This window comes from Neovison vison, chromosome 1 (genome assembly GCF_020171115.1).
Source record: "Neovison vison isolate M4711 chromosome 1, ASM_NN_V1, whole genome shotgun sequence".
Taxonomy (NCBI): domain Eukaryota; kingdom Metazoa; phylum Chordata; class Mammalia; order Carnivora; family Mustelidae; genus Neogale; species Neogale vison.
In genome coordinates, this window is record NC_058091.1 from 8,661,635 (window position 1) to 8,733,723 (window position 72,089).

Here is a 72,089-nt window from a genome sequence, read left to right on the forward strand (position 1 = left end):
AAATCAAACCTAAAAGTTTCATGCAGTGTTTACCTCTACCACTCACCATACACCTTTATTTAGAATTACTTATACCATACCTACACACTGGCTTTAGATCTTAATCTTCAAAGTGCAGGAGGAATCTAGATCTTAATGTAATGGGCCATCATTTACCAGACACAGTTCTAAGTATACTTATTAATGCTTTTAATCCTCATGACAAATCCTAACAGATAAATTCTATCGCCCCCATTTTACAGACCAGGGAAATGAAGCACAAAAGCGTTAACTTGCCAGAGGCTGTGGACTTGGTACCCCGCAGAACCTGGGTTCAAAACCAGACAGCACTTAGCTGAGCTGAAGGAGTGAATGCAAGTGCAAATAACTGACCATTCAGGGATACATACACTTCACTTACACAAACTGTAGGATTAACATTGCTAACACTGAAACCAAAACATCTGCATTTCCAAGCACAAACCCACCCCATGACGCCTCTTTCTTCAGAGTCTGGGCCCGACAGATTAAGATACAGGAGGCCTAACAGACTCAACAAAGCACCCACCCCTCTGCCAACATTAGATGTCTGGGGGGGCGCCCCCGTCGCTCGTGCGCCCGAGGATCCGCCGAGTGCTAGCGACGGGCGGGTAAGTGCACAGGGAGCGCGGGAAAAAGCAGACACCGCTGCGGAGCGCGGCGGCAGCCCGGCAGCCCAAGGTGGAGGGGCGGCGGCGCTGGGAGACGCCGAGCAGCCCTCGCCGCGCCCTAGCACGTAACAGAGCGGGGAGCCCGGGCTCCCCGTGTCCGCGGTCACAGCTGACCAGCCTCGGGTAGCGGCGCGGCGGGAACAGAAACAGCCGAGGGCGCCCCTTAAGGAACGGGAGCACGTGGCCCTGGAAGAATGGCGCCGACACCAGCCCGGCAAAGCCAGACTTCAAAGTGGGAACGAGGGCCGCCGCGATGCTCGCCCAGTTCCCCGAAGTCCCCAAGCCCGACTCGCTCGGGAGACCGCTCCTGAGCCGCAGGCGTCCACGCCGGGACGCGCCGATGGGCGGAGCCAAGGGCCGGACGTGCCTCGGGGGGCCGGCCTTCCCGCGAAAACCCCCGGCCGGAAGTGCCTGGAGGCCCCGCCCCCAGGCGGAACTCCGGGTTGCTGGGCAACCAAAGTGGGCTCCTTCGGCTGGCTCAGTGTTCCCTGGAACAAGCCGAGCGTAGCTCCCACCTCCTGTCCCGGCAACCTCCCGTCCCGCCCGCCTTCCTTCTTGCCGCCTCTCCTTGCGTCGCGGAAGCCCTGCCCTTGGCACCACGCTCACGTCTCCGGCTCCCACGACCACTTAGCGCCCACCTGCCTGAAAGCCAGTCTCCACGGGAAGCGAAGCGACCGCGCTGCAGGCGTGGCCTCCAGGCTCACGGACCGCTCCTCGCCGGCCATGGGCACCTACACCTACACCAGCCGGCCCCGGGCCCTGCCCTGCCAGCGCCGCCGTTACCGGGACAGCATAACGCAGCCGTGAGTGAGCGAGCAGCCCCTGTGGGGTCTCCACCTGCCCCGTCCCGGAGGCGCGGGATGCGGGCCCCTTCGCCCCGGCAGACTTCCCTGTGCTGCTCTCCCCTCTCCACACCTGCCGAAATAAACTTCTTCCCGAAAGAACTGTCCCGTGCGTGGAGGCATGAAGCGAGAAGGGGCACGGGCGGTCTCCCCTCCTGAACCTTAAACGAGCATGAGTTGCTGGCGTGATCGATTTACCGTGGACAGAAAACTCACGGTTCACGACCTTGGAGTCCGCTAAGTGCCGGTGGCCAGCCGTGGGCACCTCACGAGCGGCCTTCGCGTACATTTTCCTCCGTAGTCCACAGTGCTGTGACCTTGCTTAACTCCATTATGCAGAGGGGGAAACGGGGACAGGTGACAGGCACGGGAGCACGTCCCGAATGACAGCCACGTCGAGCTCTTTGCACGCCAGTCTTTGGTCAGGAGTCAGGTTATCCTTCCGTGCTGAACCCCAAGTTGTATTTTTATATCAATAAGTATTTATTGGCAAATATTCGAATATCCGCTTCATTATTATCCATAATAATGTTTACGGGCCTTTCTAAAGCTTGTAGTTCTTTCCATAAGCCTCAAATTTTGGAACCAGCAGAACTTCCCAAGAACGCAGACTCCACGGAAGTTGGAACATTTGTGTCTTTTGTCCACCTGGGATTGTGCCTGACATATAAGAGGCCCTCACACAAATTGTTGAATTAACCAAGTAACTCTTGATGCGTATTTCAAACACTGAGTCTAAATTCATGATTATCTTATTATGGCAAATAAAGACTTTTTAAAATAAGAAATGCCTATTACTTTAAAGAAACCAAAATGGAAATTTTAAATTTTTTTTAAAGATTTCATGTATTTATTTAAGAGAGAGAGACAGAGATAGCGACAGAGATAAAGAACCAGGGGAAAAGAGAGAAGCAGGCTCCCCACTGAGCAGTGAGCCCAGAGGCTGGGGATTGTATCCCAGGACCCTGGGACATGACCTGAGCCCAAGGCAGATGCTTAACAGACTGAGGTACCCAGGCGCCCCACAAAATTTAAATTTACAGAGGGATTATTTGTATTATAAAAGGATACCATTTAAAAACACTTTCTTGTGGCTTGAAGTAGTATCGAACAAATCATTACTATTAAATTACACCAACAAATAAGAATCAATGGGGGTTCATTAGGAAAGAATTTTTTTTTATAGCTAGTTGATAAGCAAGTTGCAGGACCTTGCTTATATTGATGCAATCTGTTGATAAAGCCATTGGAAGGAGTATGTGTGTATATGTGTGTATTTGATTTTTCAGTTTAAAATTATCCTTAGTGGTGATTTTCAATTTAAAAAGTAATACATGCTTGTGAAGCAAATGAAAAATACAAAATAAGGATGAAAAGGGCAAGTTATCTCCCACTCACCTCTATTTCTACTTCCCTTAACAATCTTATATTATGTGGGGCTCCTGGGTGGCTCAGTGGGTTAAGCCTCCGCCTTCGGCTCAGGTCATGATCTCAGGGTCCTGAGATCGAACCCCGCATCAGGCTCTCTCCTTGGCAGGGAGCCTGCTTCCCCCTGCCTCTCTGCCTGTTTGTGATCTCTCTCTCTGTCAAATAAATAAATAAAATCTTTTTAAAAAATCTTATATTATTCTTTTACACCTCCATACTTGAGCATATGTACAGTTATATAGGAGGTTTATTTCCAAAATTGAGTCATACTACACATGTTAATCTGCAATTAGCTTCCCCACCTTTTTATAACCTATAATTCTTTTTTTTTCTAATTTCTTTATATATACATATACATATACATACATATTTATTTTTATATAAACAGACTCCTGTGGTTCATGCTTGAGTACATTCTTAATGCCCAACTCCCTTCCCTTGTAAACTTGTTCTTTCCCTCCTGCCCCCAAGGTAAACCGTGTTAATGCCCTTACATGAATGTTTCTGGACTTTTTTCCACACTCACATTTTATGTACAAATATGTAAATATATGCATACAAGCACACACAGGTTTTGTCTACCTCATAGCAATGCTAACATTATACACAATTCTCAACATCTTCCTTTTCTCGCTTAATTCTTTGTAGAAATCCCTCCAATTATTTTTAATAGCATGATATCTCCTGGGGTATAAATGTACTATGCATTCTTAAAATTTTCGATTTTTGATTAGGTATTCAGTTTGATTCAAGTTTTTACCACAATGAGGAAGTTCTCAATAAACAACTTTTTGTGCTGGCCTTTTTATTTCTATGAAACAGATTCCTGGAATGGGGTTGTTAGGTCATATATATTTTTAACATGAACAGAACATTATGCCTTTTCTTTAGCGATGTTTAAACATATTTTTCCTTACATCCTCACCAGCAATAGGTTTTATGGATCTTTTCCTTTTTGGCTTTTGTTAGTTTGAAATCAAAACAAAAATTTTCCTCATGATTATGTTAATTAGCACTAGGAGGTTTTAACCAAGTAAGTGTCCTTTAGATTTTTTTCTATTTTAAAAAAATCACTGGGTACAATGTATAGGACAGATTCTGAGAAAAACGTTCCCAACAGTTAAGACTAAGAGACTCTTGGAGTAGTCCAGGTAAAATATAGCGGTGGCAATAAGCGATGGAAAGATACGAAAAAGATTTGGGGAGTAGAATCAATAAGACTTGCTGGATACAGACAGTGAGGAGGAGAGAGGAATTATGGACGACTCCCAGGCTTCTAGATTAAGCCAATTGGGTGGTTAATGGTACCAGTTAGAAACAGGGCATACTAAAGACCTAAGAAGTTGGAGTGGGAGAGTGATAATTAGTTCAATCTTGACGTTGCTTTCGAGAAATCTCAGTGAGAGGTCACTGAGCATATCAATTGGATATATATTCCTGGAGCTCAGAGGAGAGTTCTGAGTTAAAGGTAAAATAAAATTGGGAGTTTTAGGTATGTGGATTATGAGGAAAGCCTTGAGAATGGATGAATTCAGTGAAGGGCAAGAGAAGGCCTAGCCCTGAGATGGGGAGGAGCAAACAAAGGCTGGGAAAGACAAGTCCTAGAAAAACAATCCGAAGACTATCCCGGTATCACGGCAACTAGAAAAAAGAGTGCTTCAGCGAAGGAATGACCAGCTGAGCTGAACCCTGCCCAGAGAGCGAGTAAGATGAGCAGTGTTACATGACTGGGTTTTAAGTAATATGAGGTCAGGTTATCCAAAAGTGGTTTTAATATATGACAAAAAAAAGCAATTTACGACCCCTCTCAAAATCATTTCTAGTAGAGTGCTGTTATTGGTATAGGTCAATATTTGACTTCATAGCCATACATCAGATATCATTTAAAGAACTTTGAAAAAAAACATCAACAGTATGGTTTTTCACTACTGATATTCTGATCCCCCAAAGCAAAATTCTATTAAAATTTAAAACAATATCATTTTAACAATATATCTCTGAGTTTAAAGAAACAACAAGAAACTTGATTTACTTATTTCATAAGCCTGATTCTGTGAATCTTTTCAATCCTTGAATCCAATTACCAGTACTTTAAGGCAGGACCCTTTCCAACCGTCCATTTTCACATTTATCAAGTAGTCTAACAGATGTACAGCCCTAAGTCCAGCTCTGCCACTTACTAGTTAGGTAACCTTGGGCACATTCCTTTCTGAATCTCCCTCCTCTTCTGTCAGATGGGAATGAGAGTTCCCAACTTGAAGCTTATTGTGAGCAAGAAATAAAATATGTGAAGGGTCTGGCATATAGCAAGCTTTCCATAAATGGTAGTAATTTGTCAGGGACTGTGCCCAAACAAAAATCTGTTTTCATAACATTTGTATCTTAGTCTAAATCTAATTAAAAATGAGTTAACTGCACAGACCAACACTATTACAATAGTTATTTAGAATTTGCTATTTTACAGAGCTGAAGAACCTATGCATTACGGAAATATAATGTATGACAGAAGGGTGATCCGAGGCAACACTTATGCTCTACAGATGGGACCACTGGTAAGTAAAATTTGAATATTCTAACACACAGCTTTTCAAAGTACTTGTGCTGAGCGACCAGTTTGTTTGTTTTCATTTCTAATTTGCTGTAGACTAAAACAGTTATAAAATAAAATACTGATCAATTACTAGAAAAATTAAATCTAATTTAAAAAAAAAGACATGTGAAATACAAGGCTGATGGTGGGTGCCGGGGATTAAGGGAGTGGAGGATTAGGGAGTTAGTGTTTAATGGGTACAGAGGTTCAGTTTTGCAAAATGAAGAGTCTGGTGATGGATATAGTAATGGTTGTACAACAGTGTGAATGTACTTAATGCCACTAGATTCTACACTTCAAAATGGCCTTCACCACAATTAAAAACAATAATTTAAAAAAATACAAAAACTCCAATGTTTTGCTACATTAACAGCACTTTGTAAAACTGCTCTAAAAGCTTACACACTTCTACTCTCTATTTCTATAATTAAATTCTTACAGACCAGTTCAAACAGTTCACAGATAACACTTTGAGTAGCACTGGTATAACATATTTAGGTTTGTTTAAATTATTTCATACTATAATACCCTCCTCATTATTTAATCCAAAATTCTTTTCTTTAATTTCTAATTTAATTTAGTTTCTTTAATTTCTAAATATTTATTGGGTTTTAGGTCCTGTGCTGAGTACCTAGGATACAGAGATGATTAGGATGTGGCTTGATGATTAAGAGTGATGATGAAATATAGTTAATCTGTAAACACTGCGTGATATATACATGCCCACCACCACCACATGGTGATATATGGAATATTAGACATTCTGAAGCATGTACATCAAAGCCATCAAGGAAACGCACTAAAAATATTGTATGTTTCGGCCATACCCTGGATCTGCTGCATTTAGAACCGTCAAGGGTTGGACGCAGATAAGTGCATCATTAATTAACTTCTCTAGGCAGTCGGTACAGCCAGTTCAGGGACCAACATTTGAAAACAACAGCTCAAACATGCGATATAGATTTGATTTGGCATCTTGTGGCAATAGCAATAAACACTGGCACACCTAGAACTAAACTAAAAAAGAGAATCACCTTTTCTTTTAGTATTTTAAAATTAATATTGTGATGATTTGATTTTTCTTTTTTTTTTTAGTTCTTTAGTTAATTATTCAACAACTTACCTAAAAACTCTATACTGAGGGCGCCTGGGTGGCTCAGTGGGTTAAGCCGCTGCCTTCGGCTCAGGTCATGATCTCAGGGTCCTGGGATCGAGTCCCGCATCGGGCTCTCTGCTCTGCAGGGAGCCTGCTTCCTCCTCTCCCTCTCTCTGCCTGCCTGTCTGCCTGCTTGTGATCTCTGTCTGTCAAATAAATAAATAAAATCTTTAAAAAAAAAAAAACAAAAAAAAAAACTCTATACTGAGACTTCCAGTCCAGACAAGCAGGAATTTGTCAATAGCACAAGCAAACACTAGAAGATTCTGGAAGTGGAAAGGAGGAAATGGACTGGCTAGGGACCTCAGGATTTGAGCGACATAGTGATGAGTTCCCTAAGTCTTCTTAAATCCCATTCAGAACACTGGAGAAGCTTGCAACCCAGCACAACCAACAGGCACAAGCCTGTTCCCTTTATCCAAAAGACGGCAAAAGGGTAACCTAGCAGAACAGAAACCTTTTTACTACCCTTCCCCAGCCAAACCCCCATGGAAAAACTGCCCTATCCCTCTTAGTGGAGTCAGCAAGACGTGGCTGGCGCACTGGACTTCCAACCCCACACTGGCAGCAACGGTGCAGTACTCATCGGTGCTCTGATTCACTCACTGAGGTGGTATCAACAAGGGCTGAGCAGGAAGCTTAGCTTCCATTCTCACCCAGGGGCAGTGAGATGGCCAGAGATGGTACAAGTTGGTACCCTGCTTTTCCTGGGGTGACGGCAACAGAGCTAGGAGGCAGCTGAATTTTCAACCCTATCTGGCAGCAACAGAGAAACAAGTGAGATAAAGCAGTGTTAGAGCTCCACTCTATACCCCAATACTGGTGTCACAGCAGGGAGCTGAAATACTACCCCCACCAGGCACCAATAAGGTGATTGATACAAATTGATCCTCAGCTTTCACATGGGGCCTAGCAGGAGGCTGAATTGCTATCTCCACCCATGCCTGCATTCCACAGCAAAAAGGGATGACTTCCTGCTAAAAAAAAGATTCAGATCCAGAGTTTCACATCCTAACATCCAAAATTTCCAGGATACAAAAAAAAAAAAAAAAGAAAAATCACTCATCATACCAAGAACCAGAGTAGTCACAACCGGAATGAGGAGAATCAGTCAAGAGATGACGACACCAACATGACTCAGATGTAGGAATTACCTGACAAGGATTTTAAAGCAGTAATCATTAAAAAAATGCTTCAATCAAAAGTGAATAATTATGAACATTCTTAAATGAAAAAACAGAAAGTATTAGCGAAGAAATAGAAGTCATACAAATGAGCCAAATGGGGGAGCCTGGGTGGCTCAGTTAGTTAACCATCTGCCTTCAGCTCAGGCATGATCCCAGAGTTCTGGGATGGAGTACCACATCAGGCCCCCTGTTCAACGGGGAATCTGCTTCTCCCTTCCCCTTCTGTCTCTCTCCCTGCTCCTCTCTATCTCTCAAATAAATAAATATCTTTTTTAAAAAATAAACCAAATGGAAAATATGTAAAAAGTCACATGACTCATCAGACATAGGGAGCAATCAGTGAATTCAAAGCCAAATCAATGGAAATTACCCATTTTGAATGACAATTAGAAAACAGCCCACAAAAAAATAATAATAAAAAGTAAAAAAAGCTTCACAGCTGAGGAGCAATAACAAAATGTCTAACATTCATGTTTTCTGAGTCTTCGAGAGGAGAAAAGACATGGGACTGAAAAAATATTTGAAGAACTAGTGTTTGAAAATTCCACAAATTTGGCAAAAGGCAAAAACCTACAGATCTAAAAAGTCAGTTGAACCCCAAGCAGGGAAAACCCAAAGAAATTCACACCAAGACACAACAAAATCAAATTTCAAAACTAAGATTAAAAAATCCTGAAAGCAGCTATAAACACATGACACATTGCCAGAAGTGGAACAATTATTTGACTAACAGTGGTTCTTCATTTGAAAGAGTGGAGGCCAGAAAAAGTGGCACAGTATTTTTCAAGTCCTGAAGGAAAAGGGCTATCAAGCCCTAATTCTAATCCAGTGAAAACGTTCTTCAGGAATAAAGAGGAAAACAAGTTGCTCTCAGATGAAGGAAACCTGGAGGATTTGTCACCAGCTGACTTACCCTTAGAGAAGAGCTAAAGAAAGCTCTCCAAGTAGAAAGGAAATGATAACAGAAGGCGGCTTGGGACTTCAGAAAGAAAGATAGATCAGTGGATTAGGTGAAAATAGGGGTAAATACAATTGTCTTCTGGGTGTTAAAAATCATGTTTGATGGTTGAAGCAAAACTACAACATCATGTGATGTGGTGCTTAGTATATGTAGAAAAAATACTTAAGATGATTAGATTCTGATTGTATTTTAAAAGTAAGGAAAATAATGCTATCTAAATGGCAGTACAGTTTCTGCCTTCCACTTAAAGTGGTAAAATGTTGATATTAAATGTTGACTGTGGTCAGGTACATAGTATATTGTAAAACTTGGAGCAACTATTTTTTAAAAAACTATGCAAAGAGTTATAGTGAAAACTGTAACTTTTTTAACAGTTAAAAAAAATTCTAAGAAATGTTCCAACTAATTCACAGGAAGGAAATAAAAAGAAAACAAAAATTAGAACAAACAGAAATCAAAAAGTAAAAAGACAACCCTAACATGGCAATAGCTGCCTTAAATGTAATGTAATAGTTGTAATAGTTGCTTTAAATGTAATAGTTTGCTTTAATGTAATAGTTGCTTTAAATGTAAATGGTCTAAACAAGCCAATTAAGAGATAGATAGGCAGAGTAGATAAAAAAAAAACCCACCCATAACCCAATTGTGTTCTGTCTACAAGAAACTCATTTCAATTACAGTAATGTACGTAGGTCAAAAGTAAAAGGAAGGGAAAAGATAAATATTAATTTTTAAGCAGTAGTTGTGGCTATCTAAATAACAGATAAAGTAGACCTAAGGAAAACAATATTACCGGGGACAAAGAAGGACAATACAAAATGGTAAAAAGGTCACAGTATACCAAGAAGATATAGCAGTCTTAACTATATATGCACCAAACAACAGAGCTTCAAAATACATGAAGCTAAAATTGGAAAGAGAAATAGACAAATCCATAATTTTAGTTTGGTACTTCAATATTCATCTATCAGAAAATCAGCAAAAATATAGAACTACACATCACCAACCAATAGGTTGTAATTTACATTTATACAACACTTTCACCCAACAACAACAAGAGTACATATGCTTTTTTTTTTTTTTTAAGATTTATTTATTTTAGATAGCACGAGTCGGGGCAGAGGCGTGCAGAGGGAGAGACAACCTCAAGCAGATTCTGCACTAAGCACGGAGCCCAGTGGTGGGCTTGATCTTATGATCCTGAGATCATGACCCAAACTAAACCAAGAGTCAGATGGTTAACTGACTGCACCAGAATTCATACAGTTTTGAGGCTCCTGTGGAATATTGACCAAGGTAGAACATATCCTGGGTTACAAAACAAATCTCAAGATACTTAGGATATTTGAAATCATACCATAATGGAATAATGTCTCTCTCAAAATTTCAAACTAGAAATCAATAATAGGTGATAACAGGAAATCTTCAAACACTTGAAAATTAAGCAGCACGTTTCCAAATAATCCATAGAGGAAATACTAAAGGGAATTTTGAAAGACTACTCAGGACTAAATGAAGAGACAACAAATCCAAATTTGTGTTTCATGCTAAAACAGCACTGAAATGAAAAAAATTAAAAAGGAAAGACTTCAAATCAATAATCTAACCTCCTACCTCAATAAATGGGGAAAATATGAGAAAAATAAACCCAAAGCAAGCAGAAGGAAGAAAGTAATAAAGATAAAAGCAGAAATCACTCACATTGAAAACAATAACAATAGGGGCCCCTGGGTGGCTCTGTTGGCTAAGCATGGGACTCTTGATTTTGACTTAGGTCATAATCCCAGGGGGTGAGATGGAGCCCCAAATCAGGCTCAGTGCTGGGTGTGAAGCCTGATTAAGATTCTCTTTCTCTCTCTTTCCCCTCCTATCCCCACTTACATGCACTCACACTCTCTTAAAAAAAAAAAAAAAAAAAAGTAGAGGCACCTGGGTGGCTCAGTCGGTTAAGTGTAGAACTCTTAGTTTTGGCTCAGGTCATGATTTCATGGGTCCTGAGATTGAGCCCCACTTCAGGTTCCACACTTAGCAGAGGGTCTGCTTGAAGATTCTCTGCCGCCCATCCTCCTCCCCCATGCATGTGCACTTGCATGCACACATACTCTCTCTCAAATAAATGAACCTTTTTAAAAAGCATACAAAAACAGTAGAGAAAATCAATGGACCCAAAAGCTGGTTCTCTGAATAAAATCAATAAAATTGGTAAACCTCTAGCAAAACTACCAAATTAAAAATGAGAAAGAAGACACAAATAGCAGATACCAGAATGACTATCAGGGGATATAACCATAGATCCTGCAACCATGAAAAGATTAAATTTCTTATCTTTGAAAAGATCAGTAAAATTGATAAGCCTCTAGCAAAACTAACAAAAAAAGGTAAAAGAGGGGTTCCTGGGTGGCTCAGTAGGTTAAGCGTCTGTCTTCAGCTCAGGCTATGATCCTAGGGTCCTAGGATCGAGCCCGGTGTCTGCTCCCTGCTTGGCTTGAAGTCAGCTTCTCCCTGTTCCCCTCCCCTACCCCCCTCACCACTCGCACTCACTCTCTCTCTGTCTCTCTCTGTCAAATAAATAAATTAATTAAAATCTTTTAAAAAGAAAAGAAAGGAAGTAGAAGAGGAGAAACAAATAAGCAAATATCAGGGATGTAACTAGTCAAGATTCTGTAGCTAGTAAAAGAGTAAAAGGATCATAATAGAATACTACAAATAAATCTATACATATAATTCAACAAACTAAATGAAATGGGCTGATTCTTTAAACTATAAACTACCAAAATTTACCTAACATGAAATAGATATTCTGAATTGTCTTATAACTATTAAAGAAATTGAATTTCTAATTTAAAAGCTTTCAACAAAGAAAAAAAAAAGCTTTCAAAAAAGAAATATCCAGGCCCAGATAGTTGCACTGGAAAATTCTACCAAGGATTTTTTTTTTTTAATTCTCATTGATTTTACACAATCTCTTCCAGAAAATAAAAGAAGGAAAACTTCAGGGAATCAGTATTACCCTGATAACCAAATCAAAGACACCTATAGACCAATAGCTATCATGAATGTCAACGCAAAAGTCCTCAACAAAATACTAGCAAAGAGAAACCAGGGGGGTTTCACACTCAACAGGGAGTCTGCTTGAGATTCTCTCTCTCTCCTGCTCCCCCTCCCCATCCCACTCATGTGCTCTCTCTCACCCTCTCTCAAAAAAATAAATTAAATAAATCTATGATATCATCACAACCAGAAAAAGTGTATGCATTTAAATGACAATGGCCACTGTATTAGGGAAATGGGAATATGGCATATTTTTAATAAATTTTAATGTTACCAGATTGTTTTTACAGTTCTAATTTTAAATATTAAAATTTTTTTCCACACAAAGTCTTTCAAATTTCCCCATTCTTTTCATATTTGCCTTGAGATAAGACAGGTTAGCTATAGGAAATGACCACAGAGTGAGATACAGATATAAAATCAAGGACCTCTAAATATTGCAGAGCTCTACTGTAAATAATTACATTTTTAACCCATAATCAGCTATTGTTTTGTACACTGGGACAGGCCTTGTTCAGACTGAGAATATTTCCTTTGTGACCTTACATATTTTTTCAGGAATTTTGTCTATGTGAAATTCAGATTTTTTTTTTTAGATCCTAGTGCTTTTCAGTTCCTTAACTACACACTAAAATGTATTGTAACTGAGTAGTTCTACAGTATACTTGGTTATGAGGCATCCAAGGAATTCACAGTAAAAATGCTTGAATAAGGAAAAAGAATTTATTAGATGGGATTCTGCAGCTGCTTATTCCAGTCAACAGTCACACTTTGAAGTTACTTACATGCTTCATCAGATAACTTTATAATTACCTGACAAAGTTCAAACAGAATTTTAATCATGAAGTCACTGCTAATCAGGAAGAATTGTATGACAGATGCTCTTACGCTATCCACTTCTGGAATGGCAGTTCTGTATACTTTGAGAAATATCTTCTAAATTTTAGAAGCCTTTTCTGTCACTCAGCCTGGGCAGCCTGATCCTCTAGAGATTCAGAGACAACAGCAGGCGAAGAGGAGGGCTCTTGCCAGAAAACGAGCCCAAGAACAGCTCAGACCACGAACCCCCGAACCCGTGGAAGGCAGAAAGCACGTGGATGTGCAAACAGGTATGTAACCATGGCCCTGGCATCATGGCTCCTGGGTTTGCTCACTTTTCTAAGTCAATTCTTTTTTTTTTTTTTTTGGCTTTTATATTACTTACATATCCATTCATCTATGCAGTACTGCCCCAGTCACATGGTAGGAAGAGCGCATTTATTCAACTAATTCGTAGACTGTATTTTATTATTATATTGGGTATAGCTGGAAGTATGCGATAAGGTTAAAAAAATTTATGACCAAATTAATTCTCTCTTAGCTCTTTTCACATACTTTTCTCTCCACCTGGGATTATTTCTCTCTTTTTCTTTTATATCCCAACATGAATCACTGCTGGACCTACAGGAGAAGAGAGCAGTGAAGTTCTACTTTGACATTTTGTCTTTTGAGAGGCATGAACTCAACCAGATCTGACTCCTCCCCCTCTGTCCCCAAAGCCTCTTCTGCTCTGTCCTTCTTTCACTGCACACATTCCCCAAGGCCACATGGGCTCTGCTGGGCCAGTGCCAGGCTTTCCTACTCATTTGGCTGTTCTCAGTTAGGATTACCTGGACCTCTAGGGTTGAGCGGTGGTGTTGTCAGGATCTTGATAATCAGACAACACGTGGTGTTTTCCTTAGACTGATGTAACTACTCAGGATTCACCCTGCATCTTGCCAAGATGGTGAGTGGCTTGACCAGCTATTGCTGGGTAGTGAGGACAAAAGGAACCGAACTATTCCAGGTCTTTCCCCCCTACCTTGAGGCCAAGTCTAGAATGCATATATGTCCATAATTAGCCAATGTAGCTGTAATTCTACAAGAGTTAAATTTTAGTGTTTCTTTATACATCAAAATATCAAGTGATACAGTAGCAGCTGCTTTGTATTGAGTTTTCCTATATCTGAGACCATTCCAGTCCTCTACCTGTGCATCTCCTTTATTATTAAAAACTCCTTGTGATGAGTCATTATGATCCCTTTTACGGATAAAGAAACTCAGGCTCTAAGAAGATGTAACTTGACTAGGTCCTGTGTTAAACATCTGACTTCAGTTCTCATGTTCTTTGCATGATATAACACTGCCCTTGCCTCAGATAAATGATTCCTAAGGTGAAATTTGTTTTCGTGTGTCTGTTTATGATCTATAGCCTAGAGGGAACATCAAGTAACATGGTGTCTAAATTTCAAAATATCCAGGAATTTTGAAATCTTTTACATTTACTGTGTTAGGACTCTGTTATACAGACGGATTATTAACTCTATGTCTCTAATCATACTTTGCATCTTACATTCACCCAAGCTTCATGTTCTTTAGTTCCATTTTCAAGTACAAAGCTCAGTGCTTTCTCAACGTTCCATAAATGCCCTAGCCTGACTGGCTCAGTGTTCTTCCAAATGCATAAAACTGCTTAGAACAAGACATGAATTTAATCCCACACTTGAGCACTTCGTTTATGATCTATTTAATTCTGTTTTGAAGGAGCTAAAGTTTCAATACACGTATATGCTTGAAATAGAACAGAATTTCAAACTCGGTGTGTACGGTATTCTCTTAGAAATATACCTTGAAGAAATTGCTGACCGCATAATAGAAGTTGATGTGGAATGCCAAACAGATGCCTTTTTGGACAGACCACCAACACCCCTCTTTATTCCTGCCAAAACTGGCAAAGATGTGGCCACCCAAATACTGGAAGGAGAGGTACAGTACATTATTTGGACTTCCTTCTATCTTCTTTATAAATAGGTAAAGTTAGGTTTAGTTAAAAGCTTACAAACCACTTAATAATCAGAAAGATGCTACCTACTGGATTTCTTTCCAAATGTATCTATAATAATTTTATTCTGAACTACAATGTTCTGATTTACCCTCTTTGCTGATCAGAAATAAAAAGCATTAGAAATATTTTTAGACTATCTGCATTTTGATTTTTGTGTGTTTGCATACTTAATACAGGGATACAAGGTAAACTTGTACCAAATAAAGAAAAATACTATCTCTGGTATAAGAGGTTCCCTATTAGTTGCTTTTAAATTATATAGTTTTCATGAAGATACTCTATGTTAGGGGAAAAATCCTAAAATATTTACATTTTCATATCAATGTAGAATGCACGAATAGACCAGTTTAGGAAATTGAAGAGAGGGCAATTCTTATGCACATAATGACTTAAGTGAGTTTTAAGACTTACTTGAAGGAGTTGCCACTGAATTTGGGAAATAAAGTAAGTCTTCACAAACTACATAGAAGGGTATATTTGCCTCTAAATTCTAGAGAAGAATCACCAAAATGCCCGTTATTCTTGTTCCTTAGTTCCTTGGTTCTTCAAACTGTTAATAAAAATCTAATAGAAAGGGCAAAAATTAAGAAATATAAGGATATTTCTTTTGGGTTTCAGAATTTGATCTTAAAATTGTTGAGTACCAGGGTTCATTCTGACAAGTACGTAAGTCTTTTTATAATTTTTGGCTGCTCTTCTGTGTGCCCTGCAGGGCTGTTGTGAGTTTTGGAAACCATAAGTAAGTCACCGTCACAGTGTCTGGCACACAGAAGATCCTCAATAAATAGAACCCTGCCATTACCTCTTTTCTGGATATTCTTTCTTTGAGCATTTGGTTCATGATTAAAACTTGCTTTAAAAAAATTTTTTAAACTTGTTTTGTCCTGTGTGTTTAAGCTCTTTGACTTTGATCTTGAAGTAAAACCAATGTTAGAAGTTTTGGTGGGAAAGACCATTGAGCAGTCTCTTCTGGAAGTAATGGAAGAAGAGGAGTTGGCCAACCTGCGGGCCAGTCAGCACGCGTATGAGGAGCTGCGCAGCATTGAACTCGCTGAAGTTCAACGACTTGAAGAGCAAGAGAGACGACACAGAGAAGAAAAAGTATAGAATTCTAGTTTTCTTTCTTAGTCTTTGGCTATTTAACAGATTATGTCCTGAATCACGTGGTATGTCATAGGCTAAAAATCTCTGCAAATATGTCAGGAAAATGTTTGTTGCTACAAAAGAGGAGATAACTGAACAACAAACTTTACATTTACGAACTTTTTTACATTTACATTACAGTTTTATAGAACTTTTAGTAAGGAAAGTTTTAGAATCTAATTTTTAAAATGTGCCAACAGGCATGCCTGGGTGGCTCAGTCAGTTAAGCATCTGCCTTTGGCTCAGGTCATGGTCCCAGGATCCTGGGATGGAACCCGCATTGGGCTCCCTGCTCAGTGGGGAGCCTGCTTCTCCCTCTACCTCTCCCCCTGCTTGTGTTCCTGCTCGCTCGCTCGCTCTCTCTCTCTCTGTCAAATGAATAAATAAAATCTTTTTAAAAAGTAAAAATAAAACATAAATAAAGTATGCCAATTACCTTCAGTCAGGAAACACTAGACTCAGTGATCTTTGAGAGTCTTTCTGGGTCTGGCAATAATTGTTGTCCTGTGTTGGACACTGAATAGATAAAGTATATAGGAGTGTCTGAATAATTCAAATAATTTCCCAAAGTCTAGTTTACTGCACAGAATAGCTTAGTTGTTGGCATATTCTACTTAATACCTAATCAAATGGACTTTCCATTTTTCTCCATGATGAATAATTAATTGTGTAAAGGGCATAGGGCTTATGGTAGAGATTATACAAATGCAAGACTATTTGTTTACAAATGTGAAATGAACAGTGGCAAAATTAGCTTTGTTGAAATCGGGGAAATCCTTACCAAAGGAAATGTACTTGTTTATTTACTATTAGGAAATATACTATGAAAATAATGAATAAAATCACCTAGACTTATATTTGCTTAAACTCTGAAAATAGACTTCATAAGAAGCTGTATTAATGCTCCCACTTCCACATGGGAGTTGAGGAGATGGTTCGTTAGCTTTATAGATATCCTATAGTCTATAAGAAGCAACAACAAAAGGGAGGTTTATAATTTTCAGAGCTCTCTGAACTCAGAGAAGCTCACAAATGAGACAACTCACCGATCCACGTTCTTTAACTGAAGATGTCTGAGCCACTGTAACTTTTGTATTGATAATAGTTTATGGTAATACAAATCAAAAATACATATAACTATTATTCTTTGATATTATCCATACAGTTAAACATCTTCATCTTCAAGTGATTTTACTTAAAAGTGGATCAGGAGGGCGCCTGGGTGGCTCAGTGGGTTGAGCCGCTGCCTTCGGCTCAGGTCATGATCTCAGGGTCCTGGGATCGAGTCCCGCATCGGGCTCTCTGCTCAGCAGGGAGCCTGCTTCCCCCTTCTCTCTCTCTGCCTGCCTCTCTGCCTGCTTGTGATTTCTCTCTCTGTCTAATAAATAAATAAAATCTTTTAAAAAAAAAAGTGGATCAGGAGATGAGTCTTCCCTTAAGCTCCATCTCTTTTTTGAAATCAATGTCCAGTAGCTGTTGAAATTCATTAAACTCTTGAATGAAAATTTTGAACCATTCTGATTCCTTGCTGTCCATTTTTTGATACAAATACGTGTCCAGATTCTTCCACTCACTAGATTCGGTGTTTGGGAAGCATCTGACGGCTAAGTAACCGTGCGCGGTGGTGTTTTCTGTGCGCAGGAGCGACGTAAGCAGCAGCAGTGGGAAGTGGTCTACAAACACAATGAGACCGCGCAGAAAGTGGCCGCCCGGGTGTTCGCACAGCGCTACCTGGCGGACCTCCTCCCGTCGGTGTTCGACAGTCTCAGGGACAGTGGCTACTTCTACGATCCCATTGAAAGAGGTGGGTTGGTGGAGGTGGTGGGGATCACTGCTGCAATACGCATCTTCCTAGTGCTTCCGAGTAATCCCCTGCCCATGTTTATGTTGAATTGGAATCTATCTTTATAAAACAAATTTTTTAAGTCAATTATAGTTGTTTTAAGTAAGTACTGCTATTATTGAGAGGTAGACTATAAATATAAAGCTCATGATTTTAGGGTGTCAGTCTGTCTGTACTAAGAAGCAACATTGGGTAGTAGGCAGAAATACGGGCTTGATGTCAAAAACGAGTTTGGGGGGATGCCTGGGTGGCTCGGTTGGTTGGACGACTGCCTTCGGCTCAGGTCATGATCCCGGAGTTCCGGGATCGAGTCCCGCATCGGGCTCCCAGCTCCATGGGGAGTCTGCTTCTCTCTAACCTTCTCCTCGATCATGTTCTCTCTCACTGTGTCGCTCTCAAATAAATAAATAAAATCTTAAAAACGAGTTTGGGTCCCAGTTTCACCATCAAGCAAGCGATATGACCTTCAGTTTCCTCATGGGTGAAACAAGGATTATTTGGGAGCTAAATATCATAATATGTATGGAACATAATATGTATAAAATATGTGCAGAAGTAGTTGTTAACTTTTTCTCAGCTGACTTCCTATTCCACTCAAAAACCATTTGGGGGCAGCAATGAAAGTCGTGAATTCATTTCACGACTGGGAAAGACGTGAATTTCATTTCACCACCCTGGGAACTGAATTAAGTGTGGGAGATAAAAATGAGGAGACCTGGTCTCTACCTTTAGAGAACTCACACCTGTCAGCTTTCTGTGAGCACCCATCAAGACCCACCCCTCAGCTAACCTGACCAAATGAACCCCACCCTCCTTCCTCAGGTTTGAAAGCCCTTAAAGTTTGCACTTTGCTTTTGTGTACAGGTCCTATTTCAAAAGGCTAATAGTATTGTGGAGCAGAGGTTAGTAATGTTAATCTTCACTGAATACATACTCAATTCATAGAGAGAGGTCAGATTACACACAACCACTGGTTTACAGTTCTATCATACTTTACCATTTATGTAGTATTTTTCCATTTGACCCTCCCAGGAACCCTGATGGGGGGAGGGGGTAGATAGGGCAGATTAATTCCCATTTTTCAGAAGTAGAAACTGAAGCTCAGGGAAGTGAAATGCCTTCTCCCAAGCAGCCATTCAGCTTCAGACTCTGACCCCAGACCCACTGCTCCTTCCGTGCTGCCCTGCCAACCCCCTGGGGTCTAGCTAGACCTCTGCTGGTAGTCATAGAGACTGATAACTTTTTTTTTCCTCTCAGGAATTGCTGGAAAAGTCAGTTACAGATCATTTAGAAGCTTAAAATGAGCATCATGCCTCAGATTAAAAATTATTTCTAGTAGTGAATGTAATACCCTATTACATTCTCTATTGTCATCCCATTGAAAACTAATGGATGCCATCCCCCCCGCAAAAAGCCATTTTGAAACATTAAAGTGTGTATAATAATGGATCATATTTTTTTAAAGGCTCACACAGTAGAGTAGATTTCCATTTCAGTTTGAACAACTTTATCACTAATGGAAGCACCTAGTTTCTGACCCATTTCTGGATGGCCTTCTTCTCAGATACTCTCTGACCCTTGGAGAGCTGCCCTGACCCTTGGAGAACTTGTCCTAGGGCCCAGGCTTCAGGCTTCTCTTTATCAGCATGGTTCGATCCTAGATTCGTATCACATTTGAATTGGAGTTCTGCTCCCAGACCCACATCTTCCTCCCTACTCCCCAACCCCCTACCCTACCTCCTTCAGCAAGCCAGATTGCATCTGTGCAGTTAGCTCCAAAGGCCTGGACACCAAGGAAGACCTCATAGTTTTGAAAATACTCCTTTTACTGCAATAGAAGGGAAATGGACCACAACATGCTTAGAGAATGTGGCAAAAGTAATGCTGTGTAAGTCTATTTGACATTTTGTATTAAGGAAACAGTGTTGATGAATCTTCAACAATTAGGGAGAAAGCACAGATTCTTCCTATCTATAATAATTCATAAAAATCAGTATAATGATTGAATTTCATTGTAACAAAATTAACCTTTTTTTATTACAGATATTGAGATGGGATTCCTTCCATGGCTAATGAACGAAGTTGAGAAAACCATGGAACACAGTATGGTGGGAAGAACAGTGCTTGACAGTAAGCTCTTTTATTTTACTTAAAAGTCACTTCTGGGGGTGCTTGGGTGGCTCAGTCAGTTAAGCATCCGACTCTTGATATCAGGTCAGGTCAGGATCCCAGGGTTGTGAGATGGAGCATGTGTCAGGCTGTGTGCTGGTTACAGAGCCTTCTTAAGCTTCTCTCTCCCTCTCCCCCTCCATCCTTGCACTCATGTGTGCTTCCTCTCTCTCTCTCTCTCTCTCAAAAAAACAAAAAAACAAACAAACAAAAAAAAATCACTTCTGGGGCACCTGGCTGGCTCAGTTGGTAGAATGTGACTCTTGATCTTGGGATTATAAGTTCAAGCCCCACACTGGGTGTAGAGACTACTTTAAAAAATAAAATATTCTTTAAATATAATCCTTTTTAAAGTATTTATTTATTTATTTATTCAACAGAAAGAATCACAAGTAGGCAGAGAGGGAGGGGGGAAGCAGGCTCCCTGCTGTGCAGAGAGCTCAATGTTGGGCTCCATCCCAGGACCCTAGATCATGACCTGAGCCAAAGGCAGAGGCTTAACCCACTGAGCCACCCAGGCGCCCCTTAAATATAATCTTTTTAAAAAAAATTCATTCTGAGATTTTTCAACAGAAAGAATAAATAGAAGAAAGATGTTAAATTTTATAGTTTTCATTTTTAAAGTTTCATTAGCTCAATTATATTAACAAAGGCACCAATTTTCACCCTCAATAGTATTTTTGGTTCTTGTGTCATTTGATCAGAATCAGTATCTTCTCTCTTGACTGTATAAAGCCTGTTCGTTAGAACAGCATTGACTAGAATTCATACTCAGCGCATTAAGTCGCACAGGAGTGAAGCGGTGCTGTCCTTGTAGAGCAGTAACGCAGGGAAGGGCTGGGGTCTGGTGAATGCTTCCCGCTCGTCTGGAAGTCAGCCTTATAACTGCTCAATCAGGAACAATCCCAGTGACTCTTGCACATGTAACGTTCCAGTGCTGATTCGTGAGGTGGTGGAAAAGAGACTGTCCCTGTACGAGCATAAGGAGGACCCGCCCCCAGATGTGAAGCCTGAGGATGGGCTTGGTGGTCCCGGAGCGATGGGAGCACCACTCACCGATGAGGAATTCCTTGAACGAAGTCTGTCACAGCCACAGGGGCCCCTTTCAGACAGGGACTCCCTGCAAAGAACACTAAGCAAGGCAAGGTATGTGGGGGACGTGTCGCCCCAAGAGTGGAACTTCATGGAAGAAGAAGAGGATGAGCAATAAGAAGACCTCAGGGAGAGAACGGCTGCCACCGAGGGGCGCCTTAGAGCCGGGACACCGCTCGGGGCCAGTCGGCGTTGCCAGCGATCAGGTAACGCGCAGGTCCCCTCAGGTTATGGAAATTATGTTGTGTTTACTCAACATTGTCTCATGGACTGGGCAAATCAAATATGTTGAAATAATAAAACTAATTAAAAATGAAATTTATTTCATTTATTTAATGGTAGATATCTAGAAGCTGTGTTGTAACTCTAATGAGAATCATGTCTGATTACAAGCTTTCTGTTACCACAAATGGAACTAACAAATATATTTTCCCTTAATTTTTCTGATTTTGTGGTTTGTTTGTTTGTTTGTTTGTTTTTTAGTGTCATATTTAATGTTAGATATCGGTGCTGTTAGCCACTGAGACTTTCTGCTCTACAGGAAAACTATTCTACCTACCCCATGAAAAAATACCTAAATGTCACATCACTGAAAGCTTTAGTGCTCCTCCTTGTAAGGACCAACACATACACCCTTATCTGTGTGAGACTAAATAGATCGCTACCCCTTCTGTCCTCAATGTTCAAGTAAGGCTCAAGGGATTCTTTGAATTGGTAATAGGCTCTTTGTTTTCTCACATCCCTGCTATTCAAACATTTCAAACAACACCAGTAAAGCTGAAGTCCCTACTTTTCCTTAGGCAGTTCCCCTCCCCTCCTCAATGATAATCATTGTTATCATTGTTATAATTAGGTCTGTACCTTCTAGGCCTTTATCAAGATATTCATATACATATATATTTGAACATTAGAAAATATACAGGTTCCTTTTTCTTTATGTACATATAAATGTATACTTTGCATTTTTCAGCTAACAATCTATCTTAGACCTTAAACATTAGTACATATAAATCTCTTTTTAAAATACGGTAAGCTATTATATATATTATGACTGTGTTATACGGAATTCACATGTGACTTTTTAACCTGAACTTGTCTGAAGAGTTTACCTGTGCTATTGAAAATTTGGGGCACCTGGGTGGTTCAGTGGGTTAAAGCCTCTGCCTTCAGCTCAGGTCATGATCTCAGGGTCCTGGGATGGAGCCCCGCATCGGACTCTCTGCTCAGCACGGAGCCTGCTTCCTCCCTCTTTCTCTGCCTGCCTCTCTGCCTACGTGTGATCTCTGTCAAATAAATAAATAAAATCTTAAAAAAAAAAAAAGAAAATCACAGATTTTTTTTAAGATTTTATATTTATTTATTTGAAAGAGACTGAGCAAGAGAGAGCATGAGCAGGGGGAGGAAAGAAGCAGACTTCCCTGCTGAGCAGGGAACCTGACTGGGGGCTTGATCCTAGGACCCTGGGATCCTGACCCAACCCGAAGGCAGTGGCTTAACCCACTGAGCCACCTCGGTGCTCCAATCACTAATATTTTATCTCTAAAGTCATATTAATCTTAAGCAATCATTGAAGTCCTCTGAAGTTTTAGATAGATAAAACCTACTTTTTCTCCGAATAGTTATAGATTTATAAGCTGTAGTAATTTGAAATAATTGGCAGTTATTAACACATTTATCTTGATTTCTTTTTAAGTTAGGTACCAAAAATGTATCCTGATTTTAAAAATGAAGAACTTCTTCCTCTGTTTTTAAAAAGAAACGCACCATGTTATCTACAGCATTATGTAGTTCTCAAACCATTTTCCCATATGTTATACCACTTCATCATTTTAACCTCAAGCAACCCTTCTGAGGTGTGCATGACAAGATTTTCATTTTCATGGTCAGCCAGTCTTGTTAGGTCTGCCAGCAAACGCTAACCGCCTGCCCGCCGTGTGCTGGGCACCATATGGGAGACAGCGCCGTGCGGACCGCCTAGCGGTGGAACTAAATGAAGCTGGGGTGTAAATCAGGAAACAGCCGCTCAGGGATTTTAAGTGATTCGCCATAAGTCACAAGCCTAGTAAGTAATGGGATGAAAGCTGGGACCCAGATCTTCGTCCTTCTAATCCACTGCACTATCCTGTAAACAACCTTGGGCCCTTGTGAGGTATGAAGAATAACTTTAAGTAAATTATCGCATTAGTAGCATTTTAAAAAATTGGAATCACACCTGTTACCATTGCTAGTTATTCCATGTTGTTAAAGTCTTTCCGAGCATCCTCACACATACAAGATTTCAATTTTGGCAAGAAGAGCAAGACGGGGCGCCTGGGGGGCTCAGTGGGTTAAGCCTCTGCCATCGGCTCAGGTCATGATCCCAGGGTCCTCTCAGCGGGGAGCCTGCTTCCACCTCTCTCTCTGCCTGCCTCTCTGCCTACTTGTGAGCTCTGTCTATCAAATAAATAAATAAAATCTTTAAAAAAAAAAAGAGCAAGACATTTTTAAAATTGGGGTCACTGTGAATCATTATTGTTACTGATTTTAAAATACCTCCAATTTTAAAAATGCTTTCAAAATGGATTAGAGGTTGATTATCTTCTACAGTTCTAATCCTCTTCTACAATAGCCAAATCCATTAAACTTTCAGCAGATGTTCAGCTAAACATCCAGACCTGTGCTCGATAATTCCACGAATTAATTCAATTTATTAAATATATGAAAATCTGTAGACTTCATACTGAAATTGGTTAAGCATAATGCCATCCTAGTCAACGCTAGAGAGAAAAAAATGATTAAGTGGTTAGGTCTGGGGCGCCTGGGTGGCACAGTCAGTGAAGCATCGGAGTCTTGGTTTCAGTTGAGGTCACGATCTCAGGGTCTTGAGATGGAGCCCCAAGTTCATCTCCGCACTCAGCGGGGAGTCTGCTTCAAATTCTCTCTCTCTCCCTCTGGCCCTCGTACTCGTCCTCTTTCCCTCTCTTACTCTCTCTCAAAAATAAGTTAGTAGGGGCGCCTGGGTGGCTCAGTGGGTTAAGCCGCTGCCTTCGGCTCAGGTCATGATCTCAGGGTCCTGAGATCGAGTCCCGCATCCGCATCGGGCTCTCTGCTCAGCGGGGAGCCTGCTTCCTCCTCTCTCTCTTTGCCTGCCTCTCTGCCTACTTGTGATCTCTCTCTGTCAAATAAATAAATAAAATCTTTTAAAAAAAATAGTAAATTTTTAAAAAAAGAAATAGTGGTTAGGTCACTTCCCCGTGAGAAAACTTAGAGAAACAGGTTATATATTACCCGCAGAAACAATATTGAATGGAAACTTTAAATTGGCTTTGCCTATACTTGCTAATACTATTCTTATGAGTTCTATTCCTTTCCATTGTTCCTACTAACACTAAGCTTACAGAAGCTAAATAGTAGTAAAATGCGTGTTATGTAATAAATTTATAGAGATGGTCAGCCCTGATAGTGATAAATTCCCATATCACTAAAATAGGTCAGGGAGGTCAAAGTAATTCTCTCCAAGGTAGGCATCATCACGTACAAGCCACCCTGACTTCCGCTGAGCTGGGGGATGTTGACACGGCCTAGAAAGTCACTCAGAGCAGCCCAGGGTGGTGACTGGAAGCGCAGACACCGGAGCCAAGCCTGGGCTCGCTTTCTCCACGCATAAGGTAAGGTGGTTTGCCTTTGTAATGAGGAAACAGAACCGGCTTATCAGTTGTGTTTTATTTTTGAATGTGGGAGGGTGGGTGACCTGCAGAAGGAAAACATACTCGGAGACTACTATTCCTTTGAAAGTTATGGGGTGGGGGGCGCCTGGGTGGCTCAGTGGGTTAAAGCCTCTGCCTTCAGCTCAGGTCATGATCTCAGGGTCCTGGGATCGAGCCCCGCACCGGGCTCTCTGCTTGGCAGGGAGCTTGCTTCCCCCCTCTCTCTCTGCCAGGTGCTCTGCCTGCTTGTGAGCTCTCTCTCTCTCTGTCAAATAAATAAATAAAATCTTTAAAAAAAAAAAAAAAGAAAGAAAGTTATACTGGGGATGGGACAAGTGGCATTTTTGTATCATATCAAAATGCAATGGTACCATAACCATCAAAATGTTACTGAGACCCACTTCTATCCTAGAAGACTTCCATTTTCTTATCATGTTGTTAAAGGTCTATCATGATAGACCCACTTCTATCCTAGAAGACTTCCATTTTCTTATCAACCACAACAGCTACATTTTAAAATCTATAATTTTAATATTCTAATGCTTCACTTACTATGAAAAACTTGGCACATTTCTAGTTTGTTTATAGGTGAATGACAGAAAGTTTTTATATATATTCTATAGGTCAATAGGTTATTGATTTTAGGTAGCCACGTATCACAATTTATTTAGCATAGAGGCATTCTGGAGAGGACCGATGGGTTTAATTCCCCCACAGACCAATTAGCACCTATTGTGTCTTAGCAATAATTCCCAGATTTAACCAGAACCAACCTTCTCCTGGCTTGTTAAGAATGTTACAAATCGGGTGCCACTACAGTAAAAAATACTGTTAATAATATTGGATTGTAATATTGTATATTCTGAATACTGTAATTCTCCCTTTGAATTGGAGGAGATTTACCTTTGTAGTTTAGTGATATGAACTTTAATAGATTTGTAATTAAAATTTGGTACATTGATAGCTTAGATGGTATTTTGTGTTTTTTATAAACCATAAAAATAGTAATAACTGAAATATGTGACTTAGAAGAAACAGTAACGATACTATAAGTTTGCTCATAAATAAAATCTATGAGGATACTAGAGTTTGAAACTTTAGGATAAAAATACTTGATAATATTTAAACAGTTTTAAGTCTTTTCAGGAAGAGAGTTCAAAGCATGAATGACTTTTTCCTCACTATATGCATCTATAATTGTTGTAAGTATGAAGCATTTTTATTTGTGCTACTGTATATATTGTCTTCAGACATTTTAGATTATGTTGATATCCATACTTACCACTAGGTGTCAGTAAAACTCTAAGGTAAAGTTAACTTGCCTCCAGCTTCACTTGATAACCATGAAGAGGCCTTGGCAGACAGAGTTGAGAAATACATGGTATTCCTTGGAGACTCTGCCTCACGCTGAATATTTTATCTTTCCCTAAACTCATCTGCCAGCTCTTTAGGGATGCCAGTGGACTCCACCCTGTATCTCAGACCCTGAAAATGGTAATTTCAGAACGGACCTTAGCTGTCATACACCCAAGGCCTCTATCCAATACAGTATGTTTGATGATCATTTTAGTCCTCGTTTAATCACTAAGTATGGGGCTTTCACTTTATGAGAAGCTCTAGAAGAGCAATTCTATCTTACTTAATTTTGTCCCTCCAGGCCCAGGCTATAGTAAATAAATGCTTGGTCAATTATATTGTTGGATATTTCTCACTTTTAGAAATGCATCTTCTTCTGAGTCAATGTCCCATTATAGTTTATGCTTTTTTATCATAATCATGCCATTTGGTAGGAGTATGATGCAAGAAAACAATGATTTTATTGCATATCAGCGTTCTCCTACATTCCAATAAGTTTTTCCTTTCTTCAGTTTCTCTTCTTGAAATGAAGTATCACTACTCTTCCCAGTTATTCCTCATATGGCGTAATTTCAGAGTTTCCTCACCCTCCATCCTAGTTACTGTTACCTTGAAACTCCTCTGTCTGTTCAGCATCATCTTAAACCTATTTCCCAGAATTCGGGAGACTACTATAGCTGTAATCTGACTCAGCAGGGAGTGCCCTCTCCCACGATGTGGACAGCACCAACTCACTTCCAAATTCCGATATCCAGAAACCTCATTTTTAAAACATAGGAGAAAAAAAGCCAAAATGATCCCTATGCAGTCACTATGTCACAAAGTCCACACACATTGCAGTGGATCATCCAAAGCTACTTTACAATATTGCCAACCAATTCAGCTACTTCATGATCAACTCCACAGCATATTGGAAGTAGCATATTAACAAGGAAAGAGGGACTGCTCTGGGAAGACCCATAGGCTAACTTTTATAAGAAAAAGGGAAAAAAGGGATAGCTCAAAAAGCACAGCATTCTGGACCCAAAGTTGAATGTTCCTCAGCATGCCCTGAGTACATCATTATATTACAGCACAGTACAGAGATTACTGTTTATGGAAAACCACTTCTGGAATGGTGGAGACCACTGGAAATCTGCTCCTTCATAAGGGCAAGGAGAACATAGGCAAGAATGGTCAAAAATCAACATTTAAGAACTCTGGAAATTAACCAAAAACTTAAGACAATGAAGAACATTTATTCAAGAAAAATGGCTGAATCTCAGTAAAAACACTAAACCTTGTGGCATTCTAACTTGCCCTTCAATTCACATCTCCTTCTTCCCAGTTCGTTGATAACCATGAAAACCAACAGACTTAGACCCACGGTAACTGAGAAAACCAGGAGCCTATCAGCCGTTAAAATGGAACAAAATGAGCTTAGAGCTCCCCAAAAAGCCACATCCTCAAAAAATTGTCAATGTTTGACCTGTCTGGCAGCTCCCTAGAAAATTCCATTAACAGGGCTTATCTTTATTTGACTGACTCAGAGCTTGCTCAGTGAGGAAAGTCCTAACACCAAGGCATTTGTAATTTAAAAAAAAAAAAAAAAAATCAGCAGTTGTTTAACATTGCAGCTGCCTGAGGCAGAAGTACCTGTTGCAGCAAACAGCAAACCTAAAGTGGAAACCTGGGGAATGAGATAACCATAGAGAGATTTGAAAAGCTTCAATGTATTAATGAGAATATATATATGTAGGGTGCTTTGTAGGGCTGTGTGTATGCCCTGGGAAGGCCAAGAGGAGGCCCTAATTTCTCATCTCTGGCTGACCTTGAGGCTCTGCACAAGCAGGAGTTAAAAGCTAAGTCAGGTTTATAAAGCGCCAAACTATTGAAGGCATGTCTCAACCTACATAGAAGTCCCTTAGCAAAGGGTGAAAGACTTACTGGTTCAGGGCATTGAAGAAAATCTCTGTCTAATCATTAGCAGACCAAGCTAACCGAGCAGTGACTTCAGAGGTAGCACACAGCAAAAAATCCAGATTTCAGAGAATTTATTCAGGAAGCCCATTAAAGAGACAAACAGCAACAACAATAAACAGCAACAATAACAAAAAATCCAGGTTGGAGGGGCAGAACACAAATCTGATATCCAGAGTTACCATATTTTCATTCTTTAAATTGTCCAAATGTCAAAAAAAAAAAAGTAAAGTATAGCCCATGCAGAAGAAAAAAAGCATCTGATAGAAACTATTCTTAAGAAAGTCCAAATCTTGGGACGCCTGGGAGGCTCAGTTGGTTAAGCAGCTGCCTTCAGCTCAGGTCATGATCCCAGCATCGTGGGATCGAGTCCCACATCGGGCTCCTTGCTCAGCAGGGAGCCTGCTTCTCCCTCTGCCTCTGCCTGCCATTCTGTCTGCCTGTGCTTGCTCGCTCTCCCTCTCTCTCTCTCTGACAAATAAATAAATAAAATCTTTAAAAAAAAAAAAAAAGAAAGAAAGAAAGAAAGTCCAAATCTTGAACTTATTGGACAAGGCATTAATCAACTAGTGTAAGTATGTTCTAAGAACTAAAGGAAACCATGTCTAAAGAATTAAAGTATGAGAATGATGCCTTACCAAATAGTGGACACCAAGAGGCTAGAAAACTTAAAAAAGAGGCAAATAGAAATTCTGGTGTGGAAAATCTCAATAACTGAAATGAAAAATTCACTACAGAGTCAATAACAGATATGAGCTAGCAGAAGGGTCAATGAAATTGAAGTTAAGTCAATTGGAAGAATCCACTCTGAGGAACAGAAAGAAAAATGAATGAAGAGAAATGAACAGAGCCTCAGAGACATGTGAGACACCACAAATATACTAACAGACACATAATGGGAATCCCAGAAGAGGAAAAAGAAAAGTACCGAAAGAACATTCGAAGAGGGATGGCTGGCTGGCTCAGTTGGTTAAGCTGCTGCCAGGGCCCTGGGATCAAGTCTGGCTTTGAGCTTCTTGCTCAGAGGGGAGCCTGCTTCTCTCTCTACCTCTGCCTCTGCCTGCCACTCTGTCTGCTTGTGCTCTCTCTCTGTGACGAATAAATAAAATCTTTAAAATTAAAAAAAAAAAAAAACAGTCAAAGAAACCAGGGCTGAGAATGTCCTCAATTCGGTGAAAAATGTTAATATTTACATCCAAGAGACTCAATGAATTCCATGTGGGATAAACTCAAGTGATCCAAAATTACCAATTTGACCATAGTCAAATTGTTAGGAGACAGAAGCAGAGAGAATCTTGAAATCAGGAAGACAAAAATAACTTATATACAAGTGCACCTCAATAAGATTAATAGCTCATTTCTCATCAGACACCATGGAGGGCAGGAAACAATGAGTATTTTCAAAGTACTACAAAAGAAAAGGCTGCCATTCAAAAAGTCCAACAAAACTGTTCTTAAAAATGAAGGAGGAGGGGTACCTGGGTGGCTCAGTGGGTTAAAGCCTCTGCATTCGGCTCATCAGGGTCCTGGGATCGAGCCCTGCCATCGGGCTCTCTGCTCAGCAGGGAGCCTGCTTCTCCCCCCCCCCCGGCCTGTCTCTCTGCCTACTTGTGATCTCTGTCTCTCAAATAAATAAATAAAATCTTTAAAAAAATAAAATAAAATAAAATAAAAATAAAAAATGAAAGAGGAAATATGGGATGCCTGGGTGGCTCAGTCAGTTAAGTGCCTACCTGCAGCTCAGGTAATATATCCCAGGGTCCTGGGAATGAGCCCTGCATTGGGATCCTTGCTTGGCAGGGAGCCTGCTTCTTCCTCTGCCTGCTCTGCCTGCTCTCCCTGCTTGTGCTCTCTCTCTGACTCTGACAAGTAAATATATAAAATCTTCTTTTAAAAAATGAAGGCGGGGGGCACCTGGGTGGCTCAGTGGGTTAAAGCCTCTGCCTTCACCTCAGGTCATGATCCCAGGGTCCTGGGATCGAGCCCCGCATCGGGCTCTCTTTTCAGCAGGGAGCCTGCTTCCTCCTCTCTCTCTGCCAGCCTCTCTGCCTACTTGTGATCTCTGTCTGTCAAATAAATGAATAAAATCTTTTTTTTTTTTAAAGATTTTATTTATTTGTCAGAGAGAGAGAGTAAGCGAGCACAGGCAGACAGGCAGGCAGAGGCAGAGGAAGAAGCAGGCTCCCTGCCTAGCAAGGAGCCCTATGTGGGACTCGATCCCAGGACCCTGGGATCATGACCTGAGCCGAAAGCAGCTGCTTAACCAACTGAGCCACCCAGGCGTCCCTGAATAAAATCTTTTAAAAAATAAATAAATAAATAATTTTTTTAAAAAAATGAAGGCGGAAATAGTCTGTATAGGCCTATATCTATTAAAGAAATTGAATCAATAGTGATTAACTTTCTAAAACAGAGGACTAGGCCCACTTAGGTTCACTGGTAAATTCTACCAAACACGTTAACAAAGAAATTATACCGTTCCCTACAATTTCTTCCAATGACAGAGGAAGGGGAATACTTCCTAATTTATTCTAAGAGACTAACATTACTCTAACACCAAAACCACCCAGACCTTACAAGAAAACTACAGACCAGTATTTCTTATAAACCTAGTTGCAAAAAATCCACAACAAAATACTAGAAAATTGAGTACAACATGTATTAAAAAAAAGAATTATTCACCATGACCTCAGTGAGATTTAACTCAGGTATACAAAGTTAGTTTTTAACATATGAATATCAACTCATGGAATCCACCACATCAACAGGCTAAAAAAGAAAAATCACATGATTGTATCAATAGATGCAGGAAAAGATTTTGACATAATTCAATATATGCTGATTCATTATTTAAAACAAACAAACAAACAAACAAACACACAACTCTCAGTAAACTAGAGCAGAGAAACCTTCAACTTGAGGAATAAAAAGCCACAAACTAACAACAAAGTGAGAAACTAGAACCTTTCTCACAAAATCGGGCACAAAGCAATGATGTCCCCTATAACCATTCCTTTTCAATGTCATAAGGGAAGTCCTAACTAATGCAATAAGAAAAAAAAAAAAAAAAGGAAATGAAAGGTTACAGATTGGGGAATGAAGAACTGAAACTGTCTCTCTTCACAGGTGACATGATTATCTACGTAGGAAATCTGAGTCTGGACTTCTGGGGAAGATGACACAGGCTCACCTCATCCCACACATCAACTACGTAACACTCACGCGCGTAGAAATAACCCACAAAATGGGTTATTAAGTCAATTGGAAGAATAAATAAAGGCTGGCAGAATAAAGTCCACAAATAAATGCAGAGAAGACGATACAGTAAAGATGGTTGGAAAGGCAGACAAGTGACCAGAAACTATATGGACTCTATGGACTCTGAAAAACAATCTGAGGGGACTGAAGGGGCGGGGGTGTGGGAGGTTGGGGTACCAGGCGGTGGGTATTATAGAGGTCGCGGATTGCATGGAGCGCTGGGTGTGGTGAAAAAATAATGAATACTATTTTTCTGAAAATAAATAAATTGAAAATTAAATTAAATTAATTTTTAAAAATTAAATTAATTTTAAAAAGAAAAAAAAAAAAAGAAACTAAATGGACTCACAGGACTATCCACAGGAGGGAGAGACACGATGGGCATGGAAAGGGGAGAGAAACAGACCCCCACACTGGGAAGCCCACATGGCGAAGATGAATCTCTATAACATTTGGCTTTGAAAACCAGAGGGACAGAATTTCATGAGTCCTTACAACCAGTAGGACTTAAAACCTGGAATTTTTGAAAAATCAGCAGGGTTGGCTCTGGAAGAGCCAGTAGGCAGAGGAAACTAAGTCTCTGCCCTTAAATAGATGGCATCACAAACAGTCCGTGGAGATACAGCATAGAAGGAGTCTGAAAAGCCATACAGGAAGGAGAGTATTTATTAATGTCAACATGTGTCCCAGAGGGACATCAAGGAACAAAGGAACTGGCAAGCACCATTTCCTTCCCCTTCCCCCAAGTGTGAACACACAGCCACTTGCAGAAATTGCTACCTAACTGGCTAGCACTGCTGCCCATTCTCCCTGCCCAGTGCTTCCATTAATCCACCCCTCCAGATGGCCCACCTCAGACCCTGCGTTGCACAGCCCTGCCCACAGTGGAATGGTGGCAAGCAAAGCTTGCTAGCCCGAGGGCTCTGACACAACTCCCCAACTGTGCTTCCTCAAATCTACTCTCTCTGATGCACTCTTGGTCAAAGCCCAGGGCAGTGCCCCAGGACTGGCCATGCACAAGCAGCCCCCACAGTGGCCAGCACCACTCCAAGTGACTCCCACTCTGGGGTGAAGGAAAGATAATCATACCCAACACCAGTCAGATGGAGCCCCCAGCAGTGGGCTGGAGGCAGATATCTGGTCTGACTGCAGGCCTCACCCACCAATGAAAGCTGCTCAGGAGACAACAGAAGAAAAGTGTCCTACAGTTTATAGAGCTACCGCATATTTAGTAAATGCCCAGTCTGACTCACCTCAAGCCCAAGGCAGTCCAGACTGACCAATTAACACCACGGGAACTGAACACTTCCCTGAACACAGCTGTCTTTCCTAACACACAGAAACAGACACACAGAGACAAAATGAGGAGACAGAGGATTATGTCCCAAATGAAAGAAGAGGATAAAATCACAGGAAAAGACCTAAGCACAATGGAGATAAGTAATATGCCTATTAAAGAATTTAAAGTAGAGATCATAAAGATACTCACTGCACTCACAGAAAAAAAAAAGGGGGGGAGGACATCAGTGAAACCCTTAACAGTAAAATTAAAAAGAACCAATCAGAGACAAAGAACACAGTAAGTGAAATTAAAAATACACTAGATGGAATAAATAGTAGAGTAGATGAAGCAAAACAAATCAGTGGCCTGGAGGAGAGAGTAATGGAAACTAAGCAAGCTGAGCAGGTGAAAGAAAAAAAAATTATGCAAAATGAGAATAGATTTAAGGAACTTAGTTAGACCATCAAGCATAATCACATTCACATTACAAGGATCCCAGAAGAAGAAGAGAAAGAAAAGGACACAGAAAATTTGTTTGAAAAAAATAATAATAATAGGGATGCCTGGGTGACTCAGTTAAGTATCTGCCTTCAGCTCAGGTCATAATCCCAGGGTCCTGGGATCAAGTCCCACATCAGACTCCCTGCTCAGTGGAAAGTCTGCTTCTCCCTCTCCCACACCCCCTGCTTGTCTTCCTGCTCTCACTGTCTCTCTTTCTCTCTGTCAAATAAATCAATAAAATCTTTTAAAAAAAAAAAAGAAAGAAAGAAAGAAAAGAGAAAGAAAAAAATAATAGCTCAAGAATTCCCAACTCTGTGGATGGAAACAGAAATCTAGATCCAAGAGGCACAGAAATCCCCCAAAAAAATCAACCCAAGGAGGTCCACAACATGACACATAGTAATTAAAAGGGCAAAAAGTAGTGATAGAGAATTTTAAAAGCAACAAGAAAAGAAAGGAGTTACATATAAGGGAAACCACAAAAGGCTATCAGCTGATTTTCAGCAGAAATTTTCCTGGCTAGAAAGAAGGCATGATATATTCAAAGTGCTGAAAGGAAAAATATATATATATATACATATATGTATATATATATATATATATATATATATATATATATATGCAGGCAAGAATACATACTCTATCTAGTAAGACCATCATTCAAAATAGAAGAAGAAATAATTTCCCAAACATTCCCAAAAATTACCACTAAGCCAACCCTACAAGAAATGTTAAAGAGACTCTTTGAGTGGAAAGGAAAGATCATAAGCACGAGTAAGGAAAGTAAGAAGCACAAAATCAATAAAAATAACCTATATCTGTAGAAATCAGTCAAGGAACTCACAAAACAAAAGGATATAAAATATAACACCATATATATAAAACATGTGGAGGAGAGGAGTAAAGAATGGGTTTAAACGTAAGTGACTATCAACTTAATATAAACTGCTATACACAGAAGATGTGATATACAAACCAAATGGTAACTGTAAATCAAAAACCAATAATACGGGGCACCTGGGGGATCAGTCAGTTGAAAATCTGAGTCTTGATTTCAGTTCAGGTCATGATCTCAGGGTTGAAAATCGAAGTCATTACATACATCTTTTCTAACCACAAGGTTATGAAATTAGAAGCCAATCAAAAGAAAAAAATCTGGAAAGAACACAAATACACGAAGGTTAAATAATGTGCTACTAAACAATGAATGTGCCAACTAAGAAATTAACAAGGAAATAAAAAAAATACATGGAGATGAATGAAAGTGAAAAGCCAACAGTCCAAAAACTTTGGGAAGCAGCAAATGCTGTTCTAAGAGGAAATGTTATAGGAATACAGATCTAACTCAAAAAGCAAGAAAAAATGTCAAATAAACAATCTAACTTTATGCCTAAAGGAGCTAGAAAAAGAACAGACAAAACACAAAAACCAACAGAAGAAAAGAAATAATAAAGATTAGAGCATAAATAAACAAAATAGAAACTAAAAAAAAATATAAGATACCAACAAAACCAGAAGGTGATTCTTTAAAAAAATCAACAAAATTGATAAAACTTTAGCCAAATTTGTCAAGAGGAAGAGAAAGAGATGACTCAAATAAACAAAATCAGAGGACAAATAACAACCAATGTCACAGAAATACAAAGGATAATAAGGGAATATTATGAAAAATTATATGCCAACAAATTGGACAATTTATAAGAAATGGATAAATTTCTAGAAACATATAACCTTCCAAAATTGAATCAGAAAGAAATAGAAAATTTGAACAGACTGATTACCAGCAATGAGATTGAAACAGTAATCAAAAAAACTCCCAACAAACAAAAGTCCAACACAAGATGACTTCACAGGTGAATTTTACCAACCATATAAAGAAGACTTAATAATTATTCTTCTCAAACCATTCCAACAAATAAAAGAGAAAGGAAAATGTCCAAGTTCTTCCTATGAGGCCTGCATTACCTTGATATCAAAACCATATAAAGACACTACAAAGGTGCCTGGGTGGTTCAGTCAGTTAAGTGTTCAACTCTTCATCTCAGCTCAGGTCTTGATCTCAGGGTCATGAGTTCAAGCTCCCCATTGGACTCCATGCTGGGCATGGAACCTACTTTAAAAAAAAAAAAAAATACACTACCAAAAAAAAAAAAAATCTGTAGGTCAGTATCTCTAATGAACACAGATGCAAAAATCCTCAACAAAACATTAGCAAACTGGATCCAACAATACATTTAAAAACTCATTCACCATGATTAAGTGGAATTTATTCCAGGATCCAAGGATGGTTCAATATTTGCAAATCAATCAATATGATTGATAAGAGAAAGGATAAAAACCATATGATTGTTTCAATAGATGCCAAAAAAGCATTTGATGAAGTGCATCCACTCATGATAAAAACCCTCAACAAAACAGGTTTAAAGGGAACATACCTCACCGTAATAAAGGCCGTGTATGAAAACCCCACTGCTAACATCATACTCAATGGCAAAAAACTGAACATTGTCCCCTTAAGATCAGAAATAAGACAAAGATGTCCACTCTCACCACTTTTATTCAACATAGTACTGGAAGTCTTAGGCATGGCAATCAGATAAGGAAAAGGAGTGAGAGGCATCCAAATTGGTAAGGAACAAATAAAACTTTCACTATTTGCAGGTGACATGATAATATATGTAGAAAATATAAAAGATTCCACAAAAAAATTACAAGAACTGATTAACAAATTCTGTAAGGTCATAGGATACAAAGTCAATGTACAGAAATCCTTTGAATTCCTATATGTTACTAATGAAGCAACAGAAAAAGAACTTAAATTATATAATTAAGCCATTAAAAAGAATAAGATTTTCCCATTTGTAGCAATATGGATAGAACTAGAGAATATAATATTAAGTGAAATAAGTCAGTCATAGAAAGAAATACATGATTTCAGTCACATGTGGAGTTGAATAACAAAACTCAGAAAATTAAAAATAGAGATACCATATGACCCAGAAAATGCACTACCAGGTATTTGCTCCAAAGACACAGATGTAATGAAAAGAAGCACATGCACCCCAATGTTCCTAGCAGCAAGGTCCACAATAGCCAAACTGTGGAAAGAGCTGAGATGCCCTTCAGCAGATGAATGGATAAAGAAGTTGTGGTCCATATATACAATGGAATATTACTCAGCCATCAAAAAGAAGGAATACTTAACTTTGGCATCAACATGGATGGGACTGGAGGAGAATATGCTGAGTGAAGTAAACAAAGAGAGTCAATTATCATATGGTTTCACGTACTTATGAACCATAAGGAATAGCATGAAGGACATTAGGAGAAGGAACGGAAAAAGGAAGGGGGTGTGGAATCAGAGTGTGAGATGAACTACGAGAGACTGTGGACTCTAAGAAACAAAGTGAGGGTTTGGTGGTGGGGGTTGGTATATGGTTTGGTCCAGTGATAGGTATTGGAGGGCACATATTGCATGGAGCACTGGGTGTTATACGTAAACAATGAATCTTAGAACACATCAAAATCTAATGATGTACTGTATGATGATTAACATAACATAATAAAATTTATAAAGTTTACTTTTTTAAGATTTTATTCATTTATTTGACAGAGAGAGAGATCACAAGCAGACAGAGAGGCAGAGCAGAGAGAGGGGGGAAGCAGGCTCTCTACTGAGCAGAGAGCCCGATGCGGGACTCAATCCCAGGACCCTGGGATCATGACCTGAGCCGAAGGCAGAGGCTTAACCCACTGAGCCACCCATGTGCCCCAAAATTTAAAAATTTTAAAAAAACACAGATGAACAAAGGAAAAAGAGAGAGAGACAAACCAAGAAATACTCTTAACTCTAGAGAACAAAGTGATGGCTACCAGAGGGGAAGTGGGGGGAGGGGGATGGGCAAAATAAGTGATAGGTATTAAACAGTACACTTATCCTGATGAGCACTGAGTAAGGCCCAGACTTGTTGAATCATTGTATTGTATACCTGAAACTAATATAACAATGTATGTTAACTATACCAGAATTAAAATTTAAGACTTATTAAAAAATTAAATTTTTAAAAAGAAAGAAAAATCTGAATCCCCCAAAATCTCTGAAAATTAATAACTGACTATAGCAAGGTTGCAGGGTAAAGGGCTAATATATAAAAGTCAATTATTTTTCTATATTCCAGCAATTAACAAGCAGAATTTGAAATTAAAAACATAATACCATTTATATTAGACCTCCAAAATGAAATACTTAGGTAAAAATATAACAATATATGTACAAGAACTATATGAGGGAAACCACAAAAGTCTGATGAATAAAATCAAAGAAGAAATAAGTTAATGGGGAGACATTCCACGTTGATGGATAGGAAGGTTCAATATTGTTAAGATGTCCATTCTTTCCAAATTGATCTACAGATGTAATGATATCCGAATCACAATCCCAGCAAATTATTTTGTGGCTATCAATAAACTGATTCTAAAGTTTATACAGAAAGGGAAAAGACCTATAGTGACAACACAATTTTAAAAGATGAGAACAAAGTGCCCAACTTCAAGACTTTCTATAAAGTTATAGTAATCAAAATAATGTGGTAATAACAACAGAATCGACAACAGATCAATGGAGCAGAACAGAGAACCCAGAAATAAACCCATGTAAGTATAGGCAACTGACCCAGCAAAGAGCAAGGGCGGTATAATGGAGAAACAGTAGCCTTTTTAGCAAATGGTGCTGGAACAACTGGACATCCACGTGCAAAAAATGAATCTAGACACAGACATTACACTCTTCAACTTAAAATGGATCAAGACTTAAATGTAAGGTGTGAAACTATAAAACTTTCTTTTATTTTTTTTAAAGATTTTATTTATTTATTTGACAGAGATTGATCACAAGTAGGCAGAGAGGCAGGTAGAGAGAGAGGGAAGCAGGCTCCCCGCTGAGTAGAGAGCCTGATGCCGGACTTGATCCCAGTACCCCGAGATCATGACCCGAGCCGAAGGCAGCAGCCCAACCCACTGAGCCACCCAGGCGCCCTATAAAACTTTCTTATAACATGAGAAAACCTAGTTGATCTTATGTTTGGCAATGACTTTTTTTTTAAAGATTTTATTTATTTATTTGAGAGAGAGAGAAATTGAGAGAAAAGTGAGAGGAGGGGTAGAGGGAGGGGCAGAGGGAGAAACAGACTCCCCATGGAGCAGGGAGCCCAGTGAGGGGCTTAATCCCAAGACCTGAGATCATGACCTGAGCCAAAGGCAGATGCTTAATCAACTGAGCCAACCAGGTGCCCTGGTGATGAGATTTTAATACAACACCAAAGGCATAATCCATGAAAGAAAGAATGATAAGCTGGACTTCATTAAAATTAATTATTTCTGCTCTGCAAAAGGCACTGTCAAGAGAATGAAAAAAAAAAAAAGCCACAGACTGGGAGAAAATCCTTGCAAAAGACATATCTGATAGAAGACTATTATCCAAAATATACAAAGCACTCTTAAAACTCAATTAGAAAACAACCTGATTTTTAAAGTAGGCCAAAGACCCAAACAGACATTCCTCCCAAAGGAGACATATAGATACCAAATAAGTATATGGAAAGATGTTCCTCATCATATGTCATCAGAGAAATGGAAATTAAAACACCAATGAGATACCACTGCACACCGACTAGAATGGCCGAAATCCAGAACACTGAAAAAACCAAATGCTGACAAGGATGTGGAGCAACAGGAACTCTCTTTCACTGCTGGTGGGCATGCAAAATGGTGCAGCTAATTTGGAAAACAGTTTGATGGTTTTTTACAAAACTAAACATTCTCTTAATATATGACCCAGCAATTGCCCTCCTTGATATTAACCCAAAGGTGTTTAAAACTTAGCCTCGGGCAAAAACCTGAACACAGATGTGTATAGCAGCAACCCATGTTTTTACAAAACTAAACATTCTCTTAATATATGACCCAGCAATTGCCCTCCTTGATATTAACCCAAAGGTGTTTAAAACTTAGCCTCGGGCAAAAACCTGAACACAGATGTGTATAGCAGCAACCCATGTTTGATTGACAAATTGGAAGCAAACAAGACATCCCTCAGTAGGTGAATGGATAAATAAACCGGTAGATTTAATTTGCTTTGCATTTCCCATCTTATTTAGTATCGTTTATAAACAGTACTTAAAGTGCAACCATTGACTTAACAATGTCCTACTATTCATCGTTAAGGAATTTTAGGCTCTAAATACATACAATGCTAATTGCTTTCCAGAAAGACTAGACTAGCTTTTTACCCTCCCATCAAGGCCAGTGGAATCTGGATAAGTTATATTTTTGCCTTCTTGTGAAAAATCGTCTCTTATGCTAAACAACAAGTAGGAATTTCCACCTCCAGTAATGACAGAGTTAAGACTTGACTGGAAGACTTCCCCCAGAAAAGAAGTATAAGCCATGGACATGACCCAAAACGCAAATACCTCAGTGAGGAGGAGAGGAGGGGAACTGTTGCAGGGAAGTTCCCAGGAAAGTTGGTGGCTTCTATTTCAGGACTCAATGTAGTCCCCTCGGAGTACACAGTCTTGGAGGAGCCGCTAACTGAAAACAGCAGTCTCTTTGGCCAGAAAAGCCTGAGACTATGGAATCGCGGCCATTGAATAGAATGGAGGAAGCTTGAAAGGGAAAAAGCAGAAGAGGGTTTCACCAAAGTGCCCACCCACATGTCTGGGTGACCCCAAGTCGTGCATGTGGGAATCAAATGCAGCAGCATATCTAAAGATGAAATATCCAAACTGATCCTGGAGCAGTCACCCAAAAAAACAGATTTTGCAGTTCAAGCAGACAAGATCATTGCCTGCCGAAACAAGAGAAACAATGATTGTGAGAGAAAAATAACAGAATCTAGAATTTCCACAATTTAACATCTATTATGTGCAGGCTACAATAAAAAAAAATGCCGAATTATATGAAGAATCAAGAAAATGACACATTCTCAAAAGAGATGAAAATCAACAGAGTCCAATGCCAGGATGTTCCAGATCCTGGGCGTAGTGGACAATGATTCCAAACAGCTATTATAAATCTCAATGGGGGCACGTGGGTGGCTCAGTCAGTTAAGCATCTGCCTTCGGCTCAGGTCATGATCCCAGGGTCCTGAGATAGAGCCCTACATGCGACTCCCTACTCAGCAAGGAACCCGCTTCTCCTTCTCCTGCTTCCCCTGCTTGTGCTTTCTATTTGTGAAGAAAGTAAATAAATAATCTTAAAAAAAGAGAGAGAGAGAGAGAGAAAGAACTCTCCTCAATGAAGTCAAGTAAAATGCTTTCAGTGAGTATAAAAGAAGAAATCCTGGGAGAGAAATAAAAATGATTAAAGAAAGAACCAGATAAAATTCTAGAACTGAAAAATAATAGTATCTGAGATTTAAAAATCACTGGATTGACTTATTAGACAAAGGGAGATGACAGAGGAAAAAGTAAGCATCCTTGAAGAGAGATCAATAAAAATTGTTCAGTGTCCCTCAGTTCCTCAGCAGAACAGAGGAAAAGAAAGAAAAACATAAGATAGTGAATGAACACCAAGCAGTATAAACAGGAAAAATCTTTCACCACAACACTTAGCTAGTCCAGCTGTTGAAGGCCAAAAATAAAAATAGCAAATCTTGAGAGTGGTAAGAGGAAAAAACACGTTACATCCTGGGAAGCCGCGATCTCCTTAACAAGTAAATCCAGCTCAGAAACTATCCAGGCCCGAAGAGTATGGACCAACATTTTTAAAGTGTGAAAATAGCAATCAACCTGAAATTCTACATCCTTCAAGAATGAAAATGAAACAAAGACAGCTTCAGATGAAAGAAGGCTGAGAATTCATCACCAAGAAACCAACCTTACTGCAAACGCTAACGTTTCAGGCTAAAAGGAAATGATGCCAGATAGAAAGTTGGATCCTCAAAAATAGTAAGAAGGATGAGAAGGGATAAATTATCTGGAGACGTGAAAACATGGGTTTCTCCTCTCCACTCTTTCCCCTTTTAAATTCTTAAAAATCAAAGTTGTTTAAAGGAAAAATTATAAAAATAATTTTGTTTTTGATGATCCAAAGTTAAGTGTTATTTACTCAGCAAATGAGCATCTGTGTGGACAAAGGACATAGTTCCTGTGAGCAGGCACCATACCAAGCCTTTTCCGTGCACCCATTTCATATTGCCTGTAAGATAGGAATCCCCTTTTACGTGTGAGGAAATGGAGTGTGTGAGGACCCAGGGACATGCGTAGCAGAGCCGGTACCTGATCCCAATTCTGTCTGATCCTCAAGCCCCAGCTCTGAACGACTTCCACCCTCCGGCCTCGAAGAACCAGTCCGTCTAGTCCAGAAGATGTGAGACACACCTGGAAATGCCCTGTGAAGAGTCAGGAAAGACATAGAGAGAAGAGCCTGCGGTGTTAGTAGGAGGAGAGACTGGAGAGAAGCAGGGAAAACCACAGTGAGGAAAGGGGGATTTTAATAATCCTTGAACAGTGGTTAAGGTTTGTCCTGGCATTCAAGTAGGAATAAGCAAATCGTTTTGGGGAGGGAGCATGGAGTTAGTAACCCTATCAGACTGACACTAATATTTCATGCTGGAAACCGTTGTAAAATTGGTTTAGAAGGGGTGCCTGGGTGGTTCAGTGGGTTAAGCCTCTGCCTTCGGCTCAGGTCATGATCCCAGGGTCGTGGGATCGATCCCCACATCGGGCTCTCTGCTCAGCAGGGAGCCTGCTTCACCCCTCTCTCTGCCTGCCTCTCTGCCTACTTGTGATATCTCTCTCTCTCTCTCTCTCTGTCAAATAAATAGATAAAATCTTTTTAAGAAAGAAAAGGAAGGAAGGAAGGAAGGAATAGGTTTAGAAAAGTGAAATGGAGCCAGACTAGAAAATCTGGGCTAATTTGCGACCACATGGATGGAACAAGAGGGTATCATGCTTAGCGAAATAAGTCAATCGGAGAAAAACAACTATCATATGATCTCCCTGATATGAGGAAGTAGAGATGCAATGTGGGGGGTTTGGGGGTAGGAAAAGAATAAATGAAACAAGATGGGCTCAGGAGGGAGACAAACCATAAGAGACTCTTAATGTCACAATACAAACTGAGGGTTGGGGTGGGGGAGGGTGGTGGGGTTATGGACATTGGGGAGGGTGTGTGCTATGGTGAGTGCTGGGAAGTGTGTAAAAGTGGCGATTCACAGACCCGTACCCCTGAGGCTAATAATACATTATATGCTTATAAATTAATTTTTTAATTAAAAAAGATTAAATCCACCAAAAAAATAGGAAAAAAAAAAAAAAGAAAGAAAATCCGGGCTACAAGGTAGGGTATAGCCATGTATATATGCATATATGCGTGCATGAACGCACTGGTGTGTGTGCATATGTGTATCGTATTAGAAGTCCTTTTCCAGGGCGCCTGGGTGGCTCAGTGGATTAAGCCACTGCCTTTGGCTCAGGTCATGATCTCAGGGTCCTGGGATCGAGTCCCGCATCGGGCTCTCTGCTCAGCGGGGAGCCTGCTTCCCTTCTCTCTCTCTCTACCTGCCTCTCTGCCTACTTGTGATCTCTATCTGTCAAATAAATAAAATCTTGAAAAAAAAAAAATAAGTCCTTTTCCAAACCCCAGACATCTCTCTCCTTACAGCCCCCTCCCCTTTCCTTCACATCCTCTTCTGGATGCATGTGCCCTCCCGTTCCCACCTCCTGCTGGCTCCTCAGTCCATGGAAATCTGGATTTTGTCTTCACTGCCCCCTGCAATGGCTCACACTGAAGTCTCCAGTGGGCTCTCAAGTTTCAGATCCAGAGCGCGTGTCTCCCTGACTGCCACAGTCATTCGAGTTCCTAACCACCCCAGTTGGAAGCGGAAGTTCCCGTTTCTCAGATTCTCTGCTTGGGTCGGCTTCCTGTGTTCTTCCTTTCTCTTAAGTCGGGGTTCTTGCGGGTTCTCGTCTTTCATGGTTCACATAGCCTTACTCCTCCCCCAGCCTTACCTCCCCGTCAGCACCCAGGACTTCAGCCCGCCTAGACTCTGATGAGACCCCAGTTCTGAGCTCCCCAACTATAGCCGGAGTGCTCTGTTCAGAGCTGGGGGGGAAGCTGAGATTCTCTCTACTTTCTGCCGGTTTCAGGAATGTGATAAAAGACACAGAGATCAAGGGCAGTACATTAGTCACAGCGACGACTGTCCCCAAAGCATCAGCATTTTTGTGCTGGCTCCTAGAACCCCAGTTCCCACCTGGCAAACGAAGAAGGCCAGGTGAGCCTTGGACATGCAATGGATTGCCTTAGAGGAGAGGAAACCCGAGCTTGGAGAATGCAAGTCTTTCCCTTTCTTCCCTCCAGAGGGAGATGCTATCTTTTTCTTCAAAAGTTGTTCAATTTTCTTCAGGTTGTTTGCTACACAAACATGCCTGAAAACATGGTCTGAAAGGAAGGGCCGTGCTCTCAAGATGTGCAGAAAGTCAAGAGACGCATGGAGAATGGTTTCTCCACAAGGTCCATTTCACTATCCCAGTGGTCCCTGAAGTACGGTGCACAGTGAAACCAAATTCATTGTCCTCTTCCAAACCAGTGCCTTTCTGACTTCCCTACATTGGGCTAATGGTACTACAGTGATTTCCTTACTTCTATACATCAGTATAGGCTAAAAGCCGAAAAAATACCTACAAAATAAACCCAAAAATCTCCGCAGCTTAAACACAACGAAACTTTACATCACTCCTTTGCAAAATCCAGTTCAGATGTCCCTGGGAAAATGACTCTCCTAGGCAGCTCCCTTCCAAAAAAATAAATGAAGTCCGCAGTCTCCTCCTGTCTTACGGCTCTTCCATTTTGTGGCTTCAGAGCCCCTTGGCATAATCCCACGAGCAGTGGTTCAACCCGGTAGGGTCCCTTCTCTTACCATCTTCCTCCGGAGCCTTGCAACGGCCTGCCTCGTCTCACATCCCATCACCTCTGCTGCAGAAATCCACCAAAACTCCTGTCTGATGCTGTCATTTGTCCCCTGAAAATCCTTCACTGTCTTACCATTTTGTGCAAAGTAGAAAGTCCAAAGTCCTTAACAGAACATAGAAGCTCTCTTTGATCTGGTCCCTTCCTGTCTTTCCGGCCTCACTGCCGGGTTATCCCACACGCACCCACACGCACCCTCTGTTCTTACCACACTGAATGACTAACAGTTCCCTGAGCTTTAGTTGCTCTGCTTTACTTCCCGACGTTTGCACCTGTTGCTTCTCTTGCCCATAGTCATCCCTTCCACCATCTGCCCGCTCCCCACACACCACCCCCCACCCCAGCCACACACGTGTCATTTGCCTGCGTAGCAAACTTCTCATCCTTATATACTTAAATACTCCCTGGGAGCATCCTTTCGCACACCTGAAGAACACTTGGGGGAGGAAAACTTAGAGACAGAGGTAACAGCATCCAGACCTTCCCCATTCCGTACCATGACCTGGGAGGGCTTGCGGGGGCTAAGCAGAGCTGGCATTAGCCTCTAAGAGAAGACACTCAGCCTGGCGTTATTTCGTGCATATGAGCAGCTGCCCAGGCGTGTAAGTACTAGGCCCTCCCCTGGCAGGAGCTGAGTCTGGGGCCCACACCCTGCAGGGCCTTCCAGCCCGGGGTCTGCGGCTTAGCCTTCAATCGGGACTGACTGTCCTGCCTTAAGCATTCAGCTGTAGCCAATTTCTGTGGAGCAGAGTCCAGATTCCAGCGGGCCATTCCACAGGAGGCCAGCTCCGTCTCCGGGAGGCCAGTCTTCAAGGATGAGTCCTGGACCAGTGGACCTCACCTCTCAGTTCGCCTCCCTAAACTCAAAGGGCACCTCATCCATCAGTATGTCACCACCATGTCAACCACAGGGACTGAGTCCGGTCTCGACATCACTCTCGGGAGGCACTGCAGGACAGACCACAGGCCATCAGATCCAGACCCAGCCGCAGAAAAAGTCACGGGGTCAGAGCTGGCTAACTGGGAGCAGCTGCACAGAGCCCACCGCTTCTAGGGGCTCCGAACTGGATGTGACGCTCTGCTGTCCCTGTCTTGAAATTTTTAGGGTTTTGAACAGGGCCCCACGTTTCCATTTTGCGCTAGGCCCACAAATTAATGTAGCCAAGCCTGGCCGGCTGTTCCCCGGGTATCTTAAACAGCCAACCTCCCCACTCTGTATGAAGGACACCGATTTTCCTGCCTCCCCACTGGTGTTGGCTGACATGACATGTGGGCCAGCAGGCAGGCAGTCACACGCTAAGCGCGCCAACGGCAAGTCTGGAGCGATCCTGTTGTCCAAAATCACCCCGGTCCCCGGAGGCAGGCCAGTCGCTGGATCTCTGTGGTCTGGGAAGTCTCGCCTGCTCTTTTGCCAACTGTAGCTAACAGACCGGTATTGTCGTCAGCTCCACTACCCCATCCAAGAATGAGGTCACTTGAGAAACCATAGTGCCTCCTATATCCCACCGCAATATCCCGCCACGGCAGGAAGTTTGCTCGCTCCCACGGGGCCAGGGGACGGCCGTCTGGACAGTGCCGTGTATAATCACAGGGACCGGTCAGTGGCCGCTCTCCCCAGCCATAGGCACGGCGATGCCAGGAGGACAGGCTCCTCGCCATCTGCAGCATCGCCCTCAAGCCCCCTCCGATGGCATTTCTTGTCGTCCTGGCAGGCTTGGTCCCAGAGCCGAAAGCCCATGGCCGGCAGTTGGTCTCACTTCACCATCAGCCGCTGTCCCATGGGGTTAGCACTGTTAGTGAGCCCGTTCCTACCCTAGGTTTGGTCTGTGAGGCCGAAGATGTGCTTTGCATTTGAATCCCCAGTAGCCACACGGCGGGCATCAGCCGGTGTCCCCTTCTACAGGCTGTATTGGCCAGATGGTGCCAGCCCTGGGTTGAAGGTTAACTGAGCTACGACATCAAACTCACTTCGTTCCACTGTCTTCCACTGACCCTTAATTTGCAGGACTCGTGCTCAAAGCTCACGTCAACTCATCGGTCACATTTTTAACGATCAGTGGCTGCCCAAACGACCCACGCCTTGTTCGCTTGCGTCCAGCTAGGACTGTTTTTGTGTCAACCTATTCTTCCTGCCTTTCCCACGGCTTTGGTTTTTCCTGAGTTTCTAATATTCGGGTATGTGTTTTATAAGCCGAATCAACAAGATACATTATTTCAGATGCTGTTACTAATATCACCTAAAAAAATTCCTTTCAAAGTAAGTTTGTCAAATCAGTGAACCCGTGCTTTATTTCTCTTAGTTACCTTGTTGGAGAAAACTAAGTTATTCAGAGCTTTGCAGGCCAACTTATAAAACGGCGCTTGGGGGCACCTGGGTGGCTCAGTGGGTTAAGCCGCTGCCTTCGGCTCAGGTCATGATCTCAGGGTTCTGGGATCGAGTCCCGCATCGGGCTCTCTGCTCAGCAGGGAGCCTGCTCCCCTCTCTCTCTCTCTCTGCCTGCCTCTCTGCCTACTTGTGATTTCTCTCTGTCAAATAAATAAATAAAATTAAAAAAAAAAAAAAACGGCGCTTGGTCTAGTTTCTGTAATAGAGTCACGCAGCGGGAGGGCAAACAGGACTCCGTTCTCGGAGCTTAGGCGCCGACCTAAAGGCCAAGAAGAATGCGGCAGGCGGCGGCCGCTTCCCTCAGAGAAAGGCATCCACGGGCGGGCCCAGGAGAGGCTGCCAGGCTTCGCCCTCTGAGACTTGTCAGGGAGTTGAGACTCCTGGGAGGGCCTGTTTGGGAGTCCCTGGTGTGCTGTGCAGGGTTGGGGCAGGGGAGAGGCTTCCTGCTGACCACTCACGAGTGTGACCAGTATTCCTCGGAGCTGGAGTTCGTGGTCCTGAAGGGTTATTGCAAACTGGGAAGAAGTATGGCCAAACAATAAAGAATGGATTTATACGCCATGTCGGAAGTGGCCAGCTCCTGTAGCAAGAGCATTGAGAGCCCTTGGGACAGTCTAGGCCTGGAACCACCATTCCCCATGTTGCTATCAGCCCCCCGGCCCAGAGCCTGCTGACTTGGGGCACCTCAAAGCCAACGTGCCAGCCACAGCTCAGCCCTGGTGCACCAGGCAGCCCGCAGCAGCGAGCACCCAGCACAGCTGACCCTTGAACAACGTGCAGATTCAGGGGGCCAACTCCCCCCCAATCAAAAGTCATGTATAACTTTGGTTTCTTTAAAAGATTTTATTTATTTGTGTGTGAGAGAGAGAGAGAGCAAGAGAGACTATGAGCCGAGGTCGGGGTGGGCAGGAAGAGGGAGAAGCAGACTCCCCACTGAGCAGGGACCCCCCAACACAAGACTCGATCCCAGGACCCTGAGATCATGACCTGAGCCAAAGGCAGATGCTTAACCGACTAAGACACCCAGGCACTCCTTTGTGCGTAACTGATTCCCTCAAAATTGAACTACTAATAGCCCACTGCTGAGCAGAAGCCAAAAACAGAAACCATCAATTAACACATACTTTGTGTATTTATGTATTAAATACTGTATTCTTGCAATAAAGTAAACTAGAGAAAATATTATAAAATCAGACAGAAATGCCCTTTACGGTACTGTACCATATTGGAAAAAACCCGTGCATACGTGGCCCTGGATGGCGGAAACCCACGCAGGCGGTCCTTCCCCAACTAGCCCTGAACCCGCTCAGTGCACACCCTTTAATGAGTGTTGCTTCAAAGGAAACACAGCCAGCTACCTCACAGGATCTTTGAGGAATTCTGGAAAGTTCTCCTTGAGAGGAAAAGCCCAGATCGTCCACCCACTGTCCAGAGGGGCCTGATAGTCCACCACAGCCACAGGCCTTGGTGGGTTCCCCCTCCAGGCCCCTGAGCCTCCAAAGAGTCAGAAACAGGTGTTCATAGTAAGTTGGGGAGAGGCCGTCACACACCCCCCCCCTAGCTCCTGGCCACCCCACTGCAGACCACCAGACCTGAAGCTGGCTGAGTCACAGGAGGACAGAAGCTTCCAGCAAGATCACAGTCTGGAGTTTTCGCTGCTGAACTGCATTAGACTCACTTGATATTAGACAGGGGGGTCTAAGTACCTTAAGGGAGACCAGAAAAGGGGCGCCTGGGTGGCCCAGTCGGTTAAGCATCCAACTCTTAATTTCCGCTCAGGTCGTGATCTCAGAGTGATGAGATCAAGCCCCAAGTCAGGCTCCATACTCAGCAGGGCGTCTGCTGGAGCTTCTCCCTCTGTCCCTCCCCACAACACACCCACAAGCGTGCTCTCTCTCGCTCTCTCTCTAAAATAAATAAAATCTCTAAATCTCTAAATATCTCTAAAATAAATAAATAAATCTTTAAAAAAAAAAAAGTGACCAGAAAAGCCATAGAGTCTGCCCAAGATTTTGTCCGAAAAACAAGGAGAAACAGGTCCACAGAGTGGCCTTAACGAGCCAGAGAGAGAAGCATAAACTTGCTCCCCAGAGCTCCGCAGGCTCCCTTGCTCCATAACCTGGTTACAGGGCGGCGAGCGGGGGAGATGTAGTCATTAAATGCTCTGCAGACATGGCCACCCTATCTAGTTTCTTTTGTTTCATTACACAACTGTTTATCTTTCTCTGAACAGAACACAAAGGAAATGCAAACATACATGTTTAGAGAACACTGAGTTTCTAAACACACACACCACCCAGGTGCCATCTTGCTGTCGTAAATTGTTGTGTTTCAGGGGCCAGGAGGGCCCCTAAATTGTGGGTGAAAAACTACTATAATCGATTGACTTCACATCTTTGATCCTGATTTCTTTCAGGAAAAGTCCTTCGAGGTTTAGAAGCTTCCCAAAATGACAGGAATCTGCAGCATTTCACACAAGGCTGAATTGAATCAATTTAGTGGAGAGTTCTTGCTATTTAGCTTCAGAGAGCTATGTCTGGTTATCTCGTTTTTAAAAATCCATCAGAAAATGAGAATGGAGTTTTTATATATAGAAATATAAATATAAAACTAGTAAATATAAACTAGTAAAACTAAAAGGCTTTCCTGGGGCTCCTGGGTGGCTCAGTCGGTTAAGTGTCTGCCTTCGGCTCAGGTCATGATCCCGGGGTCTTGGTTTGAGCCCCACATCAGGCTCCCTGCTCAGCAGAGAGCCTGCTTCTCCCCCTTCCTCTGCGCCTCTCTCCCTCTCAAGTAAATAAATAAAATCCTTATTTAAGAAAAAGCAGGGGGCTCCTGGGGGGGCTCAGTGGGTTAAAGCCTCTGCCTTCGGCTCAGGTCATGTTCTCCAGGGTCCTCGGATTGAGCCCTACATCGGGCTCTCGGCTTGGCAGGGAGCTTGCTTCCCTCTCTCTCTCTCTGCCTACTTGTGATTTCTGTCTGTCAAATAAATTTTTAAAACCTTTCAATATAAATAAATAAATAAATAAGTGACAGCAGCTTTAAAAAAAAATTCAGGTTCCCATTTTTCAATTAATATAAACAAAATATCCATGAAATGACTCATCTACTTCTGATCATCTAAAAATCAAAACAAAAACAAACAAAGAACTCATTCCTTCTATTTAGGAACACAAAAAAATTTAATGGCAAATAAAAGATATTGAGAGCACCTTAAGAACAAATGAAACAAAGGACTCATAACTACACAAATTTGGTGTTTCTAATACTTTCCACTTCTTGTGTACCTGCTAAATCATTCCTGACAAAAATCACAAATCAGTGAAATATGTTTATATGGAACACCTAGTATGAATTATAAAATAAATAATTTTAGTAGAAGATCTAGAGATTACAGTGTTCTAAATGCTTCAATAGCATTCACATGTAGGGCGGCTGGCTGGCTTAGCTGGAAGAGGGTGAGACTCTGGATTTTGGGGTTGTAGATTTGAGCTCCATGTTGGATGGAGACCTTACTTAAACAAAATAAAATCTTTAAAAAAATATCATTCATAGGTAAAGTATTGGTCATTACTTATTAACCTTCATATAAGTGTACATTTCTTCTATTGGGGGGGCGTGTGGGCTGGCAGATCTCCACTGGACTCCCTCAGCTGAGCCGCTCTCTCTAAATTGAAAAGAGGGTCCCATGGAAAATAACGCCATTTGGTCTTCGTTCCAGATTTCTTCAGTGAGATCACTGACTTAGGTTAAATATGATTTTTTATCTATTATGTATATTTTCACAGGAGACCTACTTTATTCAAGATCATTCTTCATCCTTTGCATCAAGAAGATTTTGACCACAACATTTTGCATAATCTATTTTTTTTTAAGATTTTATTTTATTTATTTGAGAGAGAGAGACAGTGAGAGAGAGAATGAGCGAGGAGAAGGTCAGAGAGCGAAGCAGACTCCCCATGGAGCTGGGAGCCTGATGTGGGACTCGATCCCGGGACTCCAGGATCACGCCCTGAGCCGGAGGCAGTCGTTTAACTAACTGCGCCACCCAGGTGTCCCTTGCATAATCTATTTTTTTCAGTTGGGGGAAGAAGCGTCAAACAAAAACGTGAAGACTTCTGTTTTGTGGCTGATTTCTCCACTCAATCTATAGATTTGATTATTCACAAAACCCTTTCCTTAGTTCTGTTGTTTTCATTTGTGAGTCAGAAAAAGCATAAACCACTATCTACTCTTTCCAAAATAAAGGAAGGACAACATAAAAAGATAGCTTTCAATAAGAAAATGCTAAATCACACTGATGGCATCTTGTGAGAAGGGCGGTTGGGGTAGTGTCTGCTGCACATTTGAAGGAAGAGCCCAGAGGATACACCTATCACAACTGCACCACGGGGAGAAAACATCATTTAGTCTTTATACTTTGTCACTTATTTCCTCCATTAATATTCATTTAGTGCCTATCGTGTATCGGGCTCTGTTTTTGTGGCTAGGAACATGGTGGTGAACGAACACATAAAGTTGCTGCCCTGACTTTTGCATCTCCTGGAAACAAATAAATAAAACCCAGCCCTCCTCGATTAGCAAACACCCTCAGCCACAGTATGAGTGTGATGAAATACACCTAAAAATACTTTTTTAAACACTTTTTTTCAGTGAACATATACTGTGATTGAATTAGTCTGGGGTGGGGTGGGACCTGGGGATCATATTTTTTAAAAGCTCCTTAAGGGGGGTGCCTGGGTGGCTCAGTGGGTTAAGCCGCTGCCTTCGGCTCAGGTCATGATCTCAGGGTCCTGGGATCGAGTCCCGCATCGGGCTCTCTGCTCAGCAGGGAGCCTGCTTCCCTCTCTCTCTCTGCCTGCTTCTCCATCTACTTGTGATTTCTCTCTGTCAAATAAATACATAAAAAAAAAAAAAAGCTCCTTAAGGGGTGGCTGGGTGGCTCAGTCAGTTAAGTGTCTGCCTTTGGCTCAACTTATGATCTCAGGGTCCTGGGTTCGAGCCCTGCATTGGGCTCCCCGCCCAGCGGGGTTATCTGCTTCTCCCTCTCCACCTGCCCCTCCCCCTGCTCACGCTCGCGCGCTCTCTCTCTCTCAAATAAATAAAATCTTCTAAAAATTTTAAAAATATAGTGTATGTGTGGCTCATGTAGTTTAAAAACAAATAAATAAAAATAAATAAAAGATCCTCAAGGTAATGGAATGTGCAGACACACAGTTGGAAAGCTGGAAACCTCTGAGTATTGTTTCTCTGGGTTTGTTTCATTATTTCAATTTCATTGTTTCAAGATTCTCTGGGATCTTTCATAAATGGTAGTTTCTTTATTCTCTTTTGACCCAGAATATATTTCCCAATGCAAAGGAAATTAAAATTCCTACACTGGAATTGGACCCAGAGAATTAGAAGCTGCCAGCGGACTTGAGCGATCCTTGCCAATCTCTCAGCCCCCAAGTATGGAGGCTGGAGAGGGTGTGGGCCGTATACACCATCCTGGGGAGAATAAGGTTACGGCTGACCCCATCTGCCTTCTCCAGCTATTTGCTTTAGAAAGTGTCCAGAAGCATGAATGAGAATTTGTGCCCATTGGGGGGAAATGCCAAAAATGTGTCTTCTTTATAATTAAGAGGACTCTAACCATTTGTACCTTACTTATTACTTCAGTAACGGTAAAAACAATTTTATAAAATTACACAAAAATAACTATCCATTTTTATTCAGAAATTTAGGACATTTCTAGATTTTAAGAACAAAGTCATGGATTTATTTTCAGCATGGATTTATTGACTTTGGCCAATATTACAGTGGTAAAATAGGATTATATAATAAAAATCAATGAACTATTATTAAAGTATCAAGTTTAAATAAGACTTATCTGTTATGTTTTTAGAGTTATAAATACTTTTAGATATATAAACATACACATATATATATTCTCACAATGCCTTTTATGTTTCATACTTGCTTTGGTTAAAAATGTAATTTTAACAAGAGATAGTTTATGAGCTTCTAACTTGATAATACACCATAGGATATAATGAATCTGACAGGAGAGAAAAGCCTCACGCTGTGTATAATATGGCCTGAGCACGCCTGACATTTACCTTACTGACTGATAACTTTATATCATGGGGGGTTTTTTTGTTTTAAGATTTTATTTGTTTATTTGACAGAGAGAGCACAGCAAGGGGAGCAGCAGCAGAAGGAGAGGGGGAAGCAGGCTCCCCAGTGAGCAGAGATCCCAATGCAGGGCTTGATCCCAGGACCCTGAGATCATGACCTAAGCCCCTAAGCCGAAGGCAGAGACTTAACTCACTGAGCCACCCAGGTACCCCTCATATCATGTTGTTTTGAAACTATTTCATAAGCACCAAGACATACTTAATGCAGAATATAGCACTTTTTTTTATTAAAGATTTTATTTATTTATTTATTTGAGAGAGAAAGCATGAATGGGGGGGCAGTGGGAGAAGCAGACTCCCCACTGAGCAGGTAGCCTGAGGAGGGGCTGAATCCAAAGACCCCTGGATCTTGACCTGAGCCAAAGGTGATGCTTAGAGGACTGAGCCACCTAGGCACCCAGAATATAGCACTTTAAAAAACAGAATCACTCCTTACACTTCAAGATGAAGCAAAATAAATATTTTCAGTTGCTATGTAGGAGAACAAAGGGAAGGACAGAAGTCTTGATAAAAATCATTTATGTACCTATAATCTGTTTGGCATTTGTCAGCAACCACTAATAAACTCATTTTCTCCATTCATTCACTGCTTTATTCCTTCTGCAAACATTTATCTGGCTTCTGGGACTTCAAGACACAAGGGGGAACAAGACAGACAGGGTCCCCGCGTCTGCAGAGGTCACACTAGTGCAGTGGAGAGTGGCGCCTCAAACTTCAGTTTGTTTTCCTGCACAAGGAAGCAGGGTGTGTCCAAACCCCATCAACACCAGTGGGGCGTGTGCCAATATCCCTCATGGAGAACTGAATTAACAACAGTATAGAGTTTTGATTTTGTAGTGATCTTAAAGGAAGCAAAAAGTGGAAAGACTTTTTATGTAAAATTTAGATTATACTGTTTAAATATCTAAAACTAAAAATAATAACAATAAAAATAATAAATAAATAAATAAATGAATATCTAAAACTAGCATTAACAACTGCACTTAGGAAGGAGAAATTAGTTCTTTGAAGCACGGTGCTGTTAACTATTAAGCCGGTCTAGTAATGCGTTCTTTGTGATGTTTAGAACTATCATGGTTGTTAACTCTATTAATCCCAAACCAGATTCTCCCCAGAGCCCAGGGTGGGGGGTGTTAGTTTCACACCCATATTCCTTCAGCTTCAGTTAATTCACTGACTGAGGACTCGATCGATGTTAAGAGACACGATACGCCACCTGCCAAACTATTCTGAAACTAACTGCAGACCACACCAGGCACTCCCAGGAACCGAACGCTTGGGTCAGTGCATTGACTTTTTCAGCCCCACGAGGCTGCATCCGCTCATCCCCCCCAGGATCTGGAAGCAGGGCAATGAGGCTGCCGCTAGCTGGAAGCCACCCAACCCTAAACCCCTTTGCAGAGCCTCTGAGATTCTGGGAAAGAGCCTCACACAATTCATTCCGTTGAATTCAATTGCATCGACGGTGCAAGGGGAACAAAAGAACCAGTGTAAGTTACCTGCTTCGTCACAGAGAACTGGGACAGAGGAACCCAATGTTAACCACAGGGTTCCAGGACCCTGAAATGTGTGGAACAGGGATAACTGAGCTTTCTGCTAAACCCTTGAGACCAAAGATTCTGAAATTATGCAGTCATGCTCTGATAACTACTTGAGTCCCTACCGATTTAAAAATAATAGAATCAATTTTACTGACTTACCTACAAGACAGTCTCATCTATACTTTCCTAGCAATTTTGGAAATGTACCGCTTAAAAAATATTTTTGAGTTCTTGCTGTTGCTGGTACTGAATAAAAATAGCAGATTTTGGTAAAGTAAGTTCTTGGCCTAGCATTCCTCACTGAAACCAAAGTAACTTGCAAAAACACAAATGAGGCTTTCAGTCCGTTCTTAGCGCTTGAGGTTGGACACTCCCCGCCTTCTGTCCTTCCCCTGTGATTAGTGGCAACACACATTCTTTGGGGATGCCGTAAGGGCAGAGCCAGAGGACTCTGAGTGCTTAATTGGAAATCTCATTTGGTCATTCTCAACTGTGAATGCAAAATGGTCTCGACTACAACCCGCTATCACGATGAAGGCAAACTAACAAAAGGGTTACCTCCATTCCACGATCACTGTCTCCATTTGTCACCAACTACAAGCAATGATTTTAAACAAGGATTTTCCTGGAAAATCCAACAACTTTACTACCCATGCGAATTAAAAATGTATGCGTTTTACACTGCAGTCACTGTCCTTCTAAAGCAACACACAAAACTGTATTTTTCGTCGCTTCCGACTCACAATTAATTTAATGCTGCTAAAGCTGTAGAAGAAGAAAATACTCCTCTCTGATAATGAAGTCATTGTGGCTTTTCTGCTTTGGAGAAAAGTAGAACGGTCCACACTTGTGAAACTGAACTCCAGCATGCAGACAAAACCACTGATTTCAGTGCATCCGTCACCTAGTGGCCGCAGCCCGATAGGATGAGCTCGCTCCCCCTGAAAAAGATGTTGCTTGAACTCTGAAGTTTTGGAAGCTCGGTTTTCATATATGTACCGATTTTCCTCGTTTTGTACACCCTGCCCCTGTCCTCACTGCCCTTGTTAAACATGTTGAATTTCCCAAGCAGCCATGGCAATCGAGGTGAGGTCAATAATTATTTTAAAATTGGTGGTCAAGTTTCCACTTCTGGCAAAACTGAGTTGTTTTGGCAGCCCTCCTACCGAGAGCAATTAGGAAACCCAGCCAGGACATAATGACAACGGGTTCAAACTTATCAGAGCGCTCCCCAGGCACAGAGTGTCTTGGAAGCTAAGATATGAAAGCAGTGGGAAGGCAAGAGAAGTAAGCCCACCATCTGGGGCCACTTCTACCCTGGAGGCAAGAGTCAATTCAGAAAGCAAAAGCTGGGGGTAACAGGTGAAGAAGTCAAGCAGACCTTTGGACCACTTCAGAGGCTTAAGGAATATCACTTGGCACTTCGGAGTCTCCCCCGGGGAAGGGCCCCTGTAAGCACTCTGGGTTTTTGGTGGGGAACCCCAACTGCCAGATCCTTAGAAGAAGGATAAACCAAAATTAGACAAGCTCTAAAGCCTGGAGCCCAGCTGTGAGCCCCTCGTCTCTGCCAAAGTCAGGGTAAGAGCGAATCTTCTCTAGAGGGAAGACAAGGCCACACAGTCTCCATTATCACTAAAAACTTTATACGTGACATCTGACACTCGTTCAAAAATAACCAGGGCATAGGGGAATTCGGGCAAATTGCTTAACCACGTGATCAAAACAGACATCACTAAAAAGGCCGGCTGGCGCTCTGGGGCCTCCGCAGTCTGTTAGCTCGACAGCAATTCTGCCGAATGAGCAGAAGCTGGTTCTAATCAAACAATCAAACCCAGATAGAGAAACCTTCCATGGAACAACTGATCTGGCCTCATCAAAACCATCAATGTCACAAAAGAAAAACAAGGCCCAGGGAATGTTTCACATTAAAGAAATTAAAGAGACACAACAGCTAAATGCAAGAAGTGACCCTGGATGGGTCTGGGAAAAGGAAAAAGTAGAAAAGACTGCAACAAAGGACATAATGGGAAAACTGGTGAAATTTGAATATAGAGTGTATTCTGGATAAAAGTATAATGTCAGTATTGAAGGGCTTCACCTTGATCCTTGTGTTGTTGTTGGGTAAGAGAATGGCTTTGGTCATGAGATATAGGCTGAAGTAGTGGGGGAGGGAGGTTATGATGCCAACAAAATATTCTCAGATATCCGAATACTATGGGTGTAACACAAGCAGTACCAACAACAATATGGTGAGGGAGGGAGGGAGGGAGAGAGACAAGTGGTAAAATGTTAACAGCAAAATTAGAATTTATTCTCTGTGTTATTCTTGCAACTTCCCAGCAGACTTGGAATTTGTCGACATAAAAATTTAAAAGTGAATAAGCAAAGAGTACAAATTACATAATGCTTTAAAATAACTCACGGATCAAAGAATAAATCACAGGGGAGCTTAGAAAATACCTTGAGCTAAACTAAAATGAAAACACAGCATATCAAAATTTGAACACTCTACCTAAAGGTTATGGAAACATTTATAGTTTTCAAGGCTTATGATAGAAAAATAAAGGCCTAAAATCAATGATCTAAGCTTCAACCTTAAGAAAATAGAAGAAGAGGAGCAAATTCAACTCAAAGCAACAGAAAGGAAATCAGAAAGATCAGGGCTGCAATTAATGAAAAAGAAAACAAAAAACAACAGATGAGAAAAAAAGGGAAGATTCGGTGAGATCAAAGTTGGTTCTTTGAAAAGAAAAATAAAGTTAATAGTTACTTTTTAAAGATTTTTATTTATTTATTTATTTATTTGAGAAAGAGAGGGCACAAGTGGGGTTGTGAGGGGGAGTGGGAGAAGGAGAAGCAGGCTCCCCGCTGAGCAGGTAGTCTGATGCGGGGCTCAATCCCAAGACCCCAAGATCATGACCTGAGCCAAAGGCAGCCGCTTAACTGACTGAGCCACTCAGGTGCCCCCAAATTAATAAATCTTTAGCTAGATTGGCCAAGAACAAAACAAGATACAACAGGGGAAAAAAGGGAGGGCATCACTAAACAGATAATCAAAGAAGAATATTAATGAACAACTGTAAAGTATAATAAGGAACGTTATGAAAAGTTCATGTCAACAAATTGAAGAAATTAGATGGGATGAACAAATTCCTTGAAAGATACACCTTAAAAATTCAAGAAGAAATTTTAAAATCTGAAGAGACCTCTATCAAGTAAAGAATCTTGCATTCCAGAAATAGCAAGGTAGTGAAACCAAAATGGGAGGGAGCCCGAAGAAAAGGAAGAGAGGAGGTTGATGTTCTAACAGGACCGAATCATGTTCAGCCTGGAGGGTTTGTTTGCAGGATTCCATAGGCTTTCCTCTGGGTGAAACACAGAGTTTTTGCAAGATTTTGAGAATGGGAATGATTAATTTATTTCAGTGGCCTGTCACCGTTACCAACTCCTTAATTAAGAAGTTGCCCAGAGGACACAGTTCCTACTAGGTGTCCAGGCAGAAAAGAGTGAGAACAGACCGCAGGAGTTGAGAGTTTCCTTCAGGGAGCCCCTGTTCCTGCTTTTCCTGTCCTACCAGCTTACTTGGGGGCGTTGCAGGGAGCAGAGAGAAGGTGGCTCCAAAAGCCATGCTGCCACTATGGGGTCCTGTGCCCCGCCCCCTCCATCCTGCTTTGCTGACTGGTCCGTAGGAAGACAAGTGACCCCAGGCAGGCACATCAGCCACTCTCACGTAGCAAGCTGGAGTTTTGAAGAGACGGGAAGAGGCAGAGTCTGGCCACTGCTAGCACCTGTCACATGAAAAGTAGTGCACGAAGTGGCGGGGGGGTGGGAGGTTGGGGTACAGGTGGTGGGTATTATAGAGGGCACGGCTTGCATGGAGCACTGGGTGTGGTGAAAAAATAATGAATACTGTTTTTCTGAAAATAAATAAATTGGAAAAAAAAAAGAAATGGAAAAAAAAAAAAGAAAAAAAGAAAAGTAGTGCACGAAGAGGGCTCCCCTTGTCCGGGTCGCCAGAGCCTCCCGTGGTCCTGCCCTTTTCCAAGTCCAGTTGTTCAGATTCCCTGAAATCCCCTGGCCGCCTTCCAGTGAATTCCCTTCCTTTCAAAGTAATGGCAGCGTCGGTTTCTGATACTGGAAACTCAGACAAGCTCAGCAATTACAAGTAGGTTACTCCAAAGCTTAGGAACACGAGATGCAGTGGATGCAGAAACTACTGGGGGTGAGGGACATCTTGGATGGTTGTAATAATTGTTTAAAAAGTCACTTAATGATCATCTCTCTACCTCCTGCCATTATCTTCCCAAACAGAAAGGATTTTCTAAGCCCCTTTGGAGAGTTGAAAGTGTACCCCAAACCTAGCTCAAATGTATTCTCCCACACGGGTCATGCTTTGTTTGCGTGCTAACACAATCTGATTACGGTTTTTTACTTTATTTATTTATTTTTTTAGAGAACAAGAGTGTGAAAGATGGGAGCGAGGAGGAATAGAGAGGGAGGGAGAGAATCTTAAGCAGACTCTATGCTGCGTACAGGAGTCCAAGGCGGGGCTTGATCTCATGACCCTGAGATCGTGACCTGAGCAGAAATCAAGAGTTGGATGACTGACCAACTGAGCCACCTAGACGCTCCTATTAGGTCTTTTAAAGGAATTGTTTTTTAGTAAGGATAGTCTGGCCCCTACAGTTTCACATAAACAACGCCATGTGTGCCTCTCTTTCCACTTCTGACAAAAGGAAGAGTTTACATACTATTAAAATGTGTGACTATACTGACTGGATAAGGAGCAAAAACTAGAACATGCCATCCAAAATAAATTAATTTTAGTACATTTCATTTCCATAGACTGTAGCTAAACGATTATCACGTTGTGCATCCCCATCTACTTAATAAAATTTGTGCTACATCCATCTTTCTGCCTAATTCAATGGCATCCAATTCAGAAACTTTTTTTAAAAAATTAAGCAAATGCCGGGGCGCCTGGGTGGCTCAGTGGGTTAAGCCTCTGTCTTCAGCTCGAGTCATGATCTCAGGGTCCTGGGATCGAGCCCTGCATCGGGCTCTCTGCTCAGCAGGGGAGCCTGCTTCCCCTCCTTCTCTCTGTCTGCCTCTCTGCCTACTTGTGATCTCTGTCTGTCAAATAAATAAATAAAATCTTTTTTTAAAAAAATTAAGCAAATGCCATTTCTTTTAACACGCTATTTTAAAGTTTGTCACATTGAGAAAATACCACCTCTCTCATTTTCTAGGACAAGCACGAGTGGGCCGCTCTTCAGAAAAGAGAATTCCAGGACTTTCCAAACTTCCTCATAGCAAGAATTATTTGGTTGCTTGTTAACCACAGAGCTCCCCAGGTGATTCTGACTCAGTGAGTGTGGAGGACAGCCCAGGGACTTCGGTAATTACCTGAGTGGTGGTTCTCAGCAGGAAAGCAGCACCTGACCATGACTCGGCTCCTTCTCTATTGCTGCTGCTCTCAACAACTTTGATTTTGTAGCCCCTGAGTAGTGATGTGTTCTCCAAGTATCAAATCGATCTGGTTGATAGTGTTGGTCAAATCTTCTATAACATACTGATTGTCTACCAGTTCTATCAATTACTCGGAGGGGTGTCTTAGAAATCTCTAATAACTACAGATTTTTCTATTTCTCTCTTTACTTTTGTTAGTTTTTGCTTCATGCATTTTGAAACTTTTTCATCAAGCATATACACATTATTGATTTTTAGTCCTAATTTAAACCCCTTTGTTAATTGATCCTTCACTATTATAAAATTTCCAACGTTTTCTTTGGTAATATTCCTCGTCTTGAAGTCTTCTTTGTGTGATACTAATGTAATCACATCTGTTTCCTTACACTTACTGATTATACAGTACAACTTTTCCATCCTTTGATTTTCCGCTTGTCTTTTGTATTTAAAGTATGTCTCTTACATACAGCAAATAGTTTTTCCTTTTTTCCAATCTGACAATCTGTAGGGTTTTTTTTTTAAAGATTTTATTTATTTATCAGAGAGTGGGGGCAGAGAGTGAGCACAGACAGACAGAATGGCAGGCAGAGGCAGAGGGAGAAGCAGGCTCCCTGCCGAGCAAGGAGCCTGATGTGGGACTCGATCCCAGGACACTGGGATCATGACCTGATCCGAAGGCAGCTGCTTAACCAACTGAGCCACCCAGGCGTCCCGATCTGCAGGTTTTAATAGAAGTCTGTATCCACTTAGAGTTAATGTAATTATTGTGCAACTGGGCATGTCTATGTGTTTGTTGCTGTAATTGGGTTTAAGTCTACCATTTTCCTATTTGTTTTCTAGGTGCACCATCTGGTTTTTTTGGTTTGTTGGTCCAGTTTGGTTTGGTTCATTTGGGTTCCTCCATTCAAGCCTTCTTTTGCAATACTTAAATCTTTTTTAGTATTCCCTTTTAGTTTCTTTCTCGTCTTTTTAGTTATACCTCTTTATTTAGTCATTATTCTGAGATTACAATATATATAATAGACCACAGTCAACTTAGAGTTAATATTGTCACTTCACATAAAGTCTAAGAACCTATGAGTAAAATTCCATTCCCTTCCTCATTTTTGGTGCTATTATTGTCATATATATTTTACATCTACATATATATACCCCATAATACAATGTCATAATTTTTGCTTTAACTAGAGGTCAGCAGACTATGGCCCATGAATCAACATTCATTTCTGTGAATAAAGATTACATATTATCTCTGGCTGCTTTCTTGCTACAGTGGCAGAGCGCGAAGTGGCTGTGTCAAAGATTGTATGGTGCAAGTCTAAACCTTCTACCAACTGTAAGTAACACAGCTGAACACCGCTTTAGGTAGTCAGTTGCTTTTCAATGATTAAGGGAAGAAGAAAAAAGTGTTTTATATTGACCTATATAATTAATATTTCCAGAGCTTCTCCTTCCCCCCTGTAGATTGAATTTCTATCTTATGTCTTTCCCTTTAACCTAAAGAACATCCTTTAGCATTTCTCATAGCGTAGGGCTGCTGGTGACATCTTTCATCCTTCTGAAAATGCCTTTTTCTTTCCCACTTTCATTTCTGAAGTGTGGTTTTGCTGGATATGGAATTCTAGGATAACAGTTTTGTTTTGTTTTTTTTTTTCCTTCATGTCACTCCATTATTTTTGACCTCTCCTATTCCACAGAAGTTGACCATCATCTACATTGTTATTTCCCAATATGCCATACATCTTCTTTCTGTGGCTGCTTTTAAAGTTTTCTCTTTATCCCTAGGTTCCAACAGTTTGATTCTGATAGGCCTAGGTGTGGTTCTCTTTTTATATAAACCCTGTTTGGGGTTCCCTGAGCTACCTGGATCTATAGACACATGTTTATCATCAAATATGCAGGACTAAGGCCATTATATCTTTGTATAATTTTTCTGCCATTTTCTCATCCTTTCCCACTGGCATTCCAACTACTTGTATTTAGGCTGCTTGAAATTGTCCTACATGTCCCTAAAGCTTGGCTTATTTTTCTTAAATATTTTTTCTATTTATTCCTTAGATTTGATCATTTCTATTGATCTATTTTCAGATTCATGAACTCTTCTGCAGTCTCCTGTTAAGTAGTGAAATTTTCATTTTATATATTGTATCTTTTAGTTTTAGGATTTCCATTTGGTTCTTTAGCATCATCCATTTTTCTGCAGCTTCCATTTATGTTCATTCAGAATCATGTGTTCCTCTAAGTCCAGCTAATTTTGTATTAGCTGCTCAAAGTCCTTCTCTTCAACATCTCACCTAGTATCAACATTCCACATCAACATCTACATCAATTTCAAGTGTTTTTATTGACTGCTTTTTGTCCATCCTGGGTCACATTTCTCTGCTTCTTTACACATCTACTAATTTTTTTTGAACGGTAGACATTGTAAACGATACATTGCAGGGAGTTTGAATTACATCATATTCTTTTAGAAGATGTTTGAGACTTATTCTGGCAGGAATTTAAATTACTACTCTTTTTATCAGGATAGGCTAGTATTATTGTCTGTTAGACAGGAATCTAATCTGGATTTGAACTTAATCCAGAGCTATCATTCTTACTCTATGTTCTTACTCCCTAGGCACAGACTTTCTAGGTCTCCCTTGAACGGCCAAGGGTCCATTGACTTCCATCTATTCAGGTCAGGTCAGCACCCCAACATCCCCTATAATGTTTAGCTCCAAGTATTACTGTCCTTCTCCCGGTTTCAGAGCAGGCAATCTCTCTTAAGCCTTGTGGACCCTTGCCTTGGACAGGCACAGCCTAATTCTTGGTTAAGAATTCACACAACAAATCCCCACACAAAATTCTGTCCCTAGGATCTTACAACACTCCCTCTTCTCTGGTACCATGTTCTGTAAATCTTAGCTGCTTCGGCAGCCCAGAATGCCAGTGTCTGCCTCCTTGTCTTAGTAAGGTTGCTGCTCACCTTGGGTTCCACCACCCTCTACAGCTGCAGACAGAAAACTAGGGTCACCATGAAATGCATGTTATGTGTTTCTCTTATCTCAAGATTGCAGTCCTGCAAAGACTGTTATTCAACACCTCAAAACAGTTGACTTATATACTCTGCTTATTATTTATAGTTGTTTTCAGCAGAAGAACAAGCCTGTTATGAGTTTCTCTACAATGGCTAGAAGTGGAAGTTCAGCAGATATAAGGATTACGGTTCAGAAACAGTGATTCTCAATCATGGATGCACACTAGAATACCCTCATGATTTTTTTTTTCTTTTTTAAAAAATAATCTCTATGACTAACATGGGGCTCACCATTCCAAGATCAAGAGTTGCATGCTCTACTAACTGAGCCAGCCAGGCACTCCGGATTTTTCTTTGTTAATCCTAGTGTCCCAGGGGACTTTCTACAAGCTCTCCAGATGACCTGAAGGTACAGCCATGGTTGAGAAGCCATCTAAAGCTCATCACAGTGTTTCAACGCTGGCTTCTCACTTTCATAAATTGTAGGCTTCTTGTTCTTACTTTGTGCAAAGTAATCCTCTCAAACACTCTGGTTTCCTTGAATAAGACCATGAAGAGGGTTTTGACAGCAACCTTTATGGCACAAGGACAGCTAAGGACTGTCCTTTATAAGACTTGCTTGGTCAGCAGCTTCTAGGAACTATGTTTCCCAGCACACGTTGACTTGATTAATAATTTACCATCATCATGACTGTTACTCTATTTTGGAAGGTCATTTGTTTAAACTACACCATAAGCACATGTTTTAACACAACATCAACATATGATTACTGATTGTTGTGGAGATTCTTTACACCCAAGACTGTTCCAATAGAACCAAGCCAACACCCTGAATTTGTCTATTAGAAAGCCTGTTAACTATAGAAAAAAAGCTGTCAGCCAGGCCAATTTCCATGAATCCTAGTCACTAGCTGTGGGAGGAGGGCAGCCCTCAGGGGATGGGGAAAGTACCTAGAGAATGAGAGCAACATCAGAAACATACCTAGAGTAGAGGTCACCACATTTTTTCTCTCATATCCTTATTAGGGGTTTTCTAAAATAATGTTTTTATTTTGTTAATGGTACAAAAAATGTTGTATCTTCCTTAAGAATATTAATAGTATATGTAATACTAATAATATTTTGGAGAGAGCATTGTAATTTTAAATGTTACATAATTTTTTAAAATACTGGTTTAATACTTTATGATACAGCAATTTGAAGGTGTGGTTTTAAGTTCATTTTATTTTATTACTTGCATTTGATGAATGCCTTAGCTCAAAAAGTATCTCAAAAAGATGAAGAGAACCAAATGGAAGATATCATTAACTATGTTCAATGTATAATATTCATGTATCAATCTCATTCACTAATTACACAAAGGTTTCTTGTTGAAATTCTGCTAGTAAATGTTCATCCTCTCTCATACCCATCAGCTGTTCTTGCAAATCAGAGGGTGTTCCACTTTTATAATTTTAGCAAGTGGTTTGAAAGCCTGAAAATTTCTTTTGGAACATTTTAAGCAGGTTAGAAATTACTGTTTCCCACTTCCAAAATGGGAAAACGTGAAAATTTTTAGAAGTGTCACACATCATTTTTAATAATAAAATCACATAATGACAGAAATAGTTCCAAACATGGGTTTTTAAAATGCCCTCTCTAAACTTTCTTCTAAAAAGCAATTACCCTGGGTGGCTTGAGCATCTGCCTTTGCCTTGGGTCATAATCTCAGGGTCCTGGGATTGAGCCCTGTATTAGGCTCCCTGCTGAGTCCTTCTCTCCTGCACTTGTGCTCTCTCTTGCTATCTCTCTCTCTCAAATAAATAAAACCTTTTTTAAAAAAAAATTTTAAAGCAATTACTGGCATGCTCAACATTAAAATATCTCCTTTAACCATAAAGGATCAGATTAAACCTTTTTTTGTTTTGGTTTTCAAAAATAGCCCTCCAGGAATTATATCTCGGAGAACAATTTGCCACATCAGTAAACATTAGCAAATTTGGAATACTGTCTCTTTACCTAAGAAAGTTGTGTGATTCATCTTGAATTTCCATAACTCTTTTATGAGAGCTAACAAGCATCTATGTGGTACAACAGATTTTTGCAGTCATTTCCTAGGTCATCAAAAATTACTGCAGATTACTCGGGTTAGTTTTTTTTTTTTTTTGCTTTTACATCTTTATTGAGGTATAATTGACATACAATAAACAGCACATAATTAAGGTTGTACAATTTGAGTTCGAGCATATGTATATGTCCACAATCAAGATAATAAACACATCCATCACCCTCAAAAGGTTTCTCCCACCTCTTGTAATCCTTACCCGTCCCCCATCCTCAGGCAACCATTGATCTGCTTTCTGTCTCTGTAGATGTGTTTGCATTGTCTAAAATTTTATAAACATTGACACACACAGTATATACTTTTGTTCGTTTGGCTTCTCTTACTCATCATACTTACGTCAGGGTTCATCCATATTGGTGTATGTTCAGGAGTCGATTTTTCTACCTGGGAGCACTGCTGGATTACATAACTACCTCTAAATTCACGTATCTGTTCACCAGCTGTTGGACTATGACCTCACGGTCCAACCCTTACTTGAGATGGGAGCTTCTGATTTCCGTCAAATGAGTCACTCAAGATGGGAATGATAACTTATTTCCTCTTAGGTGTTGGGGGAATACCGACATCTAGGAAATGGGGTGGGAGGGAGATAGGCCAATATGTGGGGCTGATGTCAAGTGTGGCGTAATATTTCTACAGACTCCCCACTTGAGCAGAATGGGACCGAGAGGCCTGGAGGTAGGTTCCCACATGAAGGAGAGCATTGTCTGGGAAGAGAAGAGCCACCTTTGAATTTGTCACTGATACCCAAGCTCAGGTACAAATTTCTCTGGTCTTCAGCGAAGTCGAGCTTTTATGTCTTCGAAAACATCTTTATACCCTGAAGGGGGAAGAAAAGCGTGTGTGTGACAAAAAATGTGAGGTCTTGCTTTAAGAGATTCTTATCGAGAAATGCTGTCTGGCAAAGTTGACATGAAAAGGCCCGTACTTGATTTCGCATGACCTATCATAGAATAACCTCTGGGCCCCATGGAATGGACCCAGGACCAGTTCATAATTCAAATGGGTAATTTGATGCAGCTATTTAATGGTCTACCACAATAAAGAGTAATCCTAAGAGCTCTGAAGCTATTTCTAGCGCTGATCCTTACCCTAGATGGCACAACCAACTACAGCTATACGGTTCCTACGGAAAAAGCATACCTGGAAGAGGGAAGTCTCTCCATTTGCTGCAACCCCTCTGACCCGAGATGGATCTCCTTACCAGAAGTCTGGTGGGTCAGCCCCAGAAGTTCTCCTTTCCCTGGGCAAAGACACAGCCAACTGATTAATGCGCACTCTCACAACCTAGACCTCCTGGTCATGCTCTGCCCTGGGGGAGGGGGAAGAAATGAAGGGGGAAAGGCTTCCAAAGAGCTGAAATGCACACCTAGTCATCTTCCAGCCCTGTTTCTTTCTGTAGACCAAGAATTTAATTGAAGAAGAATTCTAATGCTAAGTATTTATTTCAGAGCTCCTACCTTTGTGCCTATGCAGAAGTGGCTGGGGTGGGGACACAGAACAGGGGGGTCAGGCATGACAGCGTAGCCCAGCCGTTTCCAACCCCCACTCGAACCACAGCAGTCGTTTCCCTGTGTGCACAGATTGTGCGTCTGAAACATCCAAGGAGAGGTTCTCAGTCTGAGGCTATCTTCAAGTTCCCATGAAACAACAACCCCCCACCCCGAGTTGGGCTGGAGGACCTCCTAAATCCCTTTCCTGTGCGAACCTTCTGTGATGTGTCCAGAAGAGACTTGGAGACACTGGAAACAATTCTGCAAAGACATTCTTTTTAAGCGTGTTTTTCAACATTCATTCCATTTTACCTTTAAATCCACATACAGAATATACCATCCCACTTGCCTCCCCACTTCATATACACACATTGTGGCCGCTGGACCTCTGGCTACCTGCTCAGCTGAGGGTGGTGGGCTGCCTTGCTCGCCTGGGCACCCCTGGAGCCCACTGCAGCGCCTGGCGCCCAGGAGGAAGCCAGGAAAACGTTACTGAATGACTGATGAAATTCACTGGACAGGGCGCCTGGTAGGCTCAGTCAGAGGAGCATGTGCCTCTTGATCTTGAGGTCAAGGTCATGAGTCCATGCCCCACATTGGGTACAGAGATTACTTAAATAAATCAAACTTAAAAAAAAAAAAGTTCACTGGATGGATGGATGGATGGGTGGACGGACAGACAGTGTCTCATCAGGAGGTGCTATGATGCAGGAGGACAGCGTGGCCCTTTGGCAGGCAAGAAAGGAGAACCGCTAGAATCCAATGAAAAAGGAAGGAGAGAGACGGAGCGCAACTGCCCCATGGCAATTCCTCAGGGGTCTGGCCTGGGGAAGGCCCCTCTAAAACTTGCGGTTTCTCACACCAAGCCCCGTTCTCTGCTAGTCTGAGGGATTCCTTGTGTCTCCATCTTTCAGGGCTCAGGTAAATTACCCTCCAGAACCTCCAGGCTCCACATGGGCAGAATCTTTGTTTTGATAAGCTTCTATGTTTTGTCCACATATTCATTATGAATACACCGTATTTCGGGGCACCTAGGTGGCTCCATCGGTTATGCGGCTGCCTTCAGCTTAGGTCATGATCCCAGGGTCCTGGGGTCGAGCCCTGAGTTGGACTCCCTGCTCAGTGGGGAGCCTGTTTCTTCCTCTCCCTCTCACTCTACCGCTCCCAGTGTTTGTGCGCTTGCTCTCTCTCTCTCTTTCTCTCTGACAAATAAATAAATAAATAAAATCTTTAAAAAAAGAAAGAAAAAATTTTTAAAAAGATACGCCCTATCTCAAGTGCCTAGAACAGGGTCTGGCCCTGTTAGGTAGATGCCCACTGTGTGTTTACTGAATAAATGAATAATGTTGGAATGAGAAAGTTACTCTAAGTCTGTGATGAGAGCCATACCTTCTGACCAACCCAGGATTTCTTGTGGCGCAGAGTGGTTGCAAATTTTGAAAACAAAAGGCTTTAGTGTGACTTAAGTCAATTAATGGCTGCAAACAGGTCTACAAAGAAAGGCACTGGAGTGGTTGGACCAGCTGCTGGGGCCCCAGACCCAACTTTGCCCCTAAGGAGGGAGCCCTGTGTTTGTGGGCCTCTGGGGGTCTCTGTCCCCCACCACCATGCCTGCTCAATGACAGCACCTTCCACGCAGGCTTTGCATGAAGATGAAAGAAGTCAACTACTAGCAAGGACTTAGAAAAGAGCCTGGAGCATCCCACAAATCCTAATGCCGCGTGTACTACTGTTTCCCGGGAGCCCTTGAACTGGCTGAAGGTGGATGCCATTATCAGGTAAAAGAAGGATGTTGGATTCTCCTCCACTCCCATTCCCATGGCCAGAGCCCCAGTTGGCATCTCGGTGAGATGTGACTCCCGTGTCCCAGCCTGTAGTCCTCGGGGTCATGTCGTGGTCCACGTGAGGGGGCTGGGACATGAGTCCATCACTGCCACATTCAGCCGCCAGCCGGTTCAGACTGCCAGGAGGTAACACCCCACAAAAAAGAACACAAAGGAGAAAGAAGTGGTTCATTTGGACGACACTCAGTATAGACAACTGAGGGAGAGGCCAGCCTGCTCCTCAAGGGCAAGGGAACACACCTGCCAAGGCAGCCTCCGCTGAGCGCGGTGCTAACCTTCACCTGTTACAGGCGTCATCGAGGAAAGGAGCCCGGAGGCCGGGCGCCAGCTTCAGTGAGCAGCTGGCCGTTCCATATCAGCGATGGGTTTGCCTTCTTGAGTGGAATTTTCCGCGAGACTCCCTGACAATGTTTTATGTCAAATAAGTTGCTAATTGAGCCAAAAAGTCAAGGCTGCGAGGTGGGGAGCATGTAAGAAAGGGCACGTGGAAGGGCCAGAGGCCCAGTTTAAGACAGTATTACATCCTAAACTGCGGTTCTGAAAAGGCAGCTTCAAGTCCGAACACAGAGTCACACCCCACGGACATGGGCAAGCTCTGGAACTCGGAATTCAAGAGAAGTTAGCCGTTCTTGGCCCTTATTTAATTGCTACATCTGAGGAGAACAAACCCAACCGCGAAGAGGCAACACCCTCGATTTCCATTCCAAGGAACTTTCCAGGGCCCTAAATTCAAACAGCTGGAATTACCATTCACTCGGGCTTTGAAAACGAGAGCTCAGCCTCCTCCGAGGAAATGTGCGGTTTGTTTCACAGACGGGACACGGTGTTCCAGGCCCCGTTCGTTCTCCACATAAACAGTCTTTTTTGAGAGTTGTGTGTTTCGCATTCTCCGCTGACACAGGTGACAACAAATGCATCCTGGCGTACATGTGTCATACACGTCCTCTGAGTGTGCAGAGGGGGGGAATAGAAGCCTTGTCACCAAACACCCTTCTTCCGCAGTGCTAAATTCCAAACAACAAAACTGGTGGTGGGAAAATCTCACCAAACTCCATTTTAAACGTCCGAAATTCAGAAGAAGAGACTCAGTCCAGGAAGAGGAAGTGATTAAAATAAATCACTTAGTGATTTAGTCGGTTAAAAGTCTGCCTTTGGCTCAGATCAGGTCCTGGGATCGAGTCCCCCTTCGGGCTCCTTGCTCAACGGGGAGCCAGCTTCTCCCCCTTCGTGCTCTCTCTCTGTCCATGACAAATAAGTAACTAAAATCTTGAAAAATAATAAAATAAGTGACAGAAAAAATAAAAATGTAGGGGTTCAGAGAGTGGGGGGGACAAGGAAGCCGGCAGCATGTTTGTGCAGAGAAGGGAGGCCCCTGCACGGTTTCCTAAATTCTGCTCACATGGAGAAAGTGATGGGAAATTCCAGTCCCTAGAACTTCGAGCAATGACAAATCCTTTAAATGGAGGGGAATATCTTTGCAGAGTGAAGCCCAGACTCTCGGGCATCCATGTCTTCAGAACTCTCAGGCTTCCCAGCTAGGTCCCAAACAGGAGGCAGGAAGCATACACACACACACACACACACACACACACACACACACACACAGAGGCATCCAAACACACCCGGTACCTATTTGCTCCTCTGTTTTCTAAATGAAATGTCCTGGCCTTGAGCCACCAACCCTGCAGAGAATCCTGCCTGAGCTGTGCTTTGGGGATTCTCCTCCCTACACTCCCCTGGGCACATGTAGGAGCCCTCGGGGCCTGCATAGTCCAGAGCACGGAAAAGGGCCGCGTGGGCCTCAAGAAGGCCGGGGACACACCCTCCTTCCTTGCCAAGTGTCAGCATGAGGATCCCAGCCAAGGGTCCGGGTTAGACTGGCAACTCTTCCAGGACCCACAACTCAGGGGACCCATCCCGGACACTGTGGGCATGCAGGGCACAGTTCCGGAGACTCCTTGGCCCTAAACCCAAGCCCTGCCCCCACCCTCACCACTCCCCTCTTCCTGTCCAAGAAGCAGTCTCCCTCCTCTAGACTTGTGGTGTGACAGGTGTGAGAGCGATTTCAGCCTCCTAACTACACTTCCTCAGCTAGAGAGGATAAAGAGATCTTAAAAACCTGGTGCCCACAGGCAAAATTTTGAGCTGCTTTGTCCCCACTGTGTTTATTTCCTTGTGTTATCTGCCAACGCTTTAAAAAGTCTAGAATTCTCATGTAGAAATCCAGCTCCCTTCTATTCAAAGATCAGGTGCTCCGGAAATGCCGGGTGCACACTCCCCCCTGCCCTGAGTGGCTAGAGCTGATGAACGGCTCGCTCCGGGGCAAGTGTTCTCTGCTTTGCCACAATCCCCACCACTCCCTATTCTGCACCGGGGCCACTTCACAAACTCGCATTACCTACTTGTGAGACCTGAATTTTTCACTTCTGGATCTAGACCACAGGACATAAATGTTTGGCTGCCTTTCTGGGAACAAGAAAAGAAACAATTACATATTGCATTTGGGAATGAGAAAAGATTCGGATCTCCCAGAAAGACAAGACAAAACACAATGTTTCAATGGCTTATCCTGTCATTCACCTATGACAGAACTCCTCTGATGACAAAGCACAGAAGCTTAATGTCAGCAACCACACACTTTCCAATCACACTCGCTCGCAGCAACTAATTTGTCCACATTTTAAGGAAAAGAATCATCTGATACTTGTTAGAGCGGTTAGAGGCAGACCTTCTTCAGGACCATCTCAGGAGGTCTTGCAATGGGCTTTTTCAGTAGATACAACAAAAGTGGGGATTTGTAGTCAAGGGATTAATGGGGGTCAGTGGCAAGAAAGTTGACTAGGTGGAAACATCAGCAGTGAGGGAGATCGGGTTGAAACAAGCCAACAGGATCCTTGCTGAAGTCAGGCCAGGTGAGTGGGTATCCATTGTCTGGGGGCTGGTGGGGGAAGAATTTGGTCCGACATGGAGGCCATCACACATCCCTGGGAGGCAGGGGGTTCTGGGTAAGCTAACTTAAGGCGGCGGACCCAAGGGCCAGGCCCACTTGCAAAAGAGTCAGAAGAGCCAGACTAGAGTCTGGTCTTATCACACACACACCCTCTCACAAATAGTCCTCTCCCTAGAAGACCAGAAGGACTGTCACCGGCTGGCAATGTCTATAAAATGCCAGTCTTTTTTCTCCACAACTCAAGGAGCCATGACTGAAGAGAAGACAGAAGAGTGTGAAAAGAAGGGAAAATTCCCAAAAGAAGAGGGTGGGGTCTGTGAAAGGCAGTACTAGACATGACCAACACTAGGCTGGCTCAATCAGTAGAGTATGGGACTCTTGATCTTAGAGTCATGAGTTCAAGCCCTACCTTTTTGCTTAAAAGAAAAAAAAAATTTTTTTTTTTAATTTTTAAACAAGTGGCCAACATTAACATTTTATCCCACAGCAGAAAGAGAAGAGCTAGCCTCGAAATGACAGGGGACGCAGGCTGGGCACTGCCACTGTCTACCAAGGATATGCAACCCACACAAGTGTGATACCACAACACAACAACTCAAGGCAGGACCTTGTGTCACACATTACAAAAAAAATATTAGAATGCATGAAATTAAAAGGTCACTGGGTAATCTTCCAGCACCTAATTCCCTTAACCAGTATGACACAGTCCTAGAAGTTCTTGGGAGTTGAGTTTCCCAATGTCCCTGAATCTCAAAGAAGACTTGGAAGAGAAACAGGCCTCCGTCCCCTGGGCAGCTGGACCACCGGTTGTAACCCAGAACGGAGCTCACCCCAGTGCCTTGATACAGCGAGCAACATGCTAGACCACAACCAGCCTTGTCTGTTCCTTTTCTCAGACGGGTCGCAGTAACCAGCACCCTGCATCCCCTAGAAGACTGCCATCTATGCACCGAAGACATTCTCGGGGGACGCACTCTGAGAACAATGCATTTTTGCCTTTGAAACATCTTTCAAATTTACAAAGCTCATCTCCCAGACCCTTGAGCTGAAGCACTCGTCTTTAAATGATTTTTTAAT

General features: G+C 41.8%; 1 protein-coding gene across 1 annotated transcript; it reads left to right on the forward strand.

Moving 5' to 3' along the window:
* The first annotated feature begins 470 nt into the window (after window positions 1-470).
* On the forward strand, window positions 471-21,461 carry RSPH3 (radial spoke head 3). The gene is made up of 9 exons (XM_044238358.1): window positions 471-750; window positions 799-1,492; window positions 5,424-5,511; window positions 12,872-13,013; window positions 14,543-14,688; window positions 15,665-15,868; window positions 17,552-17,714; window positions 19,797-19,883; window positions 20,858-21,461. The coding sequence occupies exons 1-9, from the start codon at window positions 471-473 to the stop codon at window positions 21,130-21,132; spliced, it is 2,079 nt and encodes a 692-aa protein (XP_044094293.1). The 3' UTR covers window positions 21,133-21,461.
* Window positions 21,462-72,089: the final 50,628 nt, after the last annotated feature.

Bases quoted from the DNA above. Each gene is read 5' to 3' on its own strand.
- RSPH3 (XM_044238358.1), top strand. From the start codon at position 471: ATGACGCCTCTTTCTTCAGAGTCTGGGCCCGACAGATTAAGATACAGG. The intron at 751-798 runs GCACGTAACAGA...CCGCGGTCACAG, and splicing joins GCAGCCCTCGCCGCGCCCTA to CTGACCAGCCTCGGGTAGCG. The intron at 1,493-5,423 runs GTGAGTGAGCGA...GCTATTTTACAG, and splicing joins CGGGACAGCATAACGCAGCC to AGCTGAAGAACCTATGCATT.